Source organism: Cyprinus carpio, chromosome B3 (genome assembly GCF_018340385.1).
Source record: "Cyprinus carpio isolate SPL01 chromosome B3, ASM1834038v1, whole genome shotgun sequence".
NCBI lineage: Eukaryota > Metazoa > Chordata > Actinopteri > Cypriniformes > Cyprinidae > Cyprinus > Cyprinus carpio.
Window position 1 is genome coordinate 40,744,807 of NC_056599.1, and position 72,089 is coordinate 40,816,895.

The 72,089-nt window shown below is 37.2% G+C and overlaps 2 protein-coding genes across 3 annotated transcripts; one reads left to right on the top strand and one right to left on the bottom strand.

The window, feature by feature from the left end:
- Positions 1-1,587: 1,587 nt before the first annotated feature.
- On the top strand, positions 1,588-16,230 carry LOC109110194 (gastrula zinc finger protein XlCGF8.2DB-like). 2 transcript variants are annotated; one of them, XM_042721007.1, is made up of 4 exons: positions 1,588-2,772; positions 7,897-7,989; positions 9,281-9,421; positions 15,017-16,230. In XM_042721007.1, the coding sequence occupies exons 3-4, from the start codon at positions 9,337-9,339 to the stop codon at positions 15,919-15,921; spliced, it is 990 nt and encodes a 329-aa protein (XP_042576941.1). In that variant the 5' UTR covers positions 1,588-2,772; positions 7,897-7,989; positions 9,281-9,336; the 3' UTR covers positions 15,922-16,230. The 2 variants fall into 2 exon arrangements, with proteins under 2 accessions (XP_042576941.1, XP_042576942.1); XM_042721008.1 differs by lacking the exons at positions 1,588-2,772; positions 7,897-7,989 and adding an exon at positions 9,141-9,190.
- A 4,217-nt stretch (positions 16,231-20,447) lies between these two features.
- Positions 20,448-48,544, bottom strand: LOC109081430 (NACHT, LRR and PYD domains-containing protein 3-like). Its single transcript, XM_042721431.1, has 8 exons — positions 48,289-48,544; positions 46,070-46,177; positions 42,721-44,527; positions 41,818-41,991; positions 40,149-40,322; positions 34,928-35,101; positions 23,661-23,707; positions 20,448-21,631 (listed from the first exon to the last, which is right to left on the bottom strand). Exons 1-8 carry the CDS (start codon positions 48,542-48,544, stop codon positions 21,084-21,086), a joined length of 3,288 nt encoding a protein of 1,095 aa, XP_042577365.1. The 3' UTR covers positions 20,448-21,083.
- Between the last annotated feature and the right edge of the window lie 23,545 nt (positions 48,545-72,089).

Here is a 72,089-nt window from a genome sequence, read left to right on the forward strand (position 1 = left end):
TAGTTAAATATTTTTATAAATATTTTTAAATATCCAAACCTGTATGAGTTGTTTTCTTATGTTGAACATAAAAGTGGAAAAATAAAAATACTATGGAAGTCAGCAGGAGCCACCAACTGATTACCAGCAATCTTCAAAATATCTTCTTTACACAAAATTGACGACACCTTAAGCCTTCTGGAGTCCAGTGACGGTCTCATCATTGGCAGATGTGCCTTCCCTCTGCCATATTCAACAGAACTTGTATTGATAGTTTTGACAGGATGTGCCAAGCTTATGATTTTAATAAAGAGAAGTCACCAGCAGATCATAGTCTGGTGGCTCCAGAAGTATAAGTGTGTTACCAGACACTGCAAGGTAAGGCAAAGTCAGACAGTCCACATAACAAAATGTAAATACTTGATTGTTTTCCATGTGCAGTAGTACAGCAGTAATGTACCTTGTATGAAGAGGCCAGTCTCTCTTGCTGGGCCAGAGTCAGTGGATGTCCCTCACTGTATCCCTTCCATCACTGGCTTCCCTTTATTCAACTCCAGGGCCAGCTCCTCTGCTGTGGTCAAGTCTTGGGTTGGAGGACCACCCCCCGTGCCAGATATATGAGCCTTGTTTTTTTCAATGCTAAAATCAACACAGACAATAAAATATGGCAGCAGACACTATTCACCTAATTTGGCTTTTTTTTTTTTTTTTTTTTTCACACATCAAGTCACTTACCAGCCTGCAAAGGTTCTTGTACTTGCTGCCAGGTCCTTTTTTGGCCAGACGTGCTTGTTCTTTAAGAAGGATAGATACATAAGAGAGCTAAATAAACGATTAGATAGATAAAAACAGATCAAATTATCAGATTAGATTAAATCAGTTAAATAGAAAACTAAAAACCTAAATAAAAATAGATAAAAGAGACATGAGATAGATTAAATAGACAGATAAAATGAACAAAATAGATCAAATACTGTAGATACGCATAGTGGATAAGTGGGTAAGCCTGGCAGACAATAGCGGACCAACTGAATGCATAAGTAGTCCAAATAACCAGTGCTCCACTGAAGCCATCATAATTACAATTCAAGGAGTTATTTGTCATTTCCCTAAATTAACAGTTGGACACTTTGCCTTAAATGTGACCAGTGGACATGCATGTTACTCATGCAAGCACATGTATGATTAATTGCAAACACTTATACACTATGCGCATCTACAGTATTTGATCTATTTTCCTCATTTTATCTGTCTATTTAATCTACCGCATCTATCTTTTTTATCTATTTTTATTTAGGTTTTTTTCTATCTAATTGATTTTATCTAATCTATAATCTGAAATAAAACTTTGTCTTTGTTTTATTAAAGAAGCTGTATTTCCCTTTTTACATATTTTATGTTTCACCTCTTCATATGTTTCCATTACAAGCTGTTGCTCAATTGGCGAGAAGTATGCCGCATGGGTTTTATCCATTTTTGCATCATTGATTCTGTGATCGATCCCGTGGTCTGTTTCAGAATGCCGTGAACGTGCACTTATCCCAACTATGTACACTTGGCTTGACATAGCTGTACGCTCTCATCCTGGCTTAGCAAATGTGCAACAGACTAAGCCAGGATGTGCTGATTGAACTAGGTCAAGCCGCGCCTTTTCTGTTATCCTGGCTTTCTTAATTCTACTTTTGTGCAATACCCCTCTGGGATCAATGGAAATAAACGGGGAACACCTGGAACCAAATCAACACAATGGGGACAGGAACAGTAGCGACCAAATATGGAAACACTCATGACAGGAGCACGTGAGGGAGGAAAACACGACACAAGACATGACAAAAGTCTAACACTACTAACAAGACAAAATGAACTAATTTAAAATTTTGTACTTCGCATTCCAATATCCACATAAAACAAAATGTGCTTGGCATAGTAATATCACGGGGGTATGGTGGTCACGCTGAACGCAGACTACAGGCCATTTAAACCGAGCAGTGCACTGTAAAAAATAACATGAACATAGGCCACTAAAGGAACATCAAATTAAGATAAGTATGTTTGAGAGGTAACTCATCTTTTTCTTACCAAATCTAAAATAATTTCAGATGCAATTTAATAATATGAATATGATTTAATGCGCTTTTGCAAGGAAAGCGTGCTTTAACGTGAACAACACCATGAACGAGGACACTGTCTACAGGCTAATTCTGCCACATTTATTTGACAGAAATGACCCCAGACAATCCTCTTCATCTGATGAAAATGACAATGAAGAATCGTCTTCACCTGATCATTCTCATGTGACCGTCATGATGCTCAAGAAGAAAACAGATGGAGGCAGACTGTACAATAAAAAGTACTACTACTTATTCTGCTCCAAACCATTCAGTAAAATGGCACGTCATTTGGAATCAAAGCACAAAGATATGCCAGAGGTGGCAAGAGCGGTCGCATTTCCGAAAGGCTCTAAAGAGCGAAGACTGCAGCTGAGTTTTTTGAGAAAAAAAGGGAACCGTTGTCATAATGCTCAAGTGTTTAAAGAAGGAACAAGAATGGTGATACCCCGACAGCAAATCATTGATCCTGTAAGAGCAAGCGATTACTTGCACTGCGTAAACGAAATGGATGACCTTGCTGACTTCCTAGGGCACGACATCAGGGTCCATCAACAGTACTATCAGCTTCCTGAAGGTACATTACAGCTGGCCAAGATAAGTAAAAGTCTTATGGCTGTGGAACGAGGACAGCTATCTGAATCCAAAGGAAGGAATCTCGATGAGATCCAGAGTGTTCCACAAGGTAAAACAAGCCTGAGTAAATAACCAAGTAAACTCATTTACACATTTTCTTCCATAGTTTTTTTTTTTTTTTTTTTTTTTGGCAGATGGCAATGAAAAAATAAAGCTGATTGAAAAATCTCAGCGGGAACGAGATGCTGCGCTCAAAAACCGTCTCGGGTTACTTGACTGTAACCCTGTTCCCTGAAAAAGCGGGAACGAGATGCTGCGCTCAATAGCGCTAATGAGAACATTCTTTGCTCGACCAGTTGTGAAGCATGTGTGTCAAAACATGCCAAGAATTGGCTTAAATAACCTTGGTAGGTGACGTCATTGATTACGTGCACCTGCAGGTTATAAATAGACGTGAAACGGGCACATCTTCAGGTTACCCCTTTGTCTGAAGAGACGTCCAGGCACGTCGACAGTGCGGCATTGAGGCGCAGCATCTCGTTCCCGCTTTTTCAGGGAACAGGGTTACAGTCAAGTAACCTGAGACGTTCCTTTATCAAAAGCTACACTCGATGCTGCGCTCAATAGCGCTAATGGGAACGAGAATACCAACGCTGCCACACTGTTTGGACCCCCAGGGTTGTGTAGTGTGTGCGCACAACATCAAAGAGGTCTCAGACATGACACTGGGATGTCGACTCAAGGACATGCGAGCCCGGAGTGGCATGGACATCCAAGCTATAGAATCTGACAAATGTGTGCGGAGAGGACCAACCTGCCGCATCACACACTTGTTGCAAGGGCGCGCCTCTTGCTAAAGCCATTGAAGATGCAACCCCCCTGGTTGAATGGGCCCTAACTCCTAGAGGCGAAGTTTGACTATGCGCCTCGAAGGCTAGGGCAATAGCATCCCTCACCCAATGTGAAATTGTTTGCCTGGTGGCAGCTGCCCCCCGGTTGTGGCCCCCATGGCATGTGAAATGTTGCTCTGACTTACGCCACTGGCTAGTGCGGTGGACGTAAATTGAAGAGCATGTACTGGACACAGTAAGTGAAGTCTTTCTTGCTCCGCTGTCGTGAATGGCGGAGGACAGAAGGCTTTGAGAATGACCGGATGTATGGTCGAGAAAGGAACCTTCGGAGGATAATTAGGGTGAGGATGCAAAATAACTTTGACTCGCCCAGGGACAAAATTTAAGCAGGAAGGCAGGACTGACAAAGCCTGTAAATCCCCAATTCTCTTTAGAGCGGTAATGGCCATAAGAAAAAGCATCTTTAGAGTCAGAAATCCTGTCAGGCGCTGATTCTAATGGTTCGAAAGGGGTGCCAGCCAGCCCTTTGAGCACTATGGCTAAATCCCATGAAGGGACCATAGCTCTAGTGGGTGGCCTCAACCGCTTAGCCCCACGAATGAAGCGGGCGACTAGATGGTGCTTTCCCACAGAAACCCCGTCAATCAAAACACGGCAAGCTGAAAAATAGCGGCCACGTAGGTTCTGAGAGTACTAGGGGATGTGCCTGAGGACAATTTCTCTTGCAGGAACTCCAGTACTGAAACAATTTGGCAGTGAGCTGGGTCTACATGGTGTGTCATGCACCAGCCCTCGAAAACACGCCATCTGAGGGCAAAAGTTCTTCTAGTGGAGGGAGCCCTAGCACTTAGAATAGTTTCTATTACATTTGCTGAAAGGCCAGCATCTCTTAGTTGGTCCCCCTCAGGGGCCAGACGTGAAGGTTCCAGAGCTCGGGCCGGGGATGAAATACTGTCCCCTGCGCCTGAGAGAGAAGATCTCTCCTGATCGGAATCGCCCACGGCGAGCCGTCGAGGAGGGATATTAGATCTGAGAACCAGACTCTGGTCAGCCAACGGGGCGCTATCAGTAAGAGGCAAGACCCCTGTCGACGGACCTTGGCTAGGACTCCCGGGAGCAGAGCAATCGGAGGAAAGACGTAAAGACGCAGTCTGGGCCACGTATGGGCCATCGCGTCCAGACCCAGGGGAGCTGGATGAGTCAGAGAGAAGTAGAGGGGACATAGTGTCATCTGCTGTGACGTAAAGAGGTCCACCTTTGCTACTTAAAATCTTTCCCAGATTGACTGACTACTTTGGGGTGGAGTTTCCATTCCCCGTGTTTCACAGCTTGTCTGGACAGCAAGTGTGCTCCCACATTCATATGCCCAGGAATGTAAATCGCCCTGAGGGACAGGAACTTGTCCTGTGCTCAAAGCAGAACCTGCTGCGCTAACTCGTTCAAGCGGCGCTACCGCAGTCTGCCCTGGCGCTCTATGTAAGAGACTACAGATGTGTTGTCCACCCGCACTAGGACATGGTAGCCTCTTAACTACTGGAGGAAGTATTTCAGGGCCAGAAATACAGTCTTCATTTCGAGCCAATTGATGTGCCAATTCGAGAAGATGACCTCTCCAGATCCCCTGGGCTGGACGGCCATCTAAGACCGCTCCCCAGCCCATGAGGAAAGCGTCTGTCATTTGGATGAAACCACCACAACACGGACCTAGAGTGGGACCCAAAGTCAGAAACCGGGGTCTGAACCACATAGAGAGGGTATGAAGCCCCTGGCACATAACCCTTATTTCCCTCTGGGGACTGGCCCTTGGATGAAATCCCCTGGCTCTGAACCACAACTGAAATTATCTCATGTGCAGGAGGCCCAAAGGTATCACCGTGGATGCAGCTGCCATGAGACCTAAAACTTTTCTGAAATTGATGAACAGTGACTTTCTGGCCTAGCTTGATGTTCTTTAGGGTGGTTAGAATGGATTCGACACGTGCAGGAGACAGCTGTGCCCGCATTGTGATCGGATCCCATACCACCCCCAAAACCGTTGTCCTCTGAGCAGGAGAGAGAACACTTTTCTTGGCGTTGAGTCTCAACCCCAGAGATTCGAGATGAGCTAGGACGACATCCTGATGTCGAGGCGCAAGCTCTTGATGTCGTTCATCGGGTCAAGTCATCAGTCGTTCATATAATTTAAAATGTGGATGCTCTGGAGTCGTAGAGGAGCCAGAAGTACATCCATGGATTTTGTGTAAGTGCGGGATGACAAGGCTAGGCCGAATGGAAGAACCTAATACTGGTAAGCTTCGCCCCCGAAAGCGAACCTCAGGAACCTCCTGGGTTGTGGCAATATTTTTATATGAAAATGTGTGTCCTTTAGATCAATTGTCACAATCCAATCCTCCGATTGGATCTGAGAAACAATCATCTTGATTGTCAGCCTATTGAACTTGTATGTTCTGAGGCAGCGGTTCAACCCGCGAAGTTCTAAAATTGGACGCAGCCCCCAGTCTTTCTTGGGAATCAAGAAATACCGACTGTAATAGCCTGACTCTCTGTCTGGCAGAGGAACACATTCTATGGCCCCTTCGACCAACCGAGTCTGCAATTCCTGTGTCAACAGATATGCACGTTCCCGTGTCACAGAAGTGGAGACCACGCCGTTGAAACACGGAGGACGATATGCAAACTGAATCCTGTAACCTTTCGTTACAGTCCTTTCCACTCATGGGGAGATATTTGGCAGTAGCTTCCACGCTGCCAGCTTCTCCGAAAAGGGCACTAATTTTGACACTTTGTTTGTTGGGGGGGGGGGGGGGGGGGTGTTAGATGTCTGGTGTCCTGGTACGTGGCAGGAGACAACAGAGCATGTAACAATTCATTGGAGGCCACTGCCCTCCGAAACACCGGTGGTGGCGGAGGTTGTTCAGTGATCCTCTAAGGGTGCCAGGAAGGAGCTCTACACTTCTGTTGGAATTTTCCATGGCCCTCCCTGAGGGGACACACCCTTTGTCCTGGGCACAGCTTAAGGCCCTTGCTTTGGTCGTTATGACCATACTTTGGTCCAGCTCCATCCGCGGCTGCCAAGTGCTACAAGCTGCTCCCCAATCTTACGAGGGGGCGCACAACTCGCCACACTCTTTCTTTGAGCCTCCTGCCCCAGAGGAGCCGGATCGGGTCGAGACTTTTTTTTTTTTTGATAGCCCCGACACTTGAGCACAGTGAGTGAGAAACGTATTAAAAGTCTCCTTCTGGCACTCAGATCTTTAAGAAGATCAGCCTGATGTGCCTGCAGAACCCGTGGTGTGCAGGGCAGCACTAGTCTGACCCACAGCATGAAAATGCGTTCCATCCAAGTGTAGATGTTGCTACATAGCTTGGCAGGGAGCAATTGCATATATATTTTATTTAATTAATATTTATTTTTTATTTTATTTATTTTTTTATTTATTTATTTTTTTAATCGATGTTGCTCCTATAGGAGAGAGATAGCCTGCTAGCGTCTCTCTCACCTAGGAAATCAATATGTACAAAACCTCATTTTAAGGCTTTTATCTGGTCACTACACAAGCCACCACCTAGTAACTCCTCATGGCCCTATCTTCCACACAGCACAACTAACATAGAACACCCACAATATCCATTACAAACAGAAGCAATAGCCACAGCCGCCTCTGCCCAATCAGAAGAAGTGCCTGGGCACGCTTCGGAGGTGGGCGCGAGAACCTTCCGATCTGGCGAGAACATGAGAGAGGGGGATTTTGCCGGTACTTTAATCCTCAGCCAGATCAAAGCGCGATCTTAATGAGCGGAAAGCAGCTCGTTCCTCGTGAGAGAAAAGAGCCTAACGCGGATAGGAAGTGAACCACGGTGCTCACATCTGCCACTCTAGAACGCAACAGCAGCCTGCTTTTCTTCCAAACAATAAACATGCGATTTCTCCTCAGAGATCGGCCATAGAGAGTGAGGCACGCATCTCTTATAGAATCAGCAAGAAAAATAAGTTGTTTAAAACTTTTCTTTTTTTTTTACTCTCAACATGCTATATAATGCGTTCAGCAGCATGACACACACACACACACAATGCGGTCTCTGAAGACAAAGAAACCTGAAGATGTGTCCGTTTCATGTCTATTTATAACCTGCAGGTAATCAATGGTGCATGTATGACGTCACCTACCGACGTTATTTACCGATCCTTGGCGTGTTTGACACACATGCTTCACAACCGGTCGAACAAAGAATGTTCTCATTAGCGCTATTGAGCGCAGCATCGAGTGTAGCTTTTGATAAGGGAACACTGTTGGTCATAGACATTTATTGAATGTAGCTGTTTAAAAAATATTTAGTTTGCTTCCTAATTATTTAGTTTGTGTGGTGTCTGTGTTTTCTAGAGAGAGTACTGATGGACAGTGATGGATCAGACTCTGAGAACGAGAAAGAAATGACTGAAAATGATGCTTCAGATTCACCTTCAAATTCAGCAGGTATGTAGTCTGTCTTCTTTGCTTATAATTTGACGTAAAGCCCTTTTCTCGACAAAAAGTGTTTCCAAACAATTTTTTGTGACATTTGAAGTATCGATATAGAATTTATGTGCTAAAGTTAAACAGAAAAAGATAATGTTGACACATGAGAAATGTTATCATTTCCATCAGCTATATCGGTAAAAATATTGACGCGCTAAATATTTTTTCTTAAAAAATCCTTGGATGGAAACCGGGCTAGTTATATGTTACTACAGTTAAGAACGGTCTCTCCAGTGATTCATTAGTTGTCATTTAGTTTTACAAAACAGCAGCTTTGTTTAATTTAAAGTGTTTGAAATCTTGGAACAATGTACTGGAAGTGTAATGCGGTTACTCTGTTAAAATGGATAATTTCCTCAATGTTTTATTGCTACACAGGGCAAATTCATTTGTATTGATTTAAAAATATTTAATGAATTGTTGACAGTTTATTAAATAATATGACGTAAATATAAAATAATTGATTGCAAGATTTCACCAGTGTAACTCACAGAGAAGGGTGTTCAAATCTATATATATTTGTATATATATATCTAGTATATTATTATATATTATATTAATATATTGCAACATTTTTCCCCATTGATTTTATTTATTTATTTATTTTTTTAGTATGAGGCCCCTTATATAGGTTTACATTTATTAATATATAGCACAATGAAAGCTTTGGCTTTGGTTCCTTCAAAAAATGCATTAAACACTTTTTAAAGCCTTATTATTAAAACTTATTGACTCTTGCGCCCTTTTTTAGACAGAATCATAGTAATTTTAAGGTATAGATATATATATATTTAACCAGGAATAAAACCCTGAATGTCTGTGACAAATGTTCGTCTGCGCGCTAACAGGACTTTTATTTTGTTCTGGCGCTGTGACGTCACAAGCCTGCGACGCGCTCCTGCATTTGTTGTGATTCGACTGAAGGTTCCAAGCATTTCAAGTATTTAATTTCATACAAACCGTTCAGGCGGTTTTATAGTTTGTACAAGCAATGCCAAATTAATTAATTGTTCTTGAATATAATAATTCAGTGTTTTACGTTGTTTTGTGTGAGTAAAGCGCATCTAAACAGAAACGTAACATAAAATTACCCTCCCATATCACTCCAACGTAACCATTAACACGGAAGAGAGGATCACCGCATGCTGCTCGAAACAGTGTAAACACAACGAGAACACTGCACTGACTACCTTACTGAAACTGATTGAGTTCGGTTTATTTTCATCTCTGTTAATTATTCTCATCTCAGTCAAGACAGACTGTCCACACAGAAACTCCCGCTGAGATCCACACAGTACTTCAAAGATGCCGTTCATTAAAGAGGAGAGTGAAGATGTGAAGATTGAAGAGACGTTCAGACTTAGACGTGAAGATACTGAGGAACACACAGGTTGGTCTTCACTCTCAAAAAACAATACAATCCACTCATTTCTATCACTTATGCATCAGCGTCTAACAAAAACACTGTAATAAAACATATAAAATAAAAACCAATATACAAAATATATTACGTAATATATTAATAGAAAACATTTATAAAGGAAACTTTGAGATAAGTGACAAACTCTGCTAATAAAACCAGTAAAGTTACACATTAAGTAGTCAGTGTTATAGTAACACACTCAAATCAATCGAGGATGTGTGAAGATTTACGTGTTGCAGAATCATTAAAATTACTTATTTATACATTTGTAAATAATTGTAATAGGAAAATTGTATCATCATATTTATAATTGTGAATTAATTTAGTGTATTTTCCAGTGGTCTGGTGTTATTTTTCTCCTTTGTCACTGTCAAGATTCTGTAAATGGATTATATGTTCTGCCGATCCTCTGTATTCCCGTATAAGTTACTCGTAAATCTCTCGTGTTCCTGTTTATGAATGGCTTTGTCAAGTGTCTGGTTTTAGTTCGTTTGGCTGTAGTTCGTGCCTGGATGCTTGAGGTGTGAATGTGTTCAGGGGAGACAGAAGATGAATTGGGCAGTTCACGGGACAAAAGAATAAAGACTGCAGACTAAATGAATGCTTGTCAGATGTGAATAAACATCAGGAAGCATTTAAAACCTCTTCTAAATAAAATCATGTAAACATTTTAAAAACATGAAAAAAAAAGTTTTAATTTTTTGCAGCTGAAGTTTCTCTAGTTCCAGTTTAGCCAACGCTTCTCCTTCTCGTCATTAATGAATATAACTGACTTGTCACAATGTAAAAGAAGAAAATTACTAGCCATCCCATCTTTGATATCATTAATGTACTCCGCTAACTGGAGTATTATTGGCATAACTGTGAAATCCAGTGATAATGTCCCTCAGTGGAAAAACATGCATAGGAGTAAAGCAGAGGACCTAATACTGAGCCCTGTGGCACTCCATAGTTTGCATCTCTTGATTTACACAAAGTAGTAACAGATAAAATAGACAGTGGCCAATAACAAATAATTATCATAATTCAACATTAGGGCTGGGATGATAAATCGATGCAGAGTCGATTCGTGGATCGATTCTTAGATTTTCAGAATGCATCGCGATTCCTTTGGAATCGATTCTGAACTTAGATTTTAACAGCAGATGGCGCTCTAATCTAGTTTTTATCCACACACTCAAATACTCATGAAGAAGAGGGCTAAAGCATTCGGCTGAGTCATGTAATTTCACCTCAGCTTAGAATGCTTTTATGACGCGAGATTAATGTAAACACAGCCCACTGTGAACACCTTTGTAATTCCCTTCAGCCTTTTCGAATTTTATGAATTATTATTTTAGGTTTAAGTGTGTGTAAAGATTTGGAAACAAGCAGAGTACGGCTGATTCTAAAGCATGGAGTGCCGTCTGCTGTTCAAAACTATGCTCAGAATCGATTCAAGAAAGAATCGCGATGCATTCAGAAAATCTCAGAATCGATGCTGAATCATTTCTCGATTCGCGATGCATCGATTTATTTCCCCAGCCCTATTCAATATAACTGAATTCCAACATAGTTCTCAAGCTATCCAAGAGAATAGCATGGTCTGTGTTGTTGAAAGATCTAATGGCACTAGAAGAGAGATGTAGCTGCAATTAGATGTCAAATGTAGGTCATTTGTAACTAAGCATAGTTCTGTGCTATTATGGCAGCTTATAAAGGGAGTAGTTAAAAAAAAGGGCTGTTATTTACTCAATCCTTAAGTTCTTCCAAACTTTTATTCAAATGAAACCCATGCATGTTTGGAACAAGCCTGGGGTGAGTAAATTATGACAGCACTTGAATTTTTGGGTGAACTGTTCCTTTAAATCCTGACTGAAATTGTTCACAATTCTCCATATTTGAGAGGACTAGGACTGGACCAGAATATTCTATTATTCAAATATTTGTTCGGTGGGTTGGCATTTGATTTTCAATATTTATTTTTTATTTTTTTCTTGAACAACTGGCATCCCCCTCAAATGGTTCTCATTCCCGCTTGAATATGAATCGCCCATGAGTGAACGTCATGATTCAGTTCATCTGGAAGAAAAGACAAAAATCCAGAAGACCTCAGTTGTGTGAGAGCACTTTAAATGGACTGAGGACAAGACAAAGGCAGTGTGCCAAATATGCGATTTGAAAATGGCCTACAACAACAGCACATCAAGTTTGAAAAACACCTGAGTTCTGCGAGTAGTACGCCTATTGTTGGTGTAAAAAAAAAAATGAACTGCTTTTATCCACCACTAAAAAAAACAAACATAAACACAAAAAAAACTTCCACACAAAAAACTTTGTAAAAACACTAAAAAACTACATTCACTAACTTGCAACCTGATTATTTATTTGAAAGTAATTTCAATTTAAATTTTATTTGTATAGCGCATTTACAACAGCCTCCAGGCTGACCAAAGTGCTTTACAGAAGAGCAAGAATATTACACATACATGGAAAATAGACCAGACAAAAATTTAAAACCACCCATTTCAAAATTTAGCATATCACAGTAGTCAATATACTAAGGAAAATAAAAAAGTTTTTAGCAAGGACTTAAAAATAGACAAGGAAGGGGCCAGTCTGATCTTTAAAGGCAAGGTATTTCAGAGTCGTGGCCCAGCCACCGCAAATGCCCGCTCCCCTCTACGCTGTAGCCTAACGCGAGGGACCACCAACAGAGCCTGGTCACAGGATCGTAGGCTTCTTGATGGAGTATAAGGATGAAGAAGTTCAGATAACTAGACAGGAGCTTTGTTATGAAGGGATTTATAAATGAAGAGGAGAATTTTAAAGTCTATTCTCTGACAAATCGGCAACCAGTGAAGGGATCTAAGAATTGGAGTGATGTGTGTTCATGTTTACGACAGTTTTAAAAGAAGTCTGGCTGCAGCATTTTGGACAAGCTGAAGTCGCTCAATTTGAGATTAAGATATACCGCAATGTAAAGAATTGCAGTAATCTAGACGAGACGTAACAAACGCATCAACAGCCATTTCTAGAGTTTTAGGAGTGAGAAAGTTTTTAATTTTAGACAGTAAACGAAGCTGATAGAAACTGGATCCAATAACAGAATAGATATGTCTATCAAATTTTAAGTGTTGGTCAATAATAATACCTAGGTTCTGCACCCGTGAGGATCTAAAAACGGATAAACTTTCTAGCTCAGGGCTTATACACTGAGAGTTCTCATTAGGACCGAAAACAATTACCTCGGTCCTGTCCTCGTTTAAGAAGAGGAAATTTTGGGCTAGCCATAATTTAACCTCCTCTAAACATTGGAGAAGGGAAGTGATCGCAGTGGAGTTGTTTTTCTTAACTAGAGTGTCAGTTGCGTAGAAATGAAAAGACACACCATGTTTTCTTAGAATAGAACCCAGAGGTAGCATGTACAGCGAGAGGAGTGACTGTAGCAACTTAGAGCCTTGTGGAAGGCCACAGGTCAGAGGAGCAGGGGAAGTTTCACTAAAAACTTTCTGTCAGATAGGTATGACTGAAACCATTTCAGAGCGTTTGCTTTTAGACCTACCCAAGACTCTAATCTAGATAGTAGTAAGGAGTGGTCTATGGTATCAAAAGCAGCCGATAAATCAAAAAGAATAAGAACCACAAAATCCCCGGAATCAGTGGAGAGGTAAATATCATTTAACACTCAAAAGGGCGGATTCAGTGCTGTGAGCAGACTTAAAACCAGATTGAAAAACCTCATAAATAGAATTACTAGTCAAAAAGTGTTGAAGTTGATTCAGCACAATTTTCTCTAAAACTTTTGAAATGAAAGGCAAAACAGAAATTGGACGAAAATTTTTTAGAACAGTGTGGTCCAGTGAAGGCTTCTTGAGTAGAGGAGTGACTGTAGCAACTTTAAAGTCGGCAGGAACAGAGCCGGTTTGGAGACACTTATTAATAAGAGACAGCAGACCTGGCCCAATCGAATCAGTAATTAATTTAAAAAATTTGGTGTGAATGATATCGCTAGAACAGAATGAGGGTTTAAGATTGTCAATCACCTCCTTCAATTCCTGGAGACTGAAGGAAGACTAAGTAGGTACAACCACAAAATTTAACTCAAATTCCTACCACAAAAAAAAATAGAAGAAGACTAAGTAGGTAGCTTCACTAACTTGCAACATTATTTATATTAAATTTAAACTTTGAAAATAAAAAGAAAGAGTTTGTTTATTGAAATGTGTGATGTTTAACCAGCCTAACGTTACCTTGTTCTATTTAGCCTATTACAGTTTGTTATATTCTATAGAAGGGAATTCATTTAATTTTATTTAAACTGTTAATTAAAATGTGTGATGCTATTATTAAAAGTTTGCTACTGTGTTGTTTATTTATTACAGTTCGTTGAACCTCGTTCATTTATTTTTCATTCTTAATTATTAAATGATAAATCTCTTGGAGCATATAAGCCCTGCCCGCATGAGGCGCGCTGCTTCTGGCTCGCGCTGTTCTGTAGTTTATTAAAAGTTTATTAATTTTGAACATGTCGAGTGTCCATATTGCACCAAAACACGACGCTGCACTCCCTTGGGTCCACAGCAACACACCGCCACGTGTGAAGTCGATTGGATGAATGGTTCTCGACATAATAAAAATGCAAACAGACAGACAGACACAGAGATTCTTGCCTTTATTAGAGAGACAAATATGTTCAGCCCCCTCCCTCTGAAGCTTCAAATATTCAGTGTTGATTACTAGCGAAGCTTCGAAGCTCGAAAAATGGTATTCGGCCCAGCCCTAGAGAGGACCAAGTTGAGTTATTCTAATATTTCAGACATAAATCGCATATTTAAAATTTGTTTATTCCAGAAGTGTTTGTTTGTTTGTTTTTTAAAAAGAGGTTTGACATCATTTTATCTTTTAAATGGCTTTTACATCATCCACTGCTCAATATACAGCACTAAATTAAGATAAATAACTTTTGGTTCTTCATCAGAAAACTATCCATAATGCTTAGAAAAATGCATCTGAAAATATAATTAGAGGTACAATTAGCATCAAGCTACATTTCAAAATGTATAGAATTATTAATGTTTTTGCTCAAACCTCACTTTAAACATTAAAGAGCCGTAGTTCTCTGACAAGCTACGCAGTATTGTGGTCATAAACAAATGCGATCCATCTGCAATTTATGAATGCAATATTGCGTAGCTTGTCAGCGAACTACGGCTCTGTGTAGTAAATGCTGCTCCATCTGAAAGCACGTGATGGAGATTTACTACTAATCACAGAACCTGCTTTACTGACGAGATGCGCATGACAATCGCATGCAATTTATTGTGCAGCCCTACTTTGAATGCATGCTACATTGTATAGTTTATATTTATCAAGACGGAAGTGCTAGAAGTGCAAATAATAGAATGTATGCTTTAGCACAATATTTTTTCAATAGCAGATCGTGGAGACATAAATTGTGATATCTCACATTCTTACTCTGGGATTACAGATTTGTCATCTTTCAGTAGCTCAGTGGGTTGATATTTGCTGTTTTGTGCCACTGAACAGGGGTTAACTTGTTTTTGTCTCTTTTCGTCATAGAGCTGATGGCACTGAAAGAGGAGAATCAAGAACTGAGTGTAATGGAAGAGAAACATCATGATTTTGTAACTGAAGAACAGACATCTTCAACAGTTCAAAACACTGAAACCTTTAATCACCACACAATGGTTCACTCAAGACAGAATTTGTTTAAATGCGGTCAGTGTGGAAGAAAATTCTGGAACATTAAACACCTCAACAGACACGCAATACTTCATTCCAAAGAAAAGCCTTTTAAATGCCAGCAGTGTGAAAAGTGTTTTAAAATCGAGAAATACCTGAAGAATCACATGAAGATTCACAGTGGACAGAAGCCGTTCACGTGCACTCAGTGTGGGAAGAGTTTCGGTCATAAAGTCTGCCTCAAGAATCACATGACTCTTCACACCGGAGAGAAGCCTTACACCTGCAGACTGTGTGGAAAGAGCTTCTCACAAAGTGGAAATCTTAAATATCACATGAGAGTTCACACTGGAGAGAAACGTTACACCTGCCCTCACTGCAATAAAAAATTTGGTCACAAAGGCAGCCTCAAGGCTCACATGAGGATTCACACCGGAGAGAAGCCCTACACATGCCAACACTGTGAAGAGAGATTTACATTCAAAGAGTCCTTTGAAATACACGTGATACGTCACGCTGGAGAGATGCCTTTCACCTGCCAACTGTGCGGCAAGGGCTTCCCACAGAAAGCAAATCTGAAGAATCACATAAGAGTTCACACTGGAGAGAAGCCGTTCATCTGTCCTCACTGTGGAAAGGGTTTCACTTTTAAAGGAAACCTTAAGATTCACATGAGGATTCACACTGGAGAGAAGCCGTACTCGTGCTCTCAGTGTGAGATGAGGTTCCTGTATAAAAGAGACCTGAAACAGCATTTACAAACTCAGTGTCCCTCAGAGTGACGAGATGCTATATGTGTGTGTGAGACTTGTTCCGTATCAGAAGATCACCTCTGCACCACGTGGTTTATTTGCATCCTCCTTTATATTTTGCCTTGAGGCTTTTTTCTTTTGTCACGGTCAGAAGTGGCCACAAGTGTTCATATGTGCATCCTTTCAAGTATAGAGAGGTTGCAATAAACATCCTCTAATTTTGACAACATTTACATTGTCATTTTGCAGATGCATTTATCCAAAGCGACTTACATTTGAGGAATACATAAAGTGATTCTTCTTAAAGAGGCAAACAGACACAGGAAGTGCTCGTAATATCAAGATAAAAAAAATTAAAACATAGAAAAAAAAAGTACAAGCTAGAAAGGGAAGGAATAAATAAAGAATTTTTTTTTTGACATTTCAAGACATTTCTCATACATTTGATTGAGTTTAAAGGTGCAGTGTGTAATATTTAGGAGGATCTATTGACAGAAATGCAATATAATATACATAACTCTGTTGAGCAATTTATATACCACAGTAGCCCTAAACAGTCAAATAGAGTGCACTTCGTCAGGACACGATAATGAAAAAGTATCAATAATATTCACAATAACGTATCGGTTTATTGAATAATTAAGTAAATATAATTTCTTAATTTACCTTTGTGAAGCAAGCTCATTGCTGGCTAGTCTCAAACGATGACATCTTAGTCCTGTATCGGTCACCGTAGCTTCTGTAAATGCATTTAAGATACAAATTATACAAAACGAAGTTCGTTCAATTTTCCACAAACTAGATGTATGGTCAAAAATTGTCTGACCCACTCCATTTCTCCCGGCATAATGGTGTCCAATTCATTACCATCTTGAATTGAAAATGGGTCATTTGTGTAATATATGATCCGATTAGTTTTTGTGTGTGTGTGTCTTTTTACAGTACCAACTCAATTCTGTTCCAACTCAAAGTACACCACTTTTATTGTTTGTGTGCTCTGGTTTGGAATTTTAAAAAAAACACGTTTTTGCAGTCTTGAGTTGTAGCCAATCACAGGCATCTGTGTTGAAAGCAATGGCAAATCAGAGTTTACTTTAACCATAGCCAGGTAGCACCTTATTAAATCATGAAAACTTAATCACATAACAAAAATCCAAAAATGTAGTATTTGTAATAAGATTAAATTACATTTTAAAATACTTGTAATTAGAAAACAATTACTTTTTTATGGATTACATACTTATTATTCACATAATAGCAATGAATTATACATAATTTTTTTGATTCTCCCTAATAATAATTTTAAATGTTCCTTTCTAAAATAGCTTACTGCTTATACACACTCTTAAAATACACAAATTCACATTATTTCTTATTAACATGTAATGCAGGCATTCCCAAACATTTTTAGTCATCTGAACATCTTTCATCTAATAAGTTTTCTTGAAGTACCCTGACATTTTAAAATAAATACTTTAATAATTATCACTGTTCTCTGTTGGTTAATGGTCACCTGACATGTAGGTAAACAAGTTAAATATTTAAATTGTTTTAGTAAGTATTTTATTTTGACTGATGTTATTCTGAAATGAACACTTAAATCCCCCACATTTATTATATTAACAAATATCATCCTTTCATTAAAAGCAGAGTAACTGTGGACCATTGCTGAAAACCCCAGTTTGGGAAACCTTGATAATGTAATGTAACGTTTAATGCACTTCATTTTATTAATTACATCAATATGGTATGAGATCATCGTAATTAAATAAATGTCTTTGTATTTTGCTAATTTTTTGAGATAGGAATTTTGGGTTTTCATGAGCTGTATGCCAAAATCATCAGTATTAAAACAATAAAAGACCTGAAATATTTCAGTTGGTGTGCAATGAATCTAAAATATATGAAAGTTTAGTTTTATCATTACATTATGGAAAATAATGAACTTTTATCACAATATGCTAATTTTTTGAGAAGGACCTGTATATCAATATGGTATGAGATCATCGTAATGAAATAAATGGCGCTCTGGTTGTTTCACTGCTCTTTCTCACTGAGTACCAGAGTTGCTGTCTTCCAAGAAGTATCTCTTGAGTGGTGTTTAATGAAGAACTGGTGGTTAGCTGTCAGCACAGTAACTTTTCACAATGCCATCTGAATCATCAGAGGTCAAAGAGCATGCTGTTTGGATCAGCAGAGTAATTGTGGACCATTGCTGCATACTCCTGAGAATGTCCCAAACCCCAAAAAGCTTATTAAATGGATACTCCACCGCAAAATGAAAATTGTCATTAATCACTTACCCCCATGTCGTTCCAAACCCGTAAAAGCTTTGTTCGTCTTCGGAAACAATTTAAGATATTTTGGATGAAAACCGGGAGGCTTGAGACTGTCCCATAGACTGCCAAATAAATAACAGTGTTAAGGTCCAGGAAAGTTAAGCTAGCTGTCAATGGCCTCCTTCATTGGGTGAGTAAAAACTAGGGCTGTCAGTTTAACACCTTAATTAATTAGTTGTGAAAAAATAACACAATTAAAATATTTTAACAAAGTTAACGCACTGGCCCTGCCCCCAGACCTGTATGTCATCGCACATTTCATACAGTTGACTTGACAATTATGATGCAAAGCAACAACTCCATAAATGCAGTTCAACACTAAAATTCAAGATATTAGGGCAAAAATGCTCCTGTATGAGTTTTGTATCATATTTATTTCATATGATAATCTGTATTACACAAGCAGTGAGAGTACAAATGTGATTTTATACAACAGTTCAGTAAATAAGAAGTTAATATTGTGTTATATTTTAAACACAATATTGTCTGTTTTTGCTCAGTTTTGCCAACAATAATATTACCTATAAAGCAACAGCAGAATTGTTGTGCATCTGTGAGCAATACAGTGGTGTTTAGTTTCTGAATCAATTCGTGTTTTGAATGAATCGTGTGACTCAGTGAATCAAAGCCCATTCATAAAGTGAGTCATTTAATTAATTGCTGAATGAATCAGCTGTTTGAACGAATCGAATGAAAGACTCAAAGACGTGTACCACCACCTGCTGGCAGTTTTAGCCTCTTCTTTAGAGTATTATTTCATGAAAAAATGGAAAATGTTTTGTAAAGGGATAGCCTAGTTCACCCCCCAAAAAAATGATGTCATCATTTACTCAAACCTCAATGATTTGGGCTACTTTCTTTTGTGAAGGTATTTTGAAGACTGTTTCCTTGGTTGTCAGTTATAATCATCAAAATTAAAAGAAATAAACATTTGAAATATATCAGTCTGTGTGTAATGAATGAATATAATATACAAGTTTCACTTTTTGAATGGAATTAGTGAAATCAACTTAACTATAATAACAGTGCTTATTAACTGTGGAAATGCATCATCACAGTCTGGGAAAACAGTCAACATTTTGTATATATATATATATATATATATATATATATATATATATATATATATATATATATATGTGTGTGTGTGTGTGTGTGTGTGTGTACATGTATATATTATACTTAAGGAGCTCATTAATTAAACACAATTTGGAATTCACATCCACACTTTTTTGTGTTGTGTAATTAGCTTAATTTGTTTAATAATTATTACACTAATACTGTTATAAACTGTTCATTTCACAATTATTTATTTTACTTTATAATTTACTATTAATTTATTCTTCATTATGGTCTATTCTGTATTATTCCACCATTGATATTACATATTCTTCTTGCTATTATTTATCTATAGTTATTCATATATTTAGTATGGTATTACACATATTATACATATAATTTGTGCTATTATAAATCTATTATATCACTTGTGTTATTGTACTTTTGTACTCGCTTTTTATATTATTCACTTTACTACAAGTTGTACTTCATATACTTTTTAATATTGCATATCACTTTTACTATATTTTTACTGTGCACTGTATCAGTGCATAATATTTTACCACTATGACTAAGTTTTACTGGATCCATAAAGGCTTATCAGTTGGATTTGTTATTGTTTGTTGTGGAGTTTATCTGTAGGCTATAGAGTGCTATCAGAATAAAAAGCAGATTACCAGTGTGTCACTTTTTGATTTGTATTCGCTGGTTGTATTCAATTTTCTCAATGATGGTAAATTATTAGTGTTTAAAGATGTATTATTTAGATTTTTTTCCAGTATTTCAAAGGAAATGAGCTGCGTTCTGACTTGAAGCACAAAAAAAGCTCAAATGTTGGGGTTGAACACAGAAAGCAATGAAATAACTTAATTTCATTTAATGTACATTCAAATTACATGTATATGTCACAGTTATACTACATTAACATTAGAATTATTAGAAGTGTGAGCTTTCAAAATTTCTTACGAAAATCAATAATTTTCCAAACCTAACTAATTAACTGGAGGAAAAGTTATTTTTAACTGCATGTAGATCACAAACCTCTGAAATCGGTTGATAAATGTGAACGTTATTGCGTTTTTATCCAGAAAAACCACAGGTCCCTCATTTACTTCCATTTATTTTTAAGGCAGTCTTGCCATCACAAACACAGCGGACGCGTTTACGTATCTCAGCAACCGCTCAAAGCAGCCAATGAGGCCTCTAGGTATTTAAGTCTATGCTGTAAATAATGTCATATTTTATAATGTCAGAAACTCTCTAGAAGGTCATTTTGTGAGGAATCTATTATATTTGAAAGTGCAGATCATTATTCATACAGCATTCAGACATTTCACATATTCATCATCAATTACAATCTGACCACAAGTTAATTTGAAATTGTTTTTAATTATTTGTGCACAAACAGAGACAAATCACATGTATTATAAGATATCAGAATGACATGTTCTCATTGAATCAGGTTTGTGAAAGGTCCTTTTTCAACTGAAAGGTGATTTCGATAGTAATGATACAAATGACTGATGTGAGACTACAATAAAAACTGATTTCCACCAACACAAATAGAGGTTGTGAAAACCACAGACACACAGATCGTCACTCACACACTGATCTTACGTCTATATGATGATTTATAACACATCTGTTTTGACATATCTATACTGACAGAAGATCAACTGCAGTATTAATGTCATGAAGAGAAAAGAAGACACTATAACATCTATAACCCTTACTGATTGATCATACAGCTGAAAGCATTATTGGTTGAATCTCTCGTCAGTCTGTTCTGATACATCAACAGATCAACAGCTTCACTGATGTTCCAACAGAAACAAGAAACCCAGGGTAGAGCGGCTGAGTGAATGTGGTCTGGACTGTGTGGATGAGGCTAACTGTGTCAGAGACGCTGTAGAAGGACAGAGTTCCTGCACTGTGATCCACATACACTCCTATTCTATGACTGATGGTAAACTTCACAGAGAGATCAGTCTCTATGTTATTGTGTATGAATGAGTATCGGAGGTGCGAACAGTACAAACTCCAGGACTGATTATTACATCCAAACGAACACTCATGACCTCGTCCCTTCCTGCTGATGCTCTGATATGACACTGCTATAAACACACCAGTACTAAAATAATCTTCATCTCCTTTCCACTCAATCTCCCAGTAACAGCGTCCACACACACTCTCTCTACACAACACCTGATACACACCATCAAATCTGTCTGGATGATCAGGATACCGCTGTTTCTTTCTCCCCCATGTCACCTCTCTGTTTTCCTCTGACAGGCTGAGATTATTGTTAGCGGTGTTTGGATCCAGTGTGAGAAACCAGGCATCTGAACACAAGAAAAGAGACAGTTATAACACAACAGCGATTTTGAGCAGCTTCAAACATTTACAGCTACTGTAAGTAATGGAAATGTGTGGTCTTGTGAGATGGACGTGACTCTGGAGGAGTTGGATGTGATCCCAAGTTGAGATGGTCTTGTGAATTTTATAGCAGCTTTGGCGAGATGTCAAAGATCTTTTAAGGCCTTTAAAGTTCAAAAGCTGAAATTACTGAGTCCATGAAGCAGGGCTGGATTACTTTAATGGCAAAAGCTTTTATTTAGATCACTGGGGCCCAGTTACTTTACTGAACCCTGACTATAAATTGTGAGCCTTGTTTTATGTGAATAGTTTGAAGCATGTTCAGATGAAATGATTTCTTTTTCCCAGTCTGTGTGTGAAATGCATGTAAAGGTGTAATTTTAGTTTTAGATTTGCTGGTGGTGAATGAAAAATGATGGTGAATTTTATTTCTGTACAGATATGGGTACAGATATTTTATTACAGTACAGAGGGGCTGCCAGACGGCATTGGTGGAGGAGGCAGGAGCGGGTTGGAGGGTGGGCATTCGTGAGCCTCTGGCATTCGGTGCTAAACTCTGGATCAGGAGCCCCCTCTAGGCTGAACACTGGAACAGGGTTGCACTCTGGGGGAGCAGACACTTGATGAGGGGGCATTCTAGGAACAGGCACTGGAGGGCGCTCTGGACTGGATTCGTTGGCTGGAGCCCTCACCTCTTCGTTCTAGCAAAAAACGGCACACCATATTCAGCTCACCCTCACCTTAGATGCATCTCGCACATCTACTCACCTCACTCACACAGTCCCCGCTTCGATCCCCCGTGGCAGGCGTTGTTGCCGGCTCACACACCTTGACTGACGTCATCAGCAGCTCTGGCTCCGCGGCGATCCTCAGCTCTGCCACTCCATGTGGCGATAACTCGTTGGCTGCGGCGGGCTCCGGATTTCTGGCTTTAACTCCGCACAGCAGGGAGATGGTGAGTTGGGATCTGGGTCCGGAGTGGATCTGGCGAGATCATCCTCGGGAGTGAAGGTGAGAGGTGACCCGTTTCTCGCCAGAATCCACTCCACAAGCGTGCCAAAATCCACACAAGGACCATCTTTGGACAATGGCGCTCTGCACTCAATGTTTAGACTGGCATCCTAGAATGCACAGAGTGTGTCATCTGGGTAGTGGGTGGTGCTTGCTAGGAGCTGGGAACAGTCTAGTATGGTCCTCGAGAGCTTTGTCCCCCTGCTCCAGCAGGAGGAGGAGGTGGTATTCGGGCCGAAGAAGGGCATCCATGAAGGGAAACACAACAGAAGCAAAAACACAGAGAAAAGCGAAAAACAAAAACATAGAGTACACATGGAAGTTATGGTATTTGGTCGGGTCTTCTGTCATGATCTGTGATGGCAAGAAGTGCAGAGCGAGGAACAAGGAGTCTTTAATCCAAGGAATAACAGGGAAATAACACACAATCCAAAAAGTAGACCCGACACAGACAAACAGCACAGACTAGGAATTAAGTACACAAGGAAATGAGGATAATTAACTAAACACAGCTGGAAACAAATGATGAACTAATCGGGCAAAACATGACACAGACAGTCCAGAATCCTGACACCTACAGACTGTGCTGAAAATATGAAGACCAAACATCAATGGGTAATGCTGAATGCATTAATATTTATAGTATATACCTTAATAGGTAAGGTTGCATACATTGTTGTAACACACACAGCACTCTGTTAAGTATATACAGTTCTGTAAATGGATATGAAGAAGGGTTAATAAATTTTGTGTCCATTTTGTGTGAATGCATGTAAAGATATGTTCTTCCATTGTGGCATTGTGGCATTACATGGATGTATTACTTGGTTAAAACTTAAAAGAACAACATAAATGTTGTTGTTTTTTTTTCTTTCAAGTTGTAATTAAAGTACTCTTAAAACACATTGGTCCAGATGTGTTCAGTTGTGTATTGTTAATAAATCAGTACTCTTTAATAATGTGTGGTGTGTGTGTTAGACATACATTTGTGTAATCCTGGTGAAATCCTGAACTCTCCTCCATGATCCACACTATAAATAACACACAATGTTACAATTAATCAGTAAACACACACACATACACACACAGAGCAGTGCAGCCAATTAATCAAATTAATAAGTTAATTGTCATTCTAATGATTATGAAATCAAGATAAAATTAACATACTAGCGATATTCTAAGGCATGCTAGAAAGACACTATAAAAAAGTTAAAAAACACTAAAACACTAAAAAATCTCTTTTAAAATAAACAATAAAAAACCATAAAACAAGGTGTTGTCAAGTCAAAGTCTTAAAATTTTATCTAGTTGAAAATGTATATTTGATTGTAATAAAGGCCAGTATCCATCTTCAATCAGTTTTCAATGTTGAAAACCGTAAATGGATCGTGATGGCAGCTGCTACTGTATGCTGAGATAAAGGTAAGCAGAAATTATTTCTTATATGTGATTTTTGCACATTTAATGTTAATTGTCACTTAAGAGTTGAAAAGTTTTCTATTTTTAAAACATTTAATACTTTCCTACATCCATAAGTTTGTAACAAACAACACTATTTTAACAACAGACCAACACACACCATATAAAACATAACGAAACAAATACCCAAAACTTTTTAATTAGGGATGCATCGATACCACTTTTTTCAGAACGAGTCCGATACCCATACTTTTACAAATATTAGAGACAAAAGAAGAAGAAGAATCATGTTAGTTGGCTTCATTTAGGAGATAACGGATATTTCCTTCAGTTATTTCCACACTTAATTATACCTGTTAAAATGTACTGCTCCATTGCAGCAGCTCAATACTGTAATCATAAAACATTTTCCTAAAATAATGCAGGGAACCACTCGTTATACATTAGTATTTTGGTGATGTAATTTGCGTCACGCGCACTGTACGTGGACCACCGCGTATGAATAATAGCTGACGACTTTGCCACGTTTTTCATTAATATAATTAAAAACATCATTGCACAATTTTCCACACCACAATCCATCAAGTACATCTCACCAGCAAACATACACTCATTCACATCCTTCTCTTCACTCTCTGAAGCAGAAGTCTCCAAACTCATCCTTTCTAATCATCCTACTACTTGTCCACTTGATCCTATTCCATCTCATCTCCTTCAAGCCATTTCTTCTGCAGTTGTACCTGCACTCACTCACATCATTAACATATCCCTTCACACTGGTGTTTTTCCCTCAACATTTAGACAGGCTCGTATAACTCCACTACTTAACAAACCCACCCTCAACCCATCTCTTTTAGAGAACTACAGACCAGTTTCCCTTCTTCCATTCATTGTAAAAACACTTGAACAAGCTGTGTTCAACCAAGTCTCTGCCTTTCTCACACAGAACAACCTCCTTGACAGCAACCAATCTGGATTCAGAAGGGGACATTCAACTGAACTGCTTGTGGTAGTTAAGCACATCAACCATAACTCCTTCAAAAACAGCCAGAAACCTTGGAGTTGTGATTGATGATCAGCTGACTTTCTCAGACCACATTGCTAAAACTGTCTGGTCCTGCAGATTTGCTTTATTCAACATTAAGAAGATCAGGCCGGCCCTTTCTTTCGGAACATGCTGCACAACTCCTTGTTCAAGCTCTTGTTCTGTCCAGGCTGGACTATTGCAACGCTCTCTTGGCAGGTCTTCCAGCCAGTTCTATCAAACCTTTACAATTAGTCCAGAACGTGGCAGCAAGATTAATTTTTAATAGGGATACCACTTTTTCCAGTACTCGCCCGATACCGATTACTGATATTTTTATTGCATTTGTAATTTTTTTAAATATTGGGTATAGAAACCAAAAGAGTATGTATAATGTTCGCTGATTGACTTCATTTATTAAATAGATACAGTCAAACCCAAATTTATTTAGACACCTTAATCATTTCACATTATCACAGTTTCTTCTCTATAGTTTAGAAGATGGTAATAAAATATGACAAGAACTCATAGTTAAACTGTCTCAAACAAATTCATCTTGATAATGTTAGATAACTTTGATAAAAATGTATGTAAAGGATTACAATCAACCAAAAATTATTCAGACAGCTGTTAGTATGACAGTATTTACACAACTATCAATACTTAGTCGGGCAACCCTTAGCCTTAATGACTGCCTGTAGTCTCCTAGGCATGCTGTCATCCAGCTTCATGCAAACCTAAACTTCAATTTTTTTCCCCAGACTTGTTCTGAATAATTTTTGGTCCCAAATTTGTATCAGTTTTACTGGTAGTCCACTGTTTGAAGAATTTTTGGGTATTATTTTGCTATCCTTACTTAATTAAACTAACCACACTTACATAAACCAACTAATAAAGTACTCCACCCAAAAAAAAATATAAAAAAAATTATATCTGGTCTCTGAATAATTTTTGGTTTGACTGTATATCCTTTGGTTATTTTCACACTTAATTATGCCCATTAAAATATATTTTACAGGTTTTTGTTACTTTTTTGTTCTTGTTTTACTCTATGGTTCATCATCTGTAATTTAATAGAATTAGAGCTGCTCCATTTCAGTGACTTAGTACTGTAATGACGCGCTTTGCTGTAATAATGCAAGGAACCACTTGTTATAAATCTACTGGGATATTTTTCACAAATATTAGTCACGTTTTTTTTTTCTTTTCTGAAATGTGCTGCGATTTATATTTCAAAGCCATTCATATACTGCAGAAACACGCAAGCAAGCAAAACGCGCAACGCGTGCATGTATTTGTACTGTTGCAGAATGAGAGGGACAGTAGTAACGTACTGCCTAGCGCATTACACACAGGCTGCTACGTTAACTTTCGCCAGAGTCATGTATGCCTAAGGTTGAAAATAAATGATGTTTATAGTGAATGCCCCTATATATGGTCTTTTTTACAATTTAGTTTTAATCCAAATGCGTGTGCTAAGTGAGTGAACATCAAAGATCACACAACAGAAGTGTGGGTGCGCTCTCTCTCTGTCTCTCTCCGTCCCTCCCTACCATTAAGTAACTTGTGCATTGTTTTACTTACTTGTATTTGACATATCCGACCGAACTACAAACTTTCCAGTGATGAAATGTATATTCACTCAACAAGCTCGCGCATCTCTGCCACCGCACGCTCAATCCACTCAGCGTGCTTTATCAGCTCACGCACGTCAGTTATACAGGCGTCAATACTGAATGTTTAACATTATTTTCATTGCATAGATATCCTACGTAGACAACCTTAAGCTCTAATAACTCCATTCTGCTGTCTGTTGTCTGTGTTTCTCTGTCTGAATATGGCACTTATCACATGCTGTGTGGTATCGGCGTTTGGTATCGGGGCATTTTAACGAGTACGAGTACAGGAGCTCAGTATCGGCCCGAGCTATCGGTTCATCCCTAATTTTTAATGAGCCGAAAAGAATGCAAGAATGTTGATTTTGATTGCTTCCATTGTCCTCATTTGTAAGTCACTTTGGATAAAAGCGTCTGCTAAATGACTAACGTTTAAAATAAATGTTGTTTATATTGAATGCCCCTATAATTTTTCTGTTTTATATTTATGATTTAGTTTTAATCCAAATTCATGCACTAATGGAGCGAACAGCAATCAAGATAATGCAACAGAAGTGCACGTTCTGACACTCTCTCGGTCTCGCTCTCTCTCTCACTCTCTCCTTGCATCAAATAACTTTTTGTGCACTGATTTGCTTGCTTGCTTTTGACATAATCCGACCGAACTACAAACTTTCCAGTAATGTCTGTAAGATATTCACTTGACAAGCTCATCTGTGCAGCCGTGCACTCAATCCACTCAGGGCACTCTGCTTATCAGCTCGTGCACATCCGCTATACAGGCGTGAATATTGATTTAATATTTTAAAATGGTAAATGTCATCACTATATACAGGGTATCTGCAGGTTTCTTATAGTTAGATTTAAGACCTTTTTAATACCGTGCAGAATCAAATTTAAGACCAATTTTGTAACAAATTTGCAAATATCACACAATACAACCAATTATATTAACACATTGTTTATTGATATTCAGAAAGAATGAAACACAAAAATAAACTGCAAAACATTTTTCTTTGTACTGACTAATCATTAGCAGAACATTGATAGCCCGAGCCTATAAAGATTTCAAACAAACACTGCACAGCAGTAACAACACTCCATTACACTAAATGCCAATAATTAACTGCATTGATATGGAGTTAATTGGTTAACAGATGTTCAGGAGCAGGGCCACACCCCAAACAATCACCTGACTTCCCGAAACCTTCATATATTGGGCCACCTCATACCATACTGTTTGTTTCTTTCTCTCAAAGGACAGATGGACTCGCCTGGTCTGTACGGCGTTCTGTTCAATTCAATGTCTCTGGCGTCACTTAAAGAGATCATCATCATCGTTTGCGTGGTGAATGCAGAAACGGAATTCTTGCTCTCCTCTCCAGAGCTGAGCCACGGATCGCCTTCAAAATGCACTTAAATCCAAGGTATCCTATTCAATTGTGCAGATAACAAACAGTTACTTCAACTATATTCAGTATCAATAAAACTTACGTCATGACAAATTTTAAGCCTTCAGCACTTCCGACAACTCCTAGGGAGTCACTCTCTGTCACACTTGACGTCATGAGAATTTCTCCTCCACAGCATCAGACAGCAGCTCCCCCTGGCGGCAGGCAAGACGTAATTCCACCTGCACTCGCTCAATCTTATCTCTCCCAAAATTTTTCTCTTCTCTATGCTCACAGTTTGCTCATAAAACTCCACTCACAAACATCCTGTCATCCCAACATCCATTCCTATACCCTTTCCTTCAGATGAATACAACAATACGGCTCACAGCCCAAAGACACGCAGGCTGGTTAAATTGAACATTCTAAAGCTGGAGTGACGCGCTGACTTTACCGATTAGCGATTGGCTCTTTCTTTCAGAAGGCGGAGCTTCCTGCGATTGATCAGCCATATTGAGCGTTGCATTTTTTTCCCCATTCAAAACTAAAGGAGTGACACATCTTGGGTATACTGTACTCTTTGCTCACTCAGACCAGTCAGTCTCCTTCAACCTCCAATTCTATTTCCAAATCTTCTATCCATTCTCAACCCCTGCATGTTGCAACACACCCCACTCACAAACATCCTTTCATCCCAACATCCATTCTTCCACCCTTCCTTCAGCCGTTTACAGCAATAAGGCTCTGGTATTTCTAATAATTCTCAATAGCTATTTAGAAAGTTTTAGAATTTAAGAGGTTTTATTGCATTTGTTATACTTGTATTTTAATTGTTTGCCATGAAAATAGCATAAGATGTTGATCTGGCATTAAATTAAAATATACTACTCAATAGCTTTTTATTCTTCCCTCTCTCTATACCTCCCAATCTCACTCTCTCCCTCCCTCCCTCTTTCCCTCCCTCACTCTACCTCCTCCCCCACCAATATCCTCTCATCCTCAATACCCCCCACTCAAAGACATCCTTTCATCCTAGCATCCATTCTTCCACCCTTCCTTCAGCCAATTTTCAGCAATATGGCTCTCATGCATCCTAATAATTCTCAATAGCTATCCTTACAGTCCAGAAGCCTTGTCCAGCGCCACTACCTCACGTGGTGCAGTCTGGGCTTCTTCAACCTCCAATTCTATTCCAAATGGTCTATCCTTTTTAAAGGGAATAAACCAGCTACTGTGAATATTGCAGCCTTTCTACCGGATGAGCTTAATAACTTTTACGCTTGTTTCGAGGCTCACAACACCGCCCACACAGAGAGCGCTCCTGCAGCTGCTGCAGAAGAGGTGAGTGCACTCTCCGTCTCTGTCGCGGATGTAACCCGATCCTTCCGATGGGTAAATATCCGCAAGGCTGCGGGTCATGTTGGCATCCCAGGCCATGTGCTCCGAGCATGCGCATTCCAACTAGCCGTGTTTTCACAGACATTTTCAACCTCTCCCTCTCTCTGTCTGTGGTTCCCTCATGCTTCAAAAAATCCACCATTGTGCCCATACCAAAGAAAAATAAAATCACATGCTTAAATGACAGGAGGCCCGTTGCTCTTACACCCATCTTCAGCAAATGTTTTGAGAGACTCATCAGAGACTACATCTGCTCTGTGCTGCCTGCCTCACTGGATCCGCTACAATTTGCATATCCTAGCAAACGTTCTATAGACGATGCTATTGGTTTCACCCTACACACTGCTCTCTCCCACCTGGAAAATAAGAACACCTATGTGAGAATGCTGTTTTTGGACTACAGCTCAGCATTTAACACCATAGTGCCTGCCACACTTGTTGCTATTGCACCAGACTATCTGGGACTTAAAAGATCTCTGTGCAGCTGGATCCTTGGCTTTCTGACAGGCAGAAGTCAGGTGGTCAGAATGGGCAACAATAATTCATCCCCGCTAACCCTCAACACTGGTGCTCATCAGGGCTGTGTCCTCAGCCCGCTCCTGTACTCCCTGTACACACATGACTGTACAGCCTCACACAGCTCCAACGTCATCATCAAATTCACTGATGACACAACGGTGATAGGCTTGATCTCTGACAACGATGAGACGGCCTACAGAAGAGGTGAGCACCCTGACTAAATGGTGTTAGGACAACCATCTCTCTCTCAACATCGACAAGACCAAGGAGCTGGTGGTGGATTTCAGGAGACAGAGCAGGGAACACACACCCATCACCATCGACAAGACACCTGTGGAGCACCTGTGGTAAACAGCTTCAAGTTCCTCGGCGTTAACATCAGTGAAGATCTCACCTGGTCTACACACACTGATGCAGTGCTGAAGAAGGCACATCAACGCCTCTTCTTCCTGAGACGGCTGAGGAAGTTTGGAATCAGCCCCAGCTTCCTCAGATCATTCTACACCTGCACTGTGGAGAGCATCCTGACGGGCTGCATCACTGCCTGGTTCGGAAACAGCAACGCTGGCAACCGCAAACTCTGAAAAGGGTCGTATGAACTGCCAGCCACATTGTTGGAGGTGAGCTTCCCTCCCTCCAGGACATCTACACCAGGCGGTGTATAAGGAAATCCCGGAGGATCATCAGTGACTCCAGTCACCCGTCCCACAGACTGCTCTCTCTGCTGCCCTCAGGAAGACGTCTCCGCAGCATCCGATCCCGCACTAGCCGACTGAGGGATAGCTTTTTCCCTCAGGCTATCAGACTTATGAACAGTCAAAACTAATACACCCTACAGCACCCTACAGCATACTCCCACAATATGGTATGCCACACACTAGACTTTACCTTCAACAGTTCAACACTGGACTATACATACACACTGCATTTAATGCAATAATCTACCTGCTACCACTGGATACCATCCAATGCACATCCATGACATTTTCTGTATCCAGTTCATGTACAATCTGCTGCACCGTAGCATATTTTTATGCGTGTATATGTCTATATAATGTAGAATGTGTACATAATGTGTATAGTGTATAATGTGTAGTGCTAACTGTAAGTATGTCTAATGTGTGTACTGACTATACGTATGTGCATATTGCACATTGTCATCTGTTGAAGTCTGTATGGTTATATGTTAACTGTTTCTGCAATTTCTGGAGCACGCTCCCAAGAATTTCACTCACCAAGGCAAATGTGCCATTTCTCCTTACCCTCTCATCCTGCCATCTAGCAACAAGTTGTCTTAAAACCCACTCAAAGACATCCTTTCATCCCAACATCCATTCTGACACCCTTACTTCAGCCGTTTACAGCATACGGCTCCCAGTTTTCTAATGATTCAAACAGCTACTTCTGCAGTCCAGGTGCCTCATCCAGTGCCCCAACGGACCCTGCCTCACGTGGGCCAGCCAGGACTCCTCCAACCTCCAATTCCATTTCCTCTGGTCTACCATTTCCCGTTTCTCTCTCCATCAATACCTACACATCCTGCCACAGGTACATATTTAGGTACACATATCTGATTTAGATCCGATTTATTTCCATGAATGAGGCCTGAAACCGATCTCGAAATATCTGAATGCACGCGCTTTTTTCCTGTTTACACAGTCATAGAACAGATCTGATCTGTGTCACATACGAGCAAAAAATCGGAATTGGGTCACATTTAACTGACAGTGTAAACGAGGCCATAATGTACAAAGCCACATACATTCACATCAGTGTTAGCTCAGCAGTAAAGTTACTCTCAGGGGACACTGCACAATCACAAAACTACATTATTTCCATCTGCTTTAAAGTAATTTAACCGTTTAACCATTTAATTCACATGCTGTTCTGCATGCACTTTTTCTGAGCACGTACTCATGAACCGCGCTCACACTTTGTCCCAAACCATGTGGACTAAGTAATTTTTATTTGTCTTCTACTGTCTGAAACACAAAAGAATACACAGTTGGTTATGAAGAATTAAAGTGAGTAGAAACGCCAAACAGTAGCTGCTGTCCACACACCCAAAAAATTTATTGACTTTTACCCAGTGTAGGACAAAAAGAGATATTTGAAGAATGTGGGTACACATACTTTTATGGAAGTCACTGGGGACCAGCAACTGCTTAATAAAACAAAAAAACACAGAAAAAAAATCACCCACTGCTCTTGACTGATGAATTTATCAGTCAGTTGCTTTAAAAAAAAGTATAATTGATGTACATACTATTTTATTTTAATACTTGTTCATTCAGTTTCTTGAATGTTACTGCTAAATACTGTACCTGAAAATAAAGCACTGTTTGGTTTATTTGTATATTATGTGTATTTGTAATATATATCTTAGTTCTTATTTTCTTATAGCAAAAATAAAATAATGACAAAGATTTTTTATCTTTGCTCACTTTGGCCTAAACGTCTGCCATTCTTTTTTATTTTATATTTTGTTAAGGTGTAAGAGGTGTTATGTTTCTTATGTTTCCATTTTTAGCAAATTAAGAAAAGTTTGTCTAAAATCAATTTTTGTGATGGTTTGTATATTTTATGCTCTGTATGGAATATCAGTGCCTGTTTAGGCGATGAACTCCATTACTTGTGTTTGTTTTTAGACATGATAACAGATGTTTTATACTTGTGCTTCAACTTTTTGGCCTGTGCTACAAAACCTCTGTAGCCAAAGTGCAATGTGAAAAAAAAAAGTTAACGTACAGCCCTGCTTAATATTTTAATAATTTGTTGATAAACCAGTGTTTGCTATATTTTTGGCTGCAGTGATGAATTGACGGTCTCCTCGGTGGATGCGCCTATATTAATGTGTCATAGCTACAGATCACATCACCAGAGAATAGTTGTTTTCCATCTGAATTGGTTTTCGTTTAAAAGAAGACATTTCACTTTCTATAGATAGGCCTATATTTCTTATGCCTGAGGCAAGTATACATAGTTTCGTTTTATTATTTGTGTCGCTTATGTTCAAAGACTGTGATGAGATGGCAGAAAGCGCACACGCACCCTGTTTGCATTCATTATTTCACAAAATCACAAATTTTTTTTTTGTTATTGTGACTGCACACAAATAAAAGAACAGTCTTTCCAAGCTTACTATAACTCCTATGTGTATGACCAAAAAATGTTAAGTGCAAGTGATCACACTGGCACACGCTTCCTCATTCCGCGCAAACACTGAAATAGCGCACATTTTTATGGGTTAACGTTAGAGCGAGCGGCCATGTGAAGTTGCTACTACTTACGTGTTTCAGCTGATAATCCTTATCTGAGGTCGATGAATGAAAGGCGAGCGTTTGGATGTCCTGGCCAATGTCCTGTTTATTACCACATAGAGCAGCTGTTAACGATCTTTTGTCACAGAATGCATGACTTCGCTACTTCCTGTGGATTATTTTGTATTTTTTTCTACGTCTAAAAAAATATGGTCGACTAAGCCTTTTCTTGACGACTGTAAGGGGTGCAGCCTTAGTGTTTTATGACCTTATTTCAGTGATTTTAAAATTTTAGTTTTCACTAAGCATGCATTAAACATTGTTTTCTCAAAAACACAATCACGTACATACATGCTGCTCACATACAATTGCAGCCCAGTTTGTGCTGATTGTAGTGCTATTGAACTTCAGCCATTAAAATGTTTATAAGCAACTGAAAAAAGCACAAAAGTCAGGGCATATCAAAACTTCTCCAGGGCCCCAAAACACCCTCGGACACCAGAGGGTTAATGTTCCTCAAATGCATAAAAATTAAGATTTTACATATAGGGAGTTTCTTGAGTAAAGTAAATACTGTACGTTTTCAAACAACCAGTTCAGTATTTACCCTTGCAAAAAAGTAGAGATGACCCAAACTGTGTGCAGCACTTAATTCACAACAGAGGCAGATGGAGTAATGAGCTTTGACATAAAATTTTAAAATAAAACTAATATAAAAACATTAACTAAACCTCTTCTTAAAACACTTATCATATCCCAAACTTAATCATTCCAAAGCAGATGCCAAATTTAGTGACAAAATTTATTTGGTCATTTATTGTGGTAGCATTTTGTTAATACTTTGGTCCCACTATATTGTGTCTCTAATACCTGTGTACTTGCATAGTAACTAAATGTGTACGCAGTATGTAACCACAGTGTAAGTACACATTGGTACATACTATCTACAGCTGTAATATTTCTGTAACTACACACATGTAACAACCCTCAGGATGGTTTGTGTAAGTACAAATGTGTAACAGGCCATATTTAACTACATTTTGGAACAACAATATGTATAAGAGTAATTGGAACCATTTGATCCAGGGGGTGGCGATTGGTAGGTTTAGGGGTGATGTAGGATCCAGGGGGTGGCGATGGCTAGGTTTAGTGGTATGTAAACTGGGGGGAGTTGGATTTTAAGTTATATAATACCAATGTACTTACATGGTAACTCCTCAGGAACTGTCCACTTAATATAAAGTGTAACATTCTGGAAACCAACCACAATTTCTATGTAAAACACATAACTTACTGGCCGCTGCTGTGTAATATCAGATTAATTACATGATAAATCTAATATAAAGTGTAACACTTTCGTTACACATTTGTACTTTCATTACCTAAAAATTGTTTAAAAAAAAATTGTTACCACTGTCGTTACACATTTGTACTTACACATACCATTCAGTAGGTTGTTACATAAGTGTAGTTACACAAACATTAGAGCTGTAGATACTATGTACCAATGTGTACTTACACTGTGGTTACATACCACATACAAATCTAGTTACTATGCAAGTACACAGGTATAAGGGACACTTAATATAAAGTGGGATCGATAATTTTATGGAAAACCATTTACCTCAGTATCTCAAGCTGACAGTTTGTGCTCTTCAGTCCACCAGAAAGAAGCTTCACTCCTGAATCCTGCAGGTCATTGTTACTCAGGTTCAGCTCTCTCAGGACACAGTTTGAGGATTGTAAAACTAATGACAAACTCTCACAGGATTGAGCAGTGAGATTACAGTTTAGGAGCCTGTGTGGAGAACAAAGCAAACAGTGATATATTTGTGTTTATCTTGTAAGGTTTATAAGCTACAGCACAGATGACTTGGAAAAACCGTTGAATATAGGGATGTAGTTAAAGCAAACATAAAACCATCAGATGTACACAATGATTACTGAGTTTAAGAGAGAATCAAAATAAATGTCAAAGGCTTCTTTTATGGTGCTTTTCCACTGCATGGTACGCTCAACTCAGCATGGAACGGAACGGTGTGGCTCGGCTCGGTTTGCGTTTCCACTGCAGTTTAGTACTGCTTTAGAGTGGGTGGGATTATAGACATGTCATGATAGTTGCACTGCCTTTTTCATGCTGCATCGTCCCATCAAGCTCTAGCTGGATCCACTCCTCGGCTATCAACGGAACACAAAACAGACATTATTTTGTTTAAAAAACACAGTGGAAAAGCACCATTAGTTAATATTTTAAATGTATGTTCCTTTAATTAAACTTTTGATGTAACATCAAATCAATATTTTCAGTTTGTTTAATCTATGACACAGTTGAGAATAGTAAAATGGTTCAGACTTGCCCAGATGGTGGAGAAACATTGGCATTGGAAACAACAGCATGTCAAAAATTTAGCATCTCTAGACAGGGTCTAAAATAAACACCATGTGTCAAATGTGAGAGAAAAAATTATGAGATCTAAACACGGCTGGATTTACCTCATAATGTGAAATAGGCAAAATACATTTTTACCCTCCAGCCGGAAGCTTACATACTAAATATATATTATTGCTGTTGGGTGGAAAACTCCAATGTCAAAAATGGCAGCAAATAAAAAAAAACTGCGTTCTTTTTTAATTAATTAATCGCTGTGGTGTCAAAGACAATATTGTAGCTTCATATGGTCAGACACTTGCATGTGTCATTATACTATTAACATTCAACCAAAATGAAGCTCCTGGCGTTTTTAACCAGTGAATGTCAGACATATGTGATTTGTCTGCCATTAAAACAGATGCACCATTCTCTATTTTTAGTGAAGTTTGCTTCCCATTTTAATGAAGCTTGTCAGTTGGTCTCTCCGGACTGTTCCTCTAATAATTTGGATGCTGAACAGCAGCTTATTTTATTTAATTCTACCTGTACTGAAATTTTAGATTTTATTGCTCCTTTTCGGAGAAAGCATTTAAATGCTAAGGCTGAACCTTGACACTAGACAGCATATTGTTCCCACAAATTAAGATCTCAAAAATTATGATCTCTCCTCTCTTCCAGTCTGTAATTCGTTTTTTAATGCTTTTGAAACTATCTCTATAAATTTTCTTCATGAATTGGTTACTAAATTAAAACCAACTTTATCTATAACTGATATTTTTTGAGTGTGCCAACGTATTCAGGTTTTTGGGCTGTGTATCCTATCAATAATAAATATCAGTCTTTCTATTAGAATTGTTCCTGAATATTTAAAACATGCTGTTGTTAAACCTTTGTTGAAAAAAATCAAATCTTGATGTGTCAGTTCTCTTGAATTTTAGGCCAATTCCTAATTTACCTTTTATCTCAAAAATCCCTAAGAAGGTAGTGTCGTCCAATTACTACATTTCTTAGAGTATAATGGAGTTTTTGAAACTTTTCAGTCTGGTTGTAGGAAACATCACAGCACTAACACTGCTCTTTTAAGAGTTTCAAATTATATTTTATTTTCTTTAGATTCTGGGAACTCTGTAGTACTTCTGCTATTGGACCTTTGATACGGTCGATCACGATATTCTTATTTCTCGTCTTGAACAGTGTGCAGGTATTATAAGTCATGCATTGAACTGGTTCAAATGTTGTTTGAACAATATAACTTTTTCTGTATATATAAATGGATGTTTATCTTCCAAATCATGTTTGTCCTGTGGGGTTCCACATGTATCTGTTCTTTCCCCCATTTTGTTTTCCTTATATATGCTTTCTTTGGACTCAATTTTTAGAAAACACAAAGTTTTAATTCATTGTTATGCTGATGACACTCAGATATATGTGCCAATTAAACAAAACAATGTTGGTCTGTGTGCTTTAACTGCTTGTCTATCAGACACTAAAGCATGGATGTCCAATTTAAAAAAATAAATAAATAAAAAAAATCTCAATAAGAATAAGACAATTTGCAATTGTGTTTGGCCCATTAGCTGGTTCTGACAGCCTAAATCAAGTGTTGGGCAGTCTAACCACTTATGTAAAGCCATCTGTAAAAAAAACTTGGGTGTTGTCTTTGACTCTGCCCTGTTATTTCATAGGCAGGTAAATGCAGTAGTCAAATCATGCTTTTTCCAGCTAAGACGACTGGCCAAAGATAAAAACTTTTTAACCACTAATAAGTTTGAGAGAGTAATTAATGTATTTATATCATCTCGTTTGGACTATTGCAATTCGATTTATTTAGGTATTAAAGGGATAGTCCACCCCAAAATGAAAATTTTGTTATTAATCACTTACCTCAATGTCGTTCCAAACCTGTAAATGCTCCGTTCATCTTTGGAAAACAATTTAAGATATTTTGGATGAAAACCGGGAGGCTTGAGACTGTCCCATAGACTGCCACGTAAATAGCAGTCTGATACAGACTGATACAGAAGAACATACACAGCATATGGTCATATGGAGAGACACAGAGGAGACTGTTGACAAAGGAATTGTTAAATAAAATTATTATTTTTGTTTTCTTTGCTTACAAAAAGTGTTCCCGTCACTTCATATAACCCAGATTGCATTCTGACGATGACTTTCATACCTTTTCTGGACCTTGACACTGTTATTTATTTGGCAATCTTTGGGACAGTCACAGGCCTCCCGGTTTTCATCAAAAATATCTTAATTTTGTTCCAAAGTTGAACTGAGCTTTTACAGTTTGAAACGACAATGGGGTAAGTAATTAATGACAACATTTTCATTTTGGGTTGGAGTATCCATTTAAATGGGCTGGAGCCTTCTTATCTATCCGAACTTCTGACTGTTAACTTTTATCTGTTAGATGTTTATGGTCATCAAATTGGAATCTGCTGAAGGTTCCTAGATCACGGTTAAAAAGAAAGGGAGACCAGGCTTTTGCAATAGTCGGTCCCAAATTGTGAAATAGCCTGCCATTAACTATTAGGGAAATCCCTTCAGTATCGCTGTTTACAGCAAAATTTATTTTTTAGAGAAGGCCTACGATAGTCGAACTTGTGTCTCTGTTATAATTGTTTTCAATGTTTCATCCTATTTGGATTAGTGTTTTATGTATATTGTTTTTCCTTTTTTTTGCTGTAAAGCACAATGGTCAGTGACTGATGCTTTATTGTGATATATAAATAAAGAAAAAAGAAAAAACAAACAAATGTGTATTGTCCGCCATTAAAACAGACGCATCCAAGACTTTAACACTAGAACTACCAAGGCAGTCATTTTGACCATTTCTGAATTTTAAAATGTAATAACTTTGTTGAAATAAAACCCATATAAGTGTAGTACCCTGACTTTTCATAAATGTGTGTATATTTTATTATAACATTGTTATTTATTAAAATGGCAAAACACAAAAGAGTTCTAAGTATTTCTAACTTGAATGGCCAAAGCGGTCAAATTGACCATTCGCATTTCAGACGGCGTATAATTTCTGCTTCCGCAACTTTTTCCCGTGATTGAAGATGCAGGTCAATGTTGCCTAGCAACTTTTGTTCTAGTTGTTTTTATATTCTATTGCTAAGCTAAAATTCCTGTTCATTAAAAAAGCCAGGTGGACACCTCCAATACAACAACTGCTGTCATTCCACGGTTCCTGGTAGGCTATGCTAGGCTAGAAGACTATAGCCTGTCTGTTATCAATAATAGCCTACTTCAATGTTATGATAAAATAGCCATAATAATAATAATAATAATGGCTATTATTTTTTATGCTAGTGTAATAGCTATTGCATATACTGAAGGCTAATTTTAACCCCAACAAGACTGATATTGTGAAATAAAACAAACTAATAAGTCTTTTTTTAGCGACAGTGACAATGTTTATTATTAGGCTATCTATACTATCATAACAGAACCATTTATTCATGGATCGCTATTCCAGTGGTGGCTGCATAGAATTGTTTCCAATTCATCTCATCCAAACGTTTCCAATAACTCCAGAGCGTTGTCAAGTACAAAAGTAAAAATGTATTGAAAAAAGATGTATGTAATCATTTCCAAAATTCACAACATTCATCTACAGAAATATTCTGCATCAGTTCATATTTGTTGCCATTTAGACTTTTAAATAGGCTACAACATTTTCACTGCAGTGAATATCTTTTGCTCTCCCGCTTGCTGGACACAAAGTGAGACACGCACATTCGGGAGCTCCTTAAACAATTAAATATTACAAAAAATATTGCATTTTTTAGGGTGATGACGTCATAAAATAAGACAACAGACATTCAAAGTTTCATTGTAAAACCTCAGAAGAACCTTCAAATGTAAATATGATATGACAAAAATGGGATTTAGTTCAGTCTAGTATGAACGGTCAGAATGACCACTATGGCCATTCTAGTAGTTATAGAATTCTGGTAGTTCTAGTGTTAAGTGCATCAAATTATGTTTTCATCAATTTACAGGTTATAAAGTTTATTGTAGCTATGTGGGCATTCAGTTTTTCTTTAAATTGGCAAAAATTTAAGTGCTATGCGCAGACTTTTTAAAACAGCATTGGCTGTGACTCGATGACAAATGTTAATGTTCCTCAAATACATAAAACATTAGATTTTAGATTAAGTAAATTCTGTACATTTTTTAAACAACCAGATCAGTAATTACCCTTGAAAAAAAGTAGAGATGGCCCAAACTGTGTGCGGCACTTAATTCACAAAGAGGCAGGTGGAGTTATGAGCTTTGACTGATAGTTTAAGGGTCCAATATTTGATACATTTCAATACTTTTCAATACATTTAATGTTATTTTTGTCTGTTGTTCTGGCATTCCATTCAAACCAGATGTCAAATTTAGTGACAAAATTTAACCGTCATTAACTGTGGTAGCAGTTTTGTTAATTATTTTATGGAAAACCATTTACCTCAGTATCTCCAGCTGACAGTTTGTGCTCTTCAGTCCACCAGAAAGAAGCTTCACTCCTGAATCCTGCAGGTCATTGTTACTCAGGTTCAGCTCTCTCAGGACACAGTTTGAGGATTGTAAAACTAATGACAAACTCTCACAGGACTGAGCAGTGAGATTACAGCTTAGGAGCCTGTGTGGAGAACAAAGCAAACAGTGATTTATTTGTGTTTATCTTGTAAAGTTTATAATCTGGAGCACAGATGACTTGGAAAAACCTTTGAATATAGGGATGTAGTTAAAGCAAATGTAAAACCAACCATTCCTTTAATGAAACTTTTCATGTAACATCAAATCAATATTTTCAGTTTCTTTAATTTATGATACAGTTGGAAATAGTAAAATGGTTCAGACTTGCCCGATGGTGGAGAAACATTGGCATTGGAAACAACAGCATGTCAAAAATTTAGCATCTCTCGACAGGGTCTAAAATAAACACCATGTGTCAAATGTGAGAGAAAAAATTATGAGATCTAAACACGGCTGGATTTACCTCATAATGTGAAATAGGCAAAATACATTTTTACCCCCCAGCCGGAAGCTTACATACTAAACTATATATTGTTACTATTGAGCGGAAAACTCCAATGTCCAAAATGGCTTTTTATTTCAGCAAATAAAAAAAACTGCATTCTTTTTTTAATTAAACACTGTGTTGTCAAATTCGATATTGTAGCTTCATTACATGTGTCATTATATTATTAACATTCAACCAAAATCAAGCTCCAGGAGTTTTTAACCAGTGAATGTCAGACATATGTGTTTTGTCCATCATTAAAACAGACGCACCTAAGGGTTTAAGTGCATCAAATTATGTTTTCATCAATTTACAGGTTGTAAAGTTTATTGTAGCTATGTGGGCGCTCAGTTTTACTTTAAATTCACTCACTATTCTAATTCTATTTAAAAAGAAAAAAATAAATAAATTTAACTACCTTTTTAATCTTTTTGTATTCTATCTATTTTCTTTTAATTTATTATATAATTATAAAAAAGACCTCTAACACTAGCTTGCTCTATTCTTTTTCTATTCTATCTGTTTTCTTTTTATTTATTATATTATTTAAAAGCCCTTGCTACGTATATTGTGTTTAGTCTAACTGAGACTTGTTATAGCACTTATATATCATTGCTCTTTTGTTGTTTTTGATTGCTTCCATTGTCCTCATTTGTAAGTCGCTTTGGATAAAAGCATCTGCTAAATGACTATGTAAATTGACGAAAATCAACGTGCTATACTCAGGCTTTTTTAAACAGCATTGGTTGTGACTCAATGACAAATGTTAATGTTCCTCATATACATAAAACTTTAGATTTTACATATAGGGAGTTTCTTGAGTAAAGTAAATGCTGTATGTTTTCAAACAACCCCGTGCAAAAAAGTAGAGATGGCCCAAACTATGTGCAGCACTTAATTCACAACAGAGGCAGATGGAGTAATGAGCTTTGACTTATAGTTTGAGGATCCAATGAAGATAAAAGTTTTAATTAAAGCTCTTTAATACGTTTAATGTTGTTTTTGTCTCTTGTTCTGGCATTCCATTCAAAGCAGATGCCAAATTTAGTAACAAAATTTAATGGTCATTTATTGTGGTAGCATTTTGTTAATTTTTTGGAAAGCCATTTACCTCAGTATCTCCAGCTGACAGTTTGGGCTCTTCAGTCCACCAGAAAGAAGCTTCACTCCTGAATCCTGCAGGTCATTGTTACTCAGGTTCAACTCTCTCAGGACACAGTTTGAGGATTGTAAAACTAATGACAAACTCTCACAGGACTGAGCAGTGAGATTACAGCTTAGGAGCCTGTGTGGAGAACAAAGCAAACAGTGATTTATTTGTGTTAATCTTGTAAGGTTTATAATCTGGAGCACATATGACTTGGAAAAACCGTTGAATATAGGGATGTAGTTAAAGCAAATGTAACACCATCAGATGTACACAATGATTACTGAATTTAAGAGAAAATCTAAATAAATGTAAAAAGCTTCTTTTATGGTGCTTTTCCACTGCATGGTACGCTCGACTCAGCATGGAACAGCACGGTGTGGCTCGGCTCGGTTTGCGTTTCCACTGCAGTTTAGTACCGCTTTAGAGTGGGTTGGATTATAGACATGTCATGATAGTTGTGCTGCCTTTTTCATTCTGCGTCGTCCCATCAAGCTCTAGCTGGATCCACTCCTCGGCTATCAACGAGAGGAACTTTTGTACAGAACATGAAACAGCCATTATTTTGTTTAAAAAAATGCAGTGGAAAAGCACCATTAGTATATATTTTAAATGTATATTCTTTAAATAAACTTTTCATATAACATCAAATCAATATTTTTGTTTTCTTTAATTTATGATACAGTTAAGAATAATAATAATATTGTTCAAACTTGACAGATGATAGAGAAACATTGGCATTAAATGTCATCAGGCACATTTCTTCATTTTTCTGAACAGTCCTGAACAATAAGTTACCTGTGTTAAGTTAAGGCCAAATTAAAATGACCAATAATATGTATAAATGAATGTAAATAAGATTCTTACAGTGCTCTTTTGGTGTTTTTGATTACTGGCATCAGTCCCATAAGTGCTTCATCAGATCTACTGTATTTCCTCAGTTCAAAGTTCTCTTGAGTCTCTTCTGACATCTGAAGCAGAAACACCAGGCCAGACCACTGAGCAGAGGAGAGATTTTGTGCTGAGAGTTTTCTTGAGCACAGATTCTTCTGGATTTCCTCCTCATCTTTCAGTTCAGCCAGACAGTAGAAGAGATTGATGGTTCTCTCTACTGATTCCTCTTTCTTTATTTTCTTTTTGATATAGTAAGCAGTCTGTATGATGTTCTCTGTCTTGAGTTCCAGTCCTGGCAGTAGTTCCTTCAGGTCACTCTGGTTTGACTCCAATGAAAGACCCAGGAGGAACCGGAGGAAAAGGTCCAGATGTCCGTTCTTACTTTGTAAAGCCTTCTTGATTACAGTCTTATGAAGCTGAAAAAGTGGCTTTTTGAACAGTTTCCATGTTACTTTTTTTCTACAGGACTGAAGAAATAGGCTTGATTTCCCATCTTTGCTGATAAAACACACATAGAGAGCAGCAATGAATTCCTGGATGCTGAGATGTACAAAGCTGTAAATCATCCTCTCTGAAACATCTTTTTCCATCTGAAAGATCTGAGTGCATAACCCAGTGAACACAGACCCTTCACTAACATCTAGCCCACACTCCTCAAGATCTTCTTTGTAGAAAATCAGATTACCTTTCTCCAGCTGTTGAAATGCCAGTTTCCCAAGCTTCAAAATAATCTGATCAAAGGCCTTTGCATTGGCAAATAATTTAGGAGCATCACTGTATTTTGTTTTGATCTGTTGCTGCTGAGTGAGTAGGAAGTTTATGTACATCCCTGTGAGAGTTGTGGGTGTTTTGTCATTGCTCTCTTGAGCCAGCAGAGGCTGAAGTACAGTGAGAGAGATCCAGCAGAAGATGGGGATTTGGCACATTATGTACAGGTTTCTGTATTTCTTGATGTGACTTATAATGTTTCCAGCAACCTCAGGACTGCTGTTTTTTATGAAGTATTGCTCTTTCTGCTCATCGTTGAATCCTCGCACCTCTGTCACTTGATCAATGTAGACACGGGGTATCAGACTGGCTGCTGCTGGTCTGGAAGTGATCCAGATGAGAGCAGAGGGAACCAGATGTTTCTGGATCAGGTTTGTTACTATCTTAGTCACTGTTGTTTTTTCATGCACTTCTGTAAATCTGTCATTCTCTTTAAAGCTCAAAGGGAAGCGACATTCATCCAGGCCATCAAAGATGAACATAGCCTTACCATCACCTTCAGGAAGAGAGGGCAATTCTTCAGAACCACTAAAGAAGTATTTGTTAAGCAGATCCATGAGACTGTACTCTTCTTTAATCAAATTAAGTCTACGGAATGGAAGTGGAAAAATGAAGACTATGTCCTGATTTTCTTTTCCTTCAGCCCAGTCAAGGATGAATTTATTGACAGATACTGTTTTTCCCACTCCTGCGATCCCCATTGTCAGCACTATTTTGTTTTGTGTGTCACACAGAGCTTTAAACATGTCATTACACTTGATTGCCGTCTCCTTGACAGCCAAACGGTTGTTATTTGATTCCATCTGTATCACTTCAGGGTCATTCACTCTACCTCCAATCTCATTATCCACCACATATAAATCAGTGTAAATATCATTCAGAGATTCCTGATGACCTGTTTGAGAATTACCAACCAATATCCGCTTATAGTCCTGACTTAATTTGTTCTTCAGTCTGTGGCTGGTATTTATGTAATCATGAAGAGCAGCTTGACTTTTATCTGCAGTTGAGCCTTTCAGAAAACATGAAAAATACAGCAACAACTAAGTGACTGAATTGTTCATAAATTCATAATAAATTCATAATAAAACTAAACATAAATGTAACACTTTAGAATAGGGAACACATATTTACTATTAATTAACAGTTTTCTCCTCATTAAACTCCAAATTTGCTGCATATTATTTACATTATCTACATTATTTAATGTTTTTCTTTTTTTCTTTTTTTATATTAGTGTTATATTACATCCCTACTATGTTATTCCTATGTATATCTGCACTATGTTGTGCTTTCTTCTAGACTGGAAACTCCTGTCGTCAAGTCAAATTCCTTGTGTGTAAATATACTTGGTAATAAAGCTCTTCTGATTCTGATTCTGATAAGTAAGGTACAAGGCCAGAGTGGGACTCATTTTCATCCCTGGAGTTTCATGCTTTGGACTGGACCACTTTAGTTCAATACTGACTATATTAAAATAATGTAATTAAAATCTCAGTGTATAAGTCTGCTATAGTGCACTCATCTCTACAACCTTGTAATCCATTGTATTTTTCAAAAATATAATTTTCAATTCAGTGCAAATACAGTCGCCTAAGTGTTGATTTACAGTGGAGATTAGAACAGTTAATAACAATATTCAATGTAATGAGCAATATTCAATGTAATATTAAACAGTGTTGGGATGTATAAATCTCTGAAATCTGACTAAATAAGCTTTCCATTGATTTATGGTTTATGATAGGACAATGGTATATTTTGGCTATTGCTACAAATATACCCCAGCGACTTAAGACTGGTTTTGTGGTCCAGGGTGTGTGTGTGTTTTTTTTTTTTTTTTTTTTTTTTTTGTAGAGCATATATATATATATATATATATATATATATATATATATATACACACACACACACACTCACCAGCCACTTTATTAGGTGCACCTGTTCAATTGCTTGGTAACACAAATTGCTAATCAGCCAATCACATGACAGCAACTCAGTGCCTTTAGGCATCTAGACGTGGGGAAGACGATTTTCTCTTTTTCAGACCATTCTCTGTAAACCCTAGAGATGGTTGTGTGTGAACATCTCAGTAGATCAGCAGTTGTTGAAATACTCAGACCAGCCCGTCTGGCACCAACAAGCATTCCACGTTCAAAGTCATTTAAATCCCCTTTCTTCCCCATTCTGATTCTAGTTTCTAACATCAGCAAGTCATCTTCACCCCATCTAGATGCCTTAATGCATTGAGTTGCTGCCATGTGATTGGCTGATTAGCAATTTGTGTTACCAAGCAATTGATTAGGTGTACCTAATAAAGTGACTTGTGAGTGTGTGTATATTTATATAATATATATAAACTACAATTGGGCATAGAAAGTTATATTGTAACTACTGTGATCATGTTTACTTATTCCCACACTGTGGTACAACAGCTGAAACATCAATAATGGCATCATTAATTATCTCAGGGCATTTTTCATTGAGCAGATGAACCCAATGCTTTTCATTAATATTATTTCTTCTAATTCTTATATTCACTCAATGACAATCCTACCTGCCCATTCTGGTGTGTTGGGCTCATGACTGGTGCTTGGTAATGTTACTGGGCCTGGCTCTTCACTGTTAGCGGGAAACTGGACTAGAGGCTGCTGCTGCTGAAGAACTACAAGAAAAAGTTTGATGCATCAGCATGAACAGAATATAATTTTGCATGGCCGTTGGCATCTTGCACTGCTCCTAACTAAGCTTAACTAACTAAGCTTAACTTAATTATCAATGAATGAAATTCGATTAATTGTGCAGCCCTAGTATATTGTCTAGTGATGGGAAGTCCGGCTCTTTTCAAAGATTCAGCTTTTAAGCCTCCCAAATGGCTCTTCATTTAGTATCACTCTGAGCCTTCTTATTTTGCCCAATTTAGCAATTTTGAATGGTTTGTGTGTTGTTAAGCAATTTTTTTATTCAGTGTTTTTTTTTATAAGAGACTTATTTTTATGTATTTTTCTTCGTTACAAAAAATACACAGTTACTATTATTTATTTTAATAAAACTTTAAATGAACACAGAACACAGCTATCATTTTAGCCAGCTCCTCATCAACACTTATCCGTTTGGCTGGGGTCATTTGTTTTAGAATAAATGTGCCCATCTTAGTTTGACTTGCAGAAAGACATAGAATACCTGGAGTTTTCAGCAAGACCGTGGATGCTGCAGCAGAAGTTCTTGGCTCAGGGTCAGTGGATGGCAAGCTAGCTTGCTCTCTCTCCTCCAGCTGCACACATGGGTGGGCGGTTCTTAAATGTCTGTGCAGGTTTGTTGTTGACCCTGATTTGACAGATATTTTCATTTTACAAATTCTGCACTCAAGTTTGCAGTTTCCAATATCAATGGCTACGTTTACATGCACCCAAATAATCTGTTTGTAATCGGATTGACAGCTCAATCGGATTGAAAAACGTTCATATAAACATCTTAATCCATCCAATTGAGCTCGATCTGAATTAAATTTCGTTCGGATTGAAGGGGGTGGTTTATTCCTCTTCTAATATGATTGAGAGTGCATGTAAACACTCGATATGATTGAAACACGAAACTGAAAGAACTGCACATGTGCAATGATGCAGAAATAATGTAGGCTAATGACGTATGAGGCACGGAACGAGCGGCTCTTCCTTTTGAATAAAGTGTTGTATAAATGCGTGTCCCGTCATTATAAAACTCTCCTTTCTCTCGGCAACTGTGAAGTGGAGCAGGAAAACCTTGTTTTGGATACTCATCAACATGCAACCCGTTTTGGGCGTGGGGAGTTTTTTTTTTTTTTTTTTTTTCTTGATAAATATGAGCAGCACAGCGGTTTATATGCACATTTATCCACAAACGGGTAAATATTAATTCTGCTGTTAAAAACAAATAAAGAAACCGTGTATCACTTTATTTAGCATTCATGTAAACACTACAATCAGATTCATCAATCGTAATGAATTCAGTGTGCATGTAAACGTAGCCAATGAAATGCAGGCAGATGCTGCTTCTCTCCTCTCTTTTTTAAATCCGGCTCCCCCACCTCTCTGTCATTCTGTGTACCTGGCCTGTACCACTACACTCACTATCTTCGAAGTGTGTGTCCCCTTTCCTTCTTTCACATAATGGTATGATCTTAGTCTGTCCTCCGATGTGATTGGCCACATGGTGAGCCCATTCAAATAACAAGAGCCGGCTCGTTTTCGAATGACACATCACCAATATTGTCCTGGTAATCAGCTGCCAGTACTTTTCTGTTATTTTAAGGATTTATTTCTTACATTGTAGGGTTAGGTTAGAGGTTGGTTAGGTATCTGGCATATGGTGTTTTATGAGGACACAAATCTATATAATGACTTGGATATTACAACAAAAAGGTGGTTTATGGAGACGTCCTCATAAACCATCTTGCTGAAAACATACTTAACAGTTTTTTTGAAGTTCAAAAAATGCAGTATGATTTCTTTGAGGGGTAGGTTTAGAGGTATGGTAATTGTAAGGGGATAGAATATACTGTTTGTACATTATAAAAACCATTATGTCCATGGAGATGTCCCTGTAAACCACATATGCCAATTTGTGTGTGTGTGTGTGTGTGTGTGTGTGTGAGAGAGAGAGAGAGAGAGAGGAGGGGGATCAAACACTGGGAAGCATAAATCACACAAAAAGATCAGTAGAGCAGAGAGGAAAGTTTGTCTAATCATCACACTGGTAAAGTTACTCATGTTACAGACAAAGTGAATTAAATGTTACCTTGCTTGTGTTTGTTTTCCAGCTGCTCAGCCAGATTATTCTGATGCATCTTTCTCAAGATGCTGACCATGATCTTCACAGCTTCTTCTGGTCCAAAACATGCCACCATCTTATCCAGTGTTTTTAATCTATCTGCATTCTCCATTTCAGACTTTGATATATACTCATGATTCTTTAAGTGCCACTGAAACTCCTTCAGCTCAGCTTCCTCCAGCTCTTTCAGCATGTACACAAGCAACTCTTTGACAGACGCCATCGTCCTTCACCAATTCACAGCTGCAGGGCAAGAAGCAAAATATCTGATGTAGTTTCACTCTTAACATGTGAATTCACACATTTGAAACAAATATTAAAGCATAATAAAAAAATGTACACATGAACAAAAATACCAAAAATCTGGCTTAACTTTTTTTTAACAAAACAAGCTTAAACAAAACAAAAATCAAACCGTTTCTTATTACTCTTTATTTCTTTTTAAGTAGAAAATCAGATGATCAGAAGATACACAGATCGTCAGCATGGTCCGATATAATAATACTTTGATGTGCGCAAGTGTAACCTGCAGCTACTTGTTTTTTCGTTTTGTTGTTTGTTTGTTTGTTTTTTGTTTTTTTGTTTTTTTACAAAAGGATCTGTATTACCTTAAATGATATCAAACATGACTGTGTGAATATCACTTGCATTCACGTAGAACATTATATAATGCTATTGACCATTCTGAGTAAGGGGAGACGGGAGATCAGAAATCTTTTATAAATAAAAACACTTAATTCAGCTCAATGAAGTAATGTAGTGATATAAAAAGACCAAACTCAGTATACACTTGCCACTGTTCTATAGAGTCTTTCAAAGATATCAGTACCAAGATTAGTTTTAACAATGTCCAACCACTTTATATCAACATAAAATAATTCAACACTGCCTACGTGTATTATAGCTGCAAATTTAAAACGGAGAAAGATTTGATGCACTATTTTCTATGGAGACGCATCATGCTTGTCACATAACACAACACAGCCACAATAGCACTGTATGACACATGTATAGCTTTTTTTTTTATTTTTTATTTTTTTTCACAGACGTGTTCACTATCACTGATTCTCAAAGTGTGGTATGCAGAGGAATCACTGAATTAAATTTTGCTAGTTAACTTGCTAATTAGCACATTAATAATAATAATAATAATAATAATTCCTTACATTTATATAGCGCTTTTTTTGGGCACTCAAAGTGATTTAGAACGCCCACCACCTTCATTATCAGCATTTATTTGCGCAGCTTGTCAGTTAACAACCGACTTTACTGACAAGATGTGCATTAATGATCGGCCGATCGTTAACTTGTATCGTGCACCCCTAACTACAAGTTACTTCCCGGGTTTGTGACATCACAAACCCTGATAAACCCTCGCTGCTTTAGAGAAGAGGAAGAGAAAACTAGAGGTGCACGTACAAATCTATAAATATATGAAGCATGATTCTGTCTTCTAATGATTCTTATGGATTCAAAATCAATGTTCTAAAGCAGTGGTTCTTAATACTGTTACACACGTCCCCCTGCTCTGCATATCTCTCTCTCTTTCTATCTAATTCAGCTCAGCTTCAGCAATGAACTGTTAAAATTATACACATTTTCACATAGCTAAGAGAAGCATTAAACATGCAGTTGCCGTACTATATTAAAGCTTTAATCAGGATAAAACCATATATTAAAAGCTGACATAAGCAGTAGCACTTACAAATAACAGCGTATCTAAAAGTATGAGACAACAACAAACAAAAAACATAGGCCTACCATTAAAAGCCATGCTTACACAGGTTCTGCACGATCCTTTCAATAATATCCTCTGCTTCTAGATCGGGCTCAAACTGATAAGTGATATTAACGATGCTGTTATTTACAATTCAGCCGGAGCCCATGCCGCTGAGGTGAGGGACGGGATGTTTAGACACGCACTAGAGGCAGTTTGGCCAATCACAACACACTGGGCTAGCTAGCCAATCAGAGCCCATCACCTATTTTTTTGAGGAAGGGGCTTCATAAAAGATAGGAGGAAATGATCAGCGCACTCTACAGAACCAGCTGAAGCTTTGTGACTCAGAGGCTTTGGCTGAAATCTTCAAAGTCTAAGCCGTTCAACTCAGACTCTCAGAAGAACTTCAAGCGTGTCACCCTACATAACCAGGCACCCATCTATTCACCGTTGAGTGAATCCCAAAGATGTCATCCAAGAAAGATTGCCAACCAATCAGAAGCACCATGTTTTCCTCTGCTAAGACAAGCCAATCAACACAACACAAACACAAGTAAAAAAACTAAATCTAATTCTCACTGGGAACTGGTGCTGGTAAATCTAATGCAAAATATCATAGGTAATTTGCTCTGGAAATATTACAGAGGTTGTGTGAGAAAAACACAGACGTGGCAGATTTGGACGGGATTAAAATCATCAAGTAAGTCTGTGAAACACAATTTTCTCTAACGACCCCATGTAAAACTAGTCCCATTCAAATAGGTCTTTAGAGTAGCAAATAATAAATTCTTGTTTCATTTTAAGGAAGCAATGTCTTGTTTTATGTGTTTATAAAGCTAAACTCATGCCCAGATCTTGTTATCTAGCTCAGTGGTTCTCAATTCCAGTCCTCGCGCCCCCCAGCTCTGCATATTTTGCATGTCTCAACACACCCGATTCAGATAATCAGCTCGTTAGAAGTGAGATCTGCGCATGAACTGACATGGTCCCTATACAGTGTCCATTGCTCCCTACTCCCTGAGCAGGGGAAATCCGTTGAAGTTTACTTCACTTCATAATATTCTTTCAGATTTGCGCTGCGCCGTTGCCTGCAGCATCTTCACACAAACTTACTTGAGAAGCGTGAAGTGTGACATAATGTGTAAATAAATACAATTTAAATTCACGTCTTGCACACTTTAATGCCCTTTGTATAGAACATATACGCTCACTTCGAACTGAAATCATGGCAAAATATCCAGTGATGTCCACTTCACAGGGCACTTGCAGTCAAATACAACAAACATCTGAAGTGATAAGAGAAACATACAAAATGTGCAGAGCGGGGGTATGCGAGGACTGGAATTGAGAACTGCTGATCTAGTCCATAGTTAATAAAATATCACTAGAACATATTATGACCTTTGGCCATAGGAATAATATAAATATCAGAATTGTCAAGATATACTGGTTTTAATGCTTCGCTGGACGAATCAGTTTTGTATCAGAAGTTGATTCTGAATTTTTGGATTCAGTTCCCTTTGAGCTTGATTAATTCCTTATTTCCTTCAATAAGCTTCCAGCATGATCTTAATACTTCTACCACCTCTACATCGTATGTTTCTCTGCTCAGTGACCGTGCACCCAGGACGCAATCTTGATTGATTGTCCGGCACGTCCATGCTACCTCAGCTATTGGTAAGGTGCACATTCATTGCTTTCCTGGTGCTTTCTCGATGATGCTGCCTGGTACCTGATTCTAAAGTGTGACGAGAGCATCGGAGCTGTCATGCTGCATGTGGGGGTGAACAACATCAGACTGTGGTAGATGGAGGTTCAGAAGCAGAACTTCAGGAGCCTGATCGAGACGGTGCGCAATACATCACCCGCGACAAGGATCATCATGTCTGGACCGCGTCCGATGTACCGACAAGGAAATGAAAGGTTCAGTAGATTATTTGCTCTAAATGAATGTCTAATATTGATACTAATGCATATTAACAGTACCTTTTGAATTTCTGCATTTCTAAAATAAACATAATACACACTACTGTTGCACTTATCTGTACATAGTAAATGCAGTTTTTTAGCGGGTGGGGGATGCCTAAAGCGTGAATTCAGAAAGACATGGAAAACAAATAATGTTTGCTAATGGTTGCCTGTTACATTACAGTACAATATTCTCAGGGTCTGTATATGGCAATATTGATGCCATCCTTAACTTTACTGGAGCAGATGGAACTTGTTGCTTTGGCAAGGGGCGAGGCATTACTTGCATTATTTGTCACATAACTTGTACACATTTTACTAGTTAGACTTTTTCCAAATTATAATCCCTGACTAAATGTATTATCAAGTGAAACATTATGAAGTTTTATTCACTGCATCTAAATGTCTCACGCCAGGATATTTTTTTAAATGTTATATAAAATAGAAAGCAATACGATATAAAAGTAATGAATTATAATGTTAATAGTCTAATGTTAGAGTAAGAATGATTAGACAAAACTTTTCTGTGATGCACTCTGTTCGCAAATAATCGTAGATGTTTATAAAAAAAAAATTTAACGTGATATACAGCCAAGTATGGTGACCCATACTCAGAATTCGTGCTCAAGGGCACCTCAGTCGTGGTATTGCCGGCCCGAGACTCGAACCCACAACCTTAGGGTTAGGAGTCAAACTCTCTAACCACTAGGCCACGACTTCCCCAGCACGACTTCCCCCAACTATAGTTTCCCATATATAAAATATTTTTGTATTGTATAATAGGCCTACAAAATATGCTTTTGTTTATGACTATAACTAAACTTCTGCTCGCGAATATCTGCTCTGGTATAAATGTTTTGAATGTGTTATACCCGTTCATTGGTGTTTGCGATCATCTGAGGTGTAAATGTAGCAACTAAGCTGTAAATATCACATTTACATGCATCCATTCTTATCAGTGATCTATGCATCTTCTGGTAATTGCTATATAACAACTGTTTTAATTTTCCTTCAGGACTGTGGCTGCCAAACTGGCATAACTGCACAAGAAAGGCACACCCGTGTCGTTCAGTTTTAAGATAGCTGGAAAATGATACTGAGTAAGTGCACAATAAAGTGTATAGTAATTGTACTTTTATTATGCCTATATATTTGCGATCAGAAGCCAAAAAAGCTATAATATCTTTGATAGCTAAACATATTGCAAGAGAGGTATGTCACCACCAACATGACAAGGCACATTAATTTTATAGATCGTTAAGATTGCGAACAATATTCAAACACCAATGTGATTGTATTCCTAAATTGTGATTCATCTGTTTCATTCCTCAACCTTTGACGTGTGCGATTACAATGTTGTGATCACTTGTTGGTTCATCCCTGCAGCGTACAATCATGTCAGTGTGATTCGAACATTTAAATTTGTGTTTGCGCTGCCACTGACCTAAAGAGAGCAGCTGTCTGTCATGAATGAAACGGTTTCATAGTCTTTTCAGCCACAAACATTCTAATCACAGAATTACTGGGATAAAAGTTTATAGTTCAGATATAAACTGGTTTACAATATGTATAGTAGCGATTAAAATAGAGTAAATCACCTTTTGAAAGTAATTTGACACTTCAAATGAAGATTTATCATTACATTGTTACGCCAGTAGGTGGCGAAAATGGGCTGTTAAAATGTATTTGTCTTTGAATCATACACAAGATTAGTTAAAGAACGCTGATTCGTCCAGTAATGAAACAAGTACATCTTGAGTGAGTCATTTAATCATGGATATATAAATTACATGTGATTTTGTTTAATTGTCTAATGTTTTTTTCCTTAGAATTAGGAGAGAATAAGCTCTTGAAGAGTCCAGTTTATATGTAACCTGTTGATTTTTGTTTATGCTATTCAGCTCCAATAAATGGTTTGCAAAAAAGAGACACAGGATAAATGTTTGATATCATCATTTAATCAAATTGGAATCGAAACTGGGAATCGAAAAGAATCGGAATCAGAATCAATAAAAATCAAACGATACCCAACCCTAAGTATCAGTGACAATCACAATAATGTTAATAATGTAGTTTATCATGGAAAACAGAGACTGATGTTGACATGTTCCACAGGCTAAGACCGTGTGATGCACACACTCCAATGAGTCTCTTCAGATGTTTTTTTTTTTCTTCAGAGCACATAAACATTATACACTTTGGAAATGCTAGGTATGTGATGTTCATTTATATATTTCAACAAGACACTACCAGTCAAAAGTTTTTGAACAGTAAGTAATGTTCAATGTTTTTGTAAAGAATAATCTTCTGCTCACCAACATTCTGCATTTATTTGATCCTAAATACAGCAAAAACAGTAATATTGTGAAATATTTTTACTATTTAAAATAAATGCTTTCTGTTTGAATACATTTTAAAATATATATTTTTCCTGAGATCAAAGCTAAATTTTCAGCATCATTACTCCAGTCTTTCTCCAAAGCCCCTTTCACACTGCGATTCCGGCAAATACACGGGTAATGTGTCCCGGCATTTGTTCCCGGGTCGCTAGATTTTGCACTTTCACACCGCCAGTGATTACCCGGAATATGTGCGTGCGTTCATACATAACCCGTAAAGGTCCCGTAAAGACACGTGATATCAGGGTGTGACGAGTAATGTACGAGTCGAAAACGCTAGGCACGTTAACTTTCACTGAAGCTGGAGAACGATCTCAGCTTCAGCACGGAAAGTGAGGAACTAACTGATCTCTGCTTCGTTACAGTTTGCACATATTTGTTTCATTGCGGACGTTGATCTGCCTTCAAAACACCCGCTAAAAGAGGCGCGTCATCACTACGACACGGCATTAGTTCTGGCTTTTGTTCACACAGCGCTCGTCCCGGGACTGAACCCGGCAATGTTACTAGGTCCCCGACCCGGGTTCAATCCCGGAATCAATCCCGGGACGTGTTTGCTTTCACACAGAAGTCGACCCGGCAATGTTCCGCCAATTTGCTGGGTCCGACGTGCAGTGTGAAAGAGGCTCAATTGTAACAATTTACACTTCATCATTCAAAAGCTTGGAGTCAGTATATATATATACTGTATACACTTAATTAAGTACACCTTGCTAGTACCGGGTTGGACCCACTTTTGCCTTCAGAACTGCCTTAATTCTTTGTGGCATAGATTCAACAAGGTGTTGGAAACATTCCTCAGAGATTTTGGTCCATATTGACATGATAGCATCACGCAGTTGCTGCAGATTTGTCGGCTGCACATCCATGATGTGAATCTCCCGTTCCACCAGATCCCAAAGCTGCTCTGCTGGATTGAGATCTGGTGACTGTGGAGGCCATTTTAGTACAGTGAACTCATTAACATGTTCAAGAAACCAGTCTGAGATGATTTGAGCTTTGTGATATGGTGCATTATCCTGCTGGAAGTAGCCATCAGAAGATGGGTACACTGTAGTCATAAAGGGATGGACATGGTCAGAAACAATGCTCAGGTAGGCTGTGGTGTTTAAACGATGCTCAGTTGGTACTAAAGGCCCAAAGTGTGCCAAGAAAATATCCCCCACACCATTACACCACCACCACCAGCCTGAACTATTGAAACAAGGCAGGATGGATCCATGCTTTCATGCTCTTTACGCCAAATTCTGACCCTACCATCTGAATGTCGCAGCAGAAATCGAGACTCATCAGACCAGGCAACGTTTTTCCTATCAAAAGTCTTTTTTTCATGTTCCTAAAGGTTGTAGTACATTGCAAGTTACAAGACTGACTTACTACAGGTTTGCCAATATCTCCCCTACTGTATGTACAGTCCACAAATATTTTATGTAAAATTACAGTAATTTACTAAAAAAAAAAAAAAAAAAGTAATGTTCTGAAGGTTGAGGTACATTCCAAGATACAAGACCGACTTACTACAGGTGAGATTTTGCTAGATCTCTCTTCATATAAGTTCTCAAAAGGTTTTTTTTTTTTTCATGTTCCAAAGTTTGTAGTATAAAATATTTGTCTACTGTATGTACATTAAGGGAGTTATTTGCTAAATTTTACCTGTAGTATATTACTTGGTGTGTCTTTTTATCTTTCACATTTAACCCTAGGATTATTCATGTAGGGTAAGGAAAGTCATAACTAGCCTTAACCATTAAGTACTTACCCGCCCATAGGTTGAAATCCTTTGACTCCCTTGTCGTTGCTCTTGTTTGAGCCTCAGTTTGTAGTTATAAGTAAAGTCTTGCAAGAGGGAATTGTAACAATAAAATATCTTATTTTATTGGTTACAATACAAAGCAGTTAATGCAAAAATACATTTGTTACACTTCTTTTTGGGTAATTCCAATTACATATCAATGTCTGTGACTTTTGAAGGACATTCTTCCCTCTGACGCTTACGTTGCTGTCTGTGTCTAGTATTCTTCCTCTTCTAATCTTTGCCTGTCTCAGTCATCTCTGCTTGATGTTGCAACATGCTCTCTTCACCACCACTACTTCTTGTTATCCTTTGTGGTTGATTACAGAGCATCAAACTCAGACATCTAACATTCACAACTGTTGCTTATTCATTCTAACAAAGCCAGTATTGCAAGTGCAAGCATTTTTATATCAAAGCATATATGGAATTAACATAAAAACAAGCAAATATCATATTGAAACAGGTAAATATCAATATCCAAAACAAGTATGTCAGTCTGGTTATTTGGAACATACCTTAAAGTGAATTACAGTAATTTTTTTCTAAGAATAACTATGTACTGTATGTACAACAAGGGAGATATTGGCAAAATCTCACCTGTAGTAAGTCAGTCTTATAACTAGGAATGGTCTACAACCTTTGTAACAGTAAATTACAGTATTTAAATATATATATATATATTTGTGCACTGTACATACAGTGAAGGAGGTATTTGCACATTCTTACCTGTAGTAAGTCTTGTTACTACAAACGTACTACAAACTTTGGAACATCAAAAAAAAAAAAAAAAACTTTTTGGTGAATTGCTGTAATTTTTTTCAGAAAATATTTGTGTACTGTACATACAATGAATTATTGGACTTTGTTTTGTACTGTGAGGAAAATTAGCAGACTTTTCCTAAAGCAGTCTAGGCGAATATGCAACTAATACCAAACCTAAAAAAACTAAAAAAAAACTTTACTGCACTTGAGTTTTCTTTGGGAGAAAAAGGATTAGGTGGAATTTTGTGCATAGTGTTAATATTCTGGTCTCGTCTGCTTAACTGCACATAGTATATTTTATTAATTAGCAGTGTTGGGGTTACTGCATTATAGGTAACACAAGTTATGTAATCCGATTTTTTTTTTTAAGTAACTACAGTAGGTAGACATCCAAAACGTTACTTCTACCGCCGCTCGTACCGCCGCCGCGGCGTCTGCAAAGTGCATTTGCAGCTTTTGACCGCTGAGTGGCGCTTTAATCACAAGTTTTCAAACAAGCGCATCAAAGCACATTTTCGCAAATAGACGTCAGTTTTGCCTCTCTGATGTGTTTTACATTTGACGGCTGCAGTAAGGGAAAATGAAAGAAAAACACTATAGTTAAAAATATTTAATATTCACAGATGAAAGTTTGGTAATTATGAAGTTATGTGCATTTCTTAGAACGAATTCAAGCAGGATAAATGTCAAGCCTGTGCCTGAGCCTGTGCTTATATTTTCTCTAAGCTACGCAGTATTACACCATATTTTAGATTTGACACATTTAAATAGGTGTGCAGTATTATTTATATAATATGAATTATGTGTTATATTATTCAAAATAAATTGTGGTTTACTTTGCATCAGAGCATTAAAAGTGGTAGCCTATTTTAGTGAGCTAGGCTACATGGATTTATATGGAAAAACGTCAATATTCTCATATATTAGGCCTATATTTTAATTTATATTTTAAAATTCCTTTAATAAAACAACATGCATTTTTGTTATTCCGTTACCTGTCCTTTATTTTGACAGACAACTTCTTGGGAAAATATATTTGTCTGTAAGAAATTGTTGCTTTTTTTATAAATTATTTTCTTTTAGTAAAACGTGAGGCACTGTATAATTTCGTTCCCATTATTTAGGCCTGATTAAAACAAGAAACGAATAAATTAAACCTGCACGATTTAGCTAAATCATTGAAATTCTAAAGAATGGACGGATTAATAAAACGTCCTCACGATTAAACTCAAGTTCTCTCATTATAATCACCAAACTGCAAATGATGTAAAAAAGAGGTTCATTAATAGACAACTTCAGTGATTTTAAAGGGAGCCGCCGTTACTTGCTTACATAGAATTTAAGTAAAAAAAAAAAAAAAATTGCAGCCGCATTTAAACGCAGGTGTGTAAAATGTCTGCGTGCAAGATTTGCATGCCGGGAGTGATGCTGAGTGCACGCGCAGCATTTATTCTTATTTGTTTTATCTTCATTACAAATCTTGTTTTGGTTTTATTTTGGATAATTGCATGTAAAAAATAATTTACGTTGTAATGCATATGCAAAATGTGAATAACTATTCATATTTAAGTGTTTGTGCGAAAATTATTAATGCGCATGCAGGACAGGGAGGCGCCCTCTAGATCACTTGAATTTTTTCCTGATAATGAATTAACTTAAAATTGTGGTGTCTCACATACATGAGAAATATATCTACAGAAAGGTTGAAATGTCTTTTAAACGAATCAATTCAGAATGAAAGCATTGTGTAATCTGTGAAGGTTGTATGTCTCTTTATAGGCGCGTGGAGAGAGGCAGCACTGTGAATTTCATCTTGCAGCCGACAAGAAAACATTTGTTTATTAATAAATAATTAAAATGTCTCCTTTTTTTTTACAATTATTGGGCTACTTCTGCCTGTGCTTTGGGGCAAACTTAATGCATGTGCTTGAGCGCGAAATATAAAAAGGCTCATTATGGATTATATATGTAAATGTAATATAATCCTGCGATTAGTTGAATAATGACAAATGAACGACTAGTAACTAGAAAAATCTTACATGGGAGGCAGACCTATTAAATAGCCTCTAGACATCTCTGTTAAAGTTTTTAAAGCATTTTATACGCGTTTGCATAAATTCCTCTTTCAGAACGGTCTGTAATGGAGAGATGCCTTAACACTGATTTTTCCTCTGAAACACAAAAACGAAAGTTGAAATAAAATTGATTTTTTTTTTTGAGAATGGCCAACCCTTCTCTGCAGATATTGTTGCTTCTGGTTTGTGCATTGTAAATAGGCTAAAAAAAATTAATTAATTAATAATAATAATAATGTCTCCAAAAAGTTTTTTTGTCATGTCTGTAACGCATGTGTATTCCCAAATCTAAAAAAGCCTATAAAACATCATAGACGGATCATACTGATGTCTGGACTGGTCTGGATGTCGTTTGCGAATTTATTTATTTTATTGAGTTAAGGCAACTTCCTCTGAAGTTATAATAACTAATAAACTATATTGCTATACATTAGTCAACATTTGAAGTGGATCAAAACTTTTCTTCAAAGTTGCCCTAAAACCAAAATGACGAGTCCTATCTAAACCTGTTCTGCAAGTTTGATACCCTCAGAAGACACTGTGCATATGAAAGACCAAGAGATTCACACCTTTATCTCGACCCCCACAAGTTATACAGAACTACCCCCAGCCCCCTCCAGCTGAACTGAACTCGGTCTGTTTGTTGGCTGTGAGGAACGCTGTGTTGTCATGTTACTGGGTTGAAACAAGCCTGCACTCACAGCAGCCCTTCTCTTTTTATTCATTATTTTCCCGCAGCCCATATTATTGTTTTCACAAGACCATACTAATAACAAATTATCAATTGATAATTAATCATTATTTTACGAAAATCATTGTTATTTGTGAACGTAGCGTTTGCAGAAGGCTTTAAGACCAAGCGGAGTCCTCCATCAGCTGCTCCCGCTTCACAGCGCTCGTGACTCGCGCTAACTGCGCCCAGCTTCAAAGTCCGCAAATTCTGATTTAACTAAATCAGTTTGAGCGAATACAACTTACTGATCATGAGCCCAACATTTAGCAAGACAGAAAAACATTCAGTCTACCTGAAGGAAGATGTATGTCATTGTAAGTTAATGCTGTTAAATAGAGAGAGAGAGAGAGAGAGAGAGAGAGAGAGAGAGAGAGAGAGAAATAAAAAAAAACTGTGTTGGCTATTCCTAAACTTGGAGCTCATTATTGAAGTACAAATCCAAACACCAGAAGCAAACTCTCAGTGTTCTTTCATTGAAAAGTATGCATTTTGTTTATTCACAGGCTATATGGTTGAAATAATATTTTAGTTCAAAACTTTAAGTGCCATTGTTTAGAAAAAATGCTTTATTGGCTAACGCAGCAGCGGTTCTCAACCCGCGGCCCGTCACGAATTCAAATGCGGCCCACCATGCTGAACACAATTAAAAAAAATAACTTTCAGTTTTACAATTCATTTTAGTTTTTACATTCATTTAAAAATGTACTAAAAAAAAATAATATAAACACAAACGTTTATATGTAAAATTCTTTTGTTTTTCATATATTATTTTCAGACATGAGCAGACCTACGTTCCGCATTTTATGAACACATACAAGCGCGCACTTTGGCAGAATTCAATTCAAATAGTCATCAACACCCATTAGTTCGGTAAAATTGAGCATCAGAATTGACAAATTTTGTTTTTAAGGGAGTAAAAAGAAGTGTGGAAATGCCAGCAAATGAACACATACAAACAAGAATAGTCACAGTATCAGCAGTGAAGGAGAGTGATTGATTTTCGGTTTGCGCCGTAACTCACTTGAAGAAGTTCAGGCAAATAGAAACACCCATACTACGCAGCAATCATCCTTAATTGCAGAAATGTGGCAAAACATCTCTGGAGAGAACCTCATATTATTAAATTCGAAAGTGCTTTCCATATTTGGATCAACATAGGCTACATTTGTGAACGCACATTTTCTGCAATGTCGCGCGTCAAGTCATGCTCCCGTGCGCGTCTTACAGACTGCAACTTACAATCGCAACTTCATTGTGCTGTTACTCCTTTCGAGCCGAATTTCACAAAATTGGTCAGCTCCCGACAGCATCAGGTGTTTTATTTATGGGGAGTAGAATTATTAATTTATTTCAATGAATGTAATCGATTAAATATCATAATATTTAGGCTATAATATTATAAATCAGGTTGGTTTGTATTGATAACGTAATATGTAAATGATATGCGTGTGGCCGCGAGACTTGCACTTGGACCATAGTGCGGCCCGCTGGAAAAAAAGGTTGAGAACCACTGGGCTAACGTTTCATAGCCCTTCAGTTGTTATGCTTTAAAATCCCATAACATTTGTAATTTCTCAGTATTTTCACCTCCTAAATCACTAACCTTTAAAGTCACAATTCTATAATGGTAAAATTTACTCAGGCCGAAGGCACTTTTAATTACATTATGCTTTTTTTTTTTTTTTTTTTTTTTTTTTTTTTTTGAATAATTGTAGCTTACATAAATAGGTGAAGCAAAACAAATATGAATAATATTTGGATCGTCCCTTATTTTTTTTCCCTTATTTTCTTAAAGAATAAACACTTATTTTCTACAAGAATAAACATGATAACATATTATTAATTCATAGAAATAATTTAAGCAATTAAAACCTGATAACATATTATTAATTCATAGAAATAATTTAAGCATTTAAAACCTTTTTTAAAAAACTTGAACTTTAATACTATTAAACTGACTTTAAAATCAAGGAGTTTATAAGTTAAAAAGGGTAAAATGTCACAGTGCATGTTAAATAGCCTAAATGAACTTGTGTTAACAATATAATAAGAACTAACAATATAATTCGATTTTTTTTTTTTAAATGAACAATTCCTGTATAAAATGGGACAGCAACATTTATATCAAACATTTTTAAATCGTCCACAGCTGAGCAACGCACGAGGCAGGTTGAGCGTGAATGTGCTGCACAAATTAATTTTCAGATGCAATGAAAATTAAAAAAAAAAAAAAAAAACCCTGGATAGCCTAGATTAGGCCCAGACTCTGTTCCTAAGTATATAATAATTATAATTACCCCACAGTAACAAATTTTAACCGATTAATCACCTATTTTCGTTTGCTGCATGTTATTTTATTTATTTATTTATTTATTTTTTAAAACAGGCTAAAAAATAAATTAAGTTTGTGAGAGGAAAAAATATATAAGTATATATATAAGAATATATAAGTCATGTATAAGTTGCATTTTATTACATTCAGAAATAATAACGGCTGGCCTAATAATGTTATAATGTGCCAACAGGATATTTTTAGTTCTCTTTACTTAACAACAAATCCTTTAAATTTAACAAATTTATCAGAACAGAACAATAATTACAAATATATAATTCTAATGGATAAATAAAATTCAGTATATAATAATATAGGCTTAGCTATAAACAAACAAAAAAAATAAAATAAATGAATAATAATATAAAGCGAACCATAAGGTAAGGTTGGGCTCTCATTCGGGAGAAATCCAAACGTTTCCATATTCGTGATGTTGCCTATTTCAAGCTTAACTATTATTCATTAGGAAAAATAGGCTTTGTAGTTCACGCGTGTTTCAGTATCGACGGGGAAAAAATTAAAAATCATAATTAACAAAAATATGCCAAAGTGGACCGCTGCTCGCGCTGGATGGCACGGTGAACGGCTACTGTTTCCAATGAATGTGCGCGAGGCACCAGCGCGATCAAACAGCTGAAACAGAAAATACAAAATTTTTGGTCACACAGTTAAGGCATAATTCAAAAATGCAAAGTGTTAGCAGTTTGAAAAATCAAGAATAATAACAGAATGAATCATAATTATTGCTAAATGCTGGACCGTTCTCATTTCGATCTGCAAATGGAACCTGAAGGATTTTTTTTAAACCAAGAATGAACCGAAATGAAAATATTTAGCTTTTTATCCGTATATATAGGTCTTATATTTAATGACTGTTTAATAACAATAGCAAGCATAAGATCCTTTGTGTAAAGGTCTTCTTTTAATTTTTGATGAGTAGACTGTAGCCTAAGACTATCCTACATTTTGAAATTAACTCACTGTACATTTTTTACTGGTTTTTAAAGATGGCACAATGCTATATCATAATGTTATTGTTGTTTTACCTCCTCCTTTTATCTCATTTTACAATTACATTCAGTTCGCAATCCGTCACTTTGCGCCACCTGGTGGTAGTTTCGTGAAGGATTTTAACACTTGACTGACTTGAAGTTAACGCCGCGGCCCTGCGGCGGCGGTACGCGCGGCGGTATTACTCATTTTGGTTGTCTACCATCTGTAGTAATGTAACACATTACTTTTAAATATAGAAGGAAATATCTGAATTATTTTTTTTAAATAAGTAATGCTAGTTACTTTGTTTCCTATGTCTTGACTGACAGCTGTCGTGTGGCCATGTTGAGAGAAATCAGGAGTAGATGCAGAGGCGTCGTGCGCTGTGATGTTACTGTAGTTCTAGACCAGGGGTCGGCAACCTTTTCGGCATAATGTGCCATTTAATGCATTCTGTAATATAAATTGTTTTTTAAACTTTTAAAAAGTTTTTTTTTAAGTGTCTTGAATAACGGATATACAGTGTGACCGTACTGAACATCAATGTATGTTTGTGTAACAAGGACACTGCATTAAAACCGTTCAGTTTTATCACTGTTCTTTATTAATGCGCTGCTTTAATTGCGTGCACACATATACACCACTCGCACACAGAGATCTGAGATCGCGCTGTGCAAAAAGTAACATTCAGAAGCTCATAAACTTGTCAGTGCTGCCACGCGACTTTTATTAATCGATACTGAATGGCTACATTATATTTCTCAACAAGGACGGGTAAAATTGCTGGTTTTGAGTAACTAAACTCAGCTTCATTGTTTGTAGAGAGAGACAGACACAGACAATGTATACATCTCGCTCTCTCTCTCAAAATGGCTATATTTGAGAAAAAAAAAAAATCTAGTAGTTTCCATCACTGGATATAGATGTCGTTCATTTAACATTTCTATCATAAATGTATCATTAAAAGTTGACTAATTTAATGATTGAATGATTGCCGACCCCTGTTCTAGACTAAAAATAAACATGTATTTACTTATTTCACCTGCACAAAAACAGATTCAGTATTCCTCAAGATTAATAAAAACAGTCAAATGCAAACTCAGAATATTATATAAACCTGCAATAATTAAATGTTAAATAAGACAAATATAATTTATGTATTTAATCCCATTTTATTTACCAATATCCTTGCTCCTGACTGTGTGTGTGTATGATTGAGAAGAAAGTTTTGTATTTATCCTAAATTTGGGTTTTATTTTTGTTATTGCTGAATAGTGTTGAACTTTCTTCTCCTGCGTCATATTCTTCATCCAATTTGTTTGAGCTGCCCCTTCTACTGTAAAGATGTAAATTTACATTTCCTTCAACCTGAGGCATATTCATTTCACTTCTATTGTGGAAAGGGCTTTTACATTTGTAAGAGAAGACCTTTTTTATATTAAAAGCAAACGAGCAAGCCCTGCCCAGTTTAAAAAATATAACTCAGAAATAACGTGACGCATTACTTTCCATAAAAAGTAACTTAAGTAACATAATTAGTTACTTTTTTAGGGAGTAATGCAATATCGTAATGCATTACTTTTAAAAGTAACTTTCCCCAACACTGTTAATTAGATAGGGTGATATCAGGCAAATTGGGCCATTTAAAGTTTGAGTGTTTTATCTCTTCAAATGTTAACAGCCAGTGACTGCAAAGAATTTCAAACTGTTGCAACAGTACTTGACATTTATCCAATTATTTTATTGGTCAGAGGTTGCTAAGTTGGAGGGGCAATGCCCCATTTTGAGACCATGCCAGAAAAAAGGAGAAGGGTCTGGCTGCAGACCATGGGCGAGTGGAGCTCCACCCTCGAATAGGAAATACGTCACCTCCACTTGAATTAATCAAGATGGCATCGCCTGTGAGTTCTTCAAACTTAAACTCAGGTAATTTATCTCAGTATTGCTAAAATGGCGAACTGACGCTGTTGTAACATGCAGTGTAAGCAAAACGCACAGGGCTTGCATGAAATTACGCACAAAAGGATTAGGCAAGGCAAGGGAAGGCAAGTTTATTTATATAGCACATTTCGTACACAATGGTAATTCAAAGTGCTTTACATAGAAAGTAAAATAATTATGAAGAAAAATACTAACAAAAATAAAACAAGCAATTTTAAAACATAAAACAAGCAATTTTAAAACATTGGAAATGATTTAAAAATTGACTATTTAAAATGAATTTAAAACAGTTAAAAATAGAAAATGATTTTACATAGAATACAGTGAATACGTAAAATATACACGATTAATAAACACAATGGATTTATACATTTCTTTTATATCGTGAGCAGTGTTGATGTCTGGCCAATGTTTTTTTTTATTTTTTTATTAAGGTATCAAGTTCAATTACAAACCTTTGTGGCACATTTCAACAACTGAACACATATTATTAGTGTTGGTACAGCCAAATAGAAAGAAAAAAGCGAAAAAAAAAAAAAAATAAAATAAAATAACAATAATCACACCATAAAATAAAACAGAATAAAACAGGAAAAGAAAAAGAAGGATGAGGGTCTTATTCTAACAGCAAAAACAAGTTCAAAGCATATAACAGTTTCTGGGCGTTCCTGTCCATCATGTAATGAAGAGACTTTGCAAATATCTTTAGTTCATTCTTCCATCCGCTGAAGTGAGGTTTAACCTTTAAATACTTACATCTATGAATGTAATATTTGCACAAATTAAGTTATTTATCAAAAAGTCTAGGATCTTATTCTTCAACAATACTCCAACCTTGATTGAGATCACAGTCAAAGGCTGTATTGATATATGTTTGTAATGAAGCCAGAAAGTCTGTACAAGTTCACATTGAAAAACATATGTTCTACAGTTTCAATATCTTTCTCACAGAACCCGCATGAATTGTTCTCCCAATTAAATCTTTCATGTAGGAAGTTATTAGATGGATAAATGTCATTTAGAATTTTAAATGTCACTTCTTTGGCTTTAGGAAGAACTGGATAAGTAAAATAATAATAATAAATTATTTTCTTTGCCTCTTCTTCACTAAATTCTTGAAGAGCATACTTTCTTTTCAGCTGACTGGGAGAGTACTGTTTGGATAATACATTTCTGATAAACTTATTTGTAAATTGTTTGCTCTTTAAATTTTTACCTTCAATACAGAGTGATTGTCTCGCCAATGTTAGCTGATGTTGCATGACGGCTAGCATAGGTGTAACTTAAAATAACGTAGTGAATAATGAAAGGACACGATCGTTTGTGTATGCATCTAGCGTTCATTGTATAACTTTAAAAAGTCATATGAGGAGGTTGTTTTCATATTTAATTTGTCATTCACTTACAGGGATAGGATTAGCATGGAAAATGCAGCACTCTTTACATTTTAAATGTATGTTGCCACCCTAAAAGTCAAAGTCTTTTTACATGTGACATTTACATGTACGTATCCATTTTTTTCTATATTGTTGCTCTATTATTCTATTGTTTGACTTTTTTGTTTCAGATCAAATGTATATCAGGTGTTATCCATCCTCATAACACCTCCACAAATAGAGACTGGAACTTCTGAGCACCATCACCTTGTCTGCTTTGGGACTGTCATAGGTGAATGATGCAGTACTTTTCTGTGTTGAATTTACATAACGTCCGTACACAGACATAGTTTTGTGCCAATTTTGCTATGCTCACGTCTTCTTTGTGTCCCCAGCCCAGCAATGCATCAAAACAACAAAGCACAACTGTGGTAGCCCAGGCACCTTCAGCAACAAGTATATTGCTTTAACATTAATGATAATGCAATGTCAGTCATGTAATTAAACTTGACCCACATGACGTAATTGTTCATGCCAGAGATTTAACAACATTGTCAGTCAGGAGCATTTTCAACAGGAGGCACACTTCAGCTGGCTTGATAGTGACTTCAATAAGTGTGCTTGCCCCTCTTGTTTTTTGTGGGTATAACAATTAGGCTAAGTAATCTCACTCTCTTCCATTTCCCTAACATGAAACTTTTGACAGATTTTTTTTTTCATTTATTGTCTGAATTGTGACTTAATGTGCTGTCATAATTGTTTTTTTGATACTGAACAGGTGCAGTGAAGATATTCAAAGAGACACTATCAAAAGTACAGAAAGCTGTACTGTAGTCATCTACAGTGCAGCCATTTTTTCAAAGACTGTGGGGCTGGTTACCAGGAAAATGGACAACAGGGAGTGCTTTTGGGGTTTTACTCCTCAGATGACCACCCTGGCTACTGTAGCTGGGATTGCTTTACAGACGATGGAGGTCTTGAAGAGTGAAGTGTGTGTGTGTTGTGTTTTTACTGTAACAATTATGGTCACTTGCAGTTCATGTGTTTTCAATACAGTGTAAGATGTGTTTTATTATTATTATTACTCAAAAACAATTAAAACTGTTAAATTGTGGAAATTATTCTTCATTATTTTACTGTGGTTTATTTGTATATGTTGTTGTTTTGCTTAACCAGAATTTTGAGTTGAATTTTGTATTTTGAGGTATTATTATAATAATTTATTTAATATTTCATTTATTGTTTACTGCTAAATATTACAAACATAAGGTTTACTTTCTAAAATGTATGGAATGTTATATTGGCAGTTGTACATTGTTAAAACACACATGAACAAAAGGCAGAAGCCCTCAAAATATGGATTTTGGATGTCTGTAGTGCAAATTGCTAGGAGAAAATAGACTTTAGCGCCCTTGTGTCATAAACCGTAAAAGATTAGTTTATTATTATTTTTCTTCAAGTTTGTCCGGACCAACATGGCGGTCCCATGTATCCCATGTCTTGATGGCCTCTGTGTGATAAAATGCTGTTTTTGCTAAATAATCCAGATTTTTTATTAAAAATGCATTTTTAGTTACTTGCCCAATTTACCTGAATGTGTTAAGATAAAATGAGCAATTAATTTCAGTTAAAATGGGCCACCTTCAGAGTTGAATCTAAGCAGAAATGTAGGTGGTTCCTCTTAAAATTATTAAAATTATTTATATTATTAATATACTGTATTATTGCATTTGTAACTTTTTCACATTTTACCTTCTAAATGTGTTTGTATGTGATGTATGTTGATGTGTGCTTGACTATGTTTGTATGTGCATGTGTATGTGTACACACAAACAGTTGATCACACATGGGCTCACAGTCACTGAAAAGAGAAAGGGTGAAAATAATTTTGATATAGAAGTGATAGGTGTTGAAGTAAAGTAGAATAAAATAAAAGTAGAATAAAGTAGCCTAATGTTAAACTATTTAGGGGAAGTCGTGGCCTAGTGGTTAGAGAGTTTGACTCCTAACCACAATTAAATGGGTACTAACCTTCAACCGGCAATACCACTACTCAGCAGCACAAAAGAAACCCACCAAACCCCCAACCTCTCCCCGGGCGCCGCAGCATAAATGATGCCCACTGCTCCAGGTGTGTGTGTGTTCACTGTTGTGTGTGTGCACTTTGGATGGGTTAAATGCAGAGCACGAATTCTGAGTATGGGCCACCATACTTGGCTGTATGTCACTTTTATTACAGACAGCATGAAGAACAGAAAGGATCAGAAAGGAAAAAAAGAGGGTCATATAAATGAGATAAAAAGCATGTCAGCCAGGGAAGGGGCAAAAAATACAATTGGAGGGTAGGGGAGAGGATGAGAGGAGCATTGGCCAAATATAAGGCACTATGAATGCTGAAAGGTATATAAAGGTTTTAGAGCAACATATGCTCCCCTCCAGACGACGTCTATTTCAGGGAAGGCCTTGTGTATTTCAGCAAGACAATGCAAAACCACATACTGCAGCTATAATAACAGCATACATTTTAACCATACATGATCCACTATCCCCCATTTCTTTCTGCTGTTTCCTACCCTTGGGTGCACACGAGGGTTAGGTTAATGTTACAGTTGCATACATAACACACAATAATGTTTTGGGGGTAAGTTGGAAATACGAAAACCCAAGTTAACAGGAATGATAATGAATAAAACACATTGTGAAATAGGATGAATATTTATGGTTATGTTTATCTGTTATAATACTGAAGATTATATGAGTCTTGTGTTTATTGTTATTTATGTAAGTGCATTGTGTTAATATTCAGCCTTGAAAATATATCGTACAGTCCATGTGGGGTCGGGCACTGGATCTGTTCAGGGTGGGGTTGTAGTTGGAGGCAAACATTGCAAGTTTCTTGTGTGTACTACCTTTTTGTAGAAGGTTTTAACAGCAAAGCGCTGGGTTGTATATATATATATATATATATATATATATATATATATATATATATATATAATTTTTATTTATTTATTTATTTATTTATTTTTTCTTATCACTTATGCAATTTGTACACTTTGGTGGACTGTAAAATAGTCTGTGAATTGGTACGGACACTGTCAATAAAACCAATTTTGCACTGAAGTGCTATTGCAGCCCTGCCATAAATTCTTGTGACCAGTTTTCCATCATGCCTCGTCACAGCTTCGTAGTAGAAAAGTCTGGTTGCTGAATTGTCACATCGGTAAACTAAAAATACATCAAAGACTACCACAAACTCTTCAGCAGCTGGAAACTTGTTTCAGGCAAGAATGGGATTAAATTTCAACATCAAAACTTCAGAAACTCATAACCTCAATGACCAGATGTCTTCAAACTGTTTTGAAAAGAAGAGGAGATGCTACACCATGGTAAACATGCCCCCGTCCCAACTATTTTTTAGCCTGTAGCAGGGATCAAATTTGAAAGGAGCTCACTTTGTGCATAAAATTGTACAATTTCCTTCATTTAAACATTTGTTATCTATGTTCTATTGTGAATAAAATTTTGGCTCATGTGATTTGAAACTATTTTATTTTTTATTTTATTCAAATGTAAAAAAAACTTCCCAGCATCTGGAATTCGGGTTTTATCTACTATGCGTTCCGTTAGTTTTTCAAATAGGTGTTTCGCCGGCCAGCGAAGAAATATAGAGCTGGGCTGTACATGCTGTTATGAGATACCAGTACCACTGTGTTATATTATTGTAAAAAAAAAAAAAAAAAAATATATATATATATATATATATATATATATATATATATATATATATATATATATATATATCAAGAAATATAGAGCTGAATATCATCAGCATAACAGTGAAAGCTAACGCTGTGTTTCCTGATGATATCTCCCAAGGGTAACATTCACTGCTACGAATTAATGGCGGTCAGACAAGTACGATTTAAACCATGCTATTGCACTTCCACTAATGCAACATAGTTTTCAAGACTATTCAAAAGAAAGTTGTGGTCAATAGTCAAATCGAATGCAGCAATAAGCTCCAGTAGCACTAATAGAGAGCTACAACCACGATCAGATGTAAGAGCAGGTCATCTGTAACTCTGAGGAGAGGAGTCTCAGTACTATGATACGGTCTAAATCCTGACTGGAAATCCTCAGTTACCATTTTTCTCTAAGAAGGAATATAATTGTGAGGATACTACTTTTTCTAGTATCTTTGACAGAAAAGGGAGATTCGAGATTGGTCTGAAATTAACTAATTCTCTAGGATCAAGTTGTTTTTTTAACCTGTTAACCCACACCTGGACGCGGGCGTACTGAACTCTCTTTGTTTGCATGTGTCAATGTTTACGAATAGATTAAATGAAATGGGACAAAATTTATCTTGAGAAACTATATATCATTATAAAGATTTAAGCCTCAAGCATCGATGACAGATTGCTGTTTTTCAATGGAATACTTATAAAGAATGTATTTGCTAAATTTGTGTAAGCAGTACACATCAAAACATGAAGAATCAAAACACAGTACATACCAGATTCATCGTAATAACGAGTCATAAACACATCCACAGCTGTAAATCCTTGTTTAGTTAGGAAGGTAAGGGTCCACTGAACGACATCTCATGGAGCATGTTTAGTCCAACCAAGCAATAACATTGTAATATGGATGATAATTCCTTTGTTTACGTTTGTTTGTGTCCATTATGGAGTAACTCACGCTCAGAAAGCTGCATCTTAGTAGTAAAAAACAGCATGGTTTTGTAGCATACAGTGTCACAAAGAGACAATCCACTAAAAAAAGTGAAAGATAGCCAAACATTGAAAACCATGCTATTTTTGTTCCCCTCACACCACAACAAATACACTGAACAAAATTATAAACACAACACTTTTGTTTTTGCCCCCATTTTTCATGAGCTGAACTCAAACATCTAAGACTTTTTCTACGTACACAAAAAGGCCTAAAAAACTGGTTTGAAAAGCAGTCAGGATCTGGTGTAACCACCATTTGCCTCACGCAGTGCAACACATCTCATTCGCATAGAGTTGATTAGATTGTTGATTGTGGCCTATTGGTCCACACCTCTTCAATGGTTGTGTGAAGTTGCTGGATATTGGCAGGAACTGGAACACGCTGTCATATCTGCCGATCCAGAGCTTCAAGATTCAAGTTTTTTATTTGTCATACATGGTTATATGGAGAGCATATGACCAGCAGTTAAATGTAAGTCAGGTCCACTCCATGGACAGTGCAATTATTAAAGAATACAAACACAAGAAAATTATATATAAATATGGTATGGAAAAAGATAACAAGAATAAATTAATGCTTATAAAATAAAATGTGCAGGACAGTATACTGTAGACTTAATAAAGAATATGAGCAGTGATGTACAAGGGAAGAATGTGCAAAAGGTTGTTCAGGGTATTTACATGGCAGCAATTGAGGTAGTAAAAAAAGTAAATAAAAATAAAAAAGTATAGAAAATGCTGTGTGCAAGTGACAATGTCAGTATATTAAGTATCTTACTGATAATTAAGTGAGGTAATGTAGAAGTTAAGAGGCTGAATTTGAGTTTAGGAGCCTTGTGGCCTGGGGGAAGGAATTCCTCCTAAGTCTCTCAGTTTTTGCCATCAGGCTACGGAAGCCCTTACCAGATGGCAGCAAAGTGAAAAGATGGTTACTG

Excerpts from the sequence above, each read along its gene's own strand:
- LOC109110194 (XM_042721007.1), top strand. The coding sequence starts at position 9,337 with ATGCCGTTCATTAAAGAGGAGAGTGAAGATGTGAAGATTGAAGAGACG. Across the intron at positions 9,422-15,016 it reads AGATACTGAGGAACACACAG|AGCTGATGGCACTGAAAGAG; the intron begins GTTGGTCTTCAC and ends TTTTCGTCATAG.
- LOC109081430 (XM_042721431.1), bottom strand. The coding sequence starts at position 48,544 with ATGGCGTCTGTCAAAGAGTTGCTTGTGTACATGCTGAAAGAGCTGGAG. Across the intron at positions 46,178-48,288 it reads GGAAAACAAACACAAGCAAG|TTCTTCAGCAGCAGCAGCCT; the intron begins GTAACATTTAAT and ends TTTTTCTTGTAG. Across the intron at positions 41,992-42,720 it reads AAAAACACCAAAAGAGCACT|GCTCCTAAGCTGTAATCTCA; the intron begins GTAAGAATCTTA and ends TTCTCCACACAG.